Source organism: Melanostigma gelatinosum (assembly GCF_949748355.1).
Source record: "Melanostigma gelatinosum genome assembly, chromosome: 13".
NCBI classification, from domain to species: Eukaryota; Metazoa; Chordata; class Actinopteri; order Perciformes; family Zoarcidae; genus Melanostigma; species Melanostigma gelatinosum.
Window position 1 is genome coordinate 349,526 of NC_136646.1, and position 59,486 is coordinate 409,011.

General features: G+C 44.3%; 1 protein-coding gene across 1 annotated transcript; it reads left to right on the forward strand.

The window, feature by feature from the left end:
- Positions 1-579: 579 nt before the first annotated feature.
- LOC306786939 (ornithine decarboxylase-like) lies at positions 580-29,770 on the forward strand (the record flags this gene model as incomplete). The annotated part of the gene is made up of 8 exons (XM_079281891.1): positions 580-625; positions 740-783; positions 23,352-23,525; positions 23,622-23,794; positions 23,885-24,101; positions 24,554-24,637; positions 28,801-28,932; positions 29,513-29,770. The coding sequence occupies 8 exons, from the start codon at positions 580-582 to the stop codon at positions 29,768-29,770; spliced, it is 1,128 nt and encodes a 375-aa protein (XP_079138017.1).
- Between the last annotated feature and the right edge of the window lie 29,716 nt (positions 29,771-59,486).

Consider the following 59,486-nt stretch of genomic DNA (forward strand, 5'->3'; position numbering starts at 1 on the left):
TACTTACATCTTGCAAAAGAGACTTTTTTATCTCGATGGGACTACCTGGTTAAATAAAGGTTTTAAAAAAATAAAAAATAAATTATTATTTTTTTCTTTCAAATGTATTCGGTTCGTCATGCGTACCGAACCGTGAGCCTCGTACTGAACGGTTCAATACGAATACGCGTATCGTTACACCCCTAGTTACCACATATATTGACAAAACTAAAGAGATCTGTATTAAAACACATGTACAAAACCAGAGAGTTGTAAACATTTTGGATTGGCAATATGAATAAAATTCTACTCCAGTAAATGTGATTTTTACTATCTTTCAATGTAAATATACTGTACATCGTCATATAGTGAATGATGGGAAAAATCACAAGGTACTTCATCACATTGATGCAATAATAATTGGGATAGCCTCCAGCTCAGACGGATGGAGCATTTACCAGCATGGCGGTCTGAATCATAGACACCTAATCATGCTTCTACTCCATTGTTTAACTTTTTCATTGTAATTATCAATTATTTCTTTCATATGCCGAAGCGGGAGCTCCATTCGGCAGTGTGATGTATCAGTTTGTTGGCAAAATGGCTCCATTCCTGGTCCTGGCTGTCATTGCTGTGTTGGCTGGAGGTACTGTGGAATATTGTACATAAGATGAAACATTTAATCCTCCTCAATAAGAGTGAAACAGTTGAACGTGGTGTTGTTTGTCCATCAGATTGTCCTGTCTCCCTATCCACACAGGTTTACATGCCCTCATCTTCAAACCATCGCGTCTGCAAACAGAGGTACAGTGACATATTGATTCAAAGAAATACCTCTCTGAAAATGAAACATTGACCTCTTGAAAGATCTGTGTACAACTTCTCAGTTAAATTCTACTTTAAAAACTACATTCTATTTCATCCTTACTGACCGCCAGAGGCAGTGCTTAACACTGGATGTATCCCGTCTCGCGCATGCGCAGGTCGAATATTTATATCAACAAAGTCACGTGTGACCTCGGATGACCACCGTCATCTATAAGTTCCGGTGTCATCCTGAGCTCAGTCCTTTTTTTCTTCTCGCGTCGCAGGTTAGCTACCATGGTAGCTTAAACAAGGATGTGTCTACGATCAAGACATATTAGAGCTCGTCGCTGTAGCCTTGTGACTACCGGTCGGAGTTGCGGTTCTCTCGCCCTCCAAAGGCTGCGACGAGCTGTCCCTCTTCGGAGGGAACGGTGTGTTCGCCGTTCGGACATCGAGCCCCGGACTGGTGGACGCCCCTATCATCGGTCGTCACCAGTCTGATAAGGGTCAGCTAAGTCGTGATGACAGCAATCGGTAAGATCGATTAACATTGTTTTCTATAACAGTTGTTTGTTCCACGGTTGGCAGAGCGCTTCCGCTCTAGTAATCGAGTGGCGCGCTAACGAGAGCGTAGAATTACGCTGTCGGCCCGCCCTTCACAGTGTTACGGCTATCACAGTTAGCAGAGTGTTCCTGCTCAGGCAAACTTTGTGAGACACTAGATCCGCATTGGCGTTGTGTACATGGAGATTTAATCTTTACATCTGACGTAATTCGCAGTTAGCAGTGTCTTCACTCAGGCTAACTTGGATGCTAGCTGGGACTGCGTCCATCAAACTTTGTAAACCTTACGGCTGTCACAGTTAACAGAGCGTCCCCGCTCAGGTTAACTCAGTGGGAAACTAGCTAAACAAAGCTGGTACTGGGACTGCGTCCATCAACTTTGTATCCTTACGGCTGTCACAGTTAACAGAGCTGTCACAGTTAACAGAGCGTCCTCGCTCAGGTTAACTCAGTGGGAAACTAGCTAAACACAGCTGATACTGGGGCTGTAGCCATCAACTTTGTATCCTTACGGCTGTCACAGTTAACAGAGCGTCCTCGCTCAGGTTAACTCAGTGGGAAACTAGATAAACAAAGCTGGTACTGGGGCTGTGGCCATCAACTTTGTAGCATTACAACGATCACAGTTAGCGGAATGTGCTCGCTCAGGCTAACTCGGTGAATGCTAGTTATACTAAATCAACATTGAGGTTGTGCCCATTGATGGTTTTGACGCATTACGGCGGTCGAGTTCGCTCCGGCTAACTAGACTAAGCTAATACTCGGTGTGTCCATTGATTGTTGTAAACATTATGGACATATCGGTAGCGGATATCAGTTAGCAGAGTGCCCTCGCTCAGGCTAACTGGTAGCACACCAAGAGTTACAGCACCTGTCCAAGTGGAGAGTGTCCTCGCACTGTAAGGACTGTGGGTTTTTTTGTCCGTTTTCACAGTAGCAGAGTGCTCTCGCTCAAGCTAACTGGTGGGGCACCAATATCTGCAGCAACTATCCGAGTGAAGAGAGTGTCCTCGCTCCCCTCTCACTAGGAGAACTGTTTTCCTGACCTGTTCCACAGTAGCAGAGTGCTCTCGCTCAAGCTAACTGGTGGGACACCAATATCTGCAGCAGCTGTCTTAGTGAAGAGTGTCCTCGCTCCCCTCTCACTGTAAGGACTGTGTTCTTTTTGTCCGTTTTTCACAGTAGCAGAGTGCTCTCGCTCAAGCTAACTGGTGGGACACCAATATCGGCAGCAACTAGTTTAGTGAAGAGTGTCCTCGCCCCTCTCACTATAAGGACTTTGCCTGACCTGTTTCCACAGTGGCAGAGTGCTCTCGCTCAAGCTAACTGGTGGGACACCAATATCGGCAGCAACTATCTTAGTGAAGAGTGTCCTCGCTCCCCTCTCACTGTACGGACTGTGGTCTGTTTTGTCCGTTTTTTACGGTAACAGAGTGCTCTCGCTCAAGCTAACTGGGGGGACACTAATATCTGCAGCAACTATCTTAGTGAAGAGAGTGGGCTTAGAGAGTGTCCTCGCCCCTCTCACTATAAGGACTTTGCCTGACCTGTTTCCGCAGTTGCAGAGTGCTCTCGCTCAGGCTAACTGGTGGGTCACCAATATCCGCAGCGGCTGGCTAAGGGAAGAGTGTCCGAAGGATCACTGCCACTGACTGCCCCCTGCCTGTTCTCTCAACATTCAGCAGAGCGCTCCCGCTCGGACTGATTTGGAATTCCGCATACACTAGTGGGACAAGGGTTCCACCAGAATCGCGGCCATGTTCAACTCTCCCGGCTGTAGGACCTGTATAGCTCCTCTTCAGCCGGAGGACGGCCCTGACCTCTTGCCCTAGCAGGGAGAACCCAGGCAGGACCTGCGGCATCACGCCTTGAGCAGTAAGGTCTGCTAGGCTGGCCGAAGTGGAACACCTGATGCGGGAGGTCTACCTCCCCCTGTCAGGGCAGCTGAATCCAGACCAACCTACCCTGGTCATTGGTATGGCGCTTGCACGCCGGGCATACACAGCAGCTGGAACATCCACCTGTGAGTGCCTTCTTCAGGCACCTTCCCGCCCTCACCACCTTTTCTGTTCCTCCCTCCGAGGAATATCTGAGGGAGTTGCGTGCATGGTGGAGACACCAGGGCTCTCTCCCACCTTCAGACCATGCAGGAGGTGGCAAATCTGGCCTTGCACGTATGCCAGCCAGTTAGACGACTATGGCGTCCATCAGTTTCCCCTGAGGAGATTCTGAGGCCCGATGCCAGGTGCCCTCGACCCAATGTCGGGTCAAAGATGACCTGCTATCCAGGGCTTAGGACACAGCAGCGCTGTGCACCGTATCGACAACTCCCTCTCCCACCTCAGGCTTTCCCTCGCAGATTCTCTGCAGCGGGCTACTTCGACGCTTCTGCTCAGTGATGCTTCATTGCAGGCGTTTGCGCTCATATCGAGGGAACGTGGCTGGTTCAGACTCGTCGCCAGGTTTGGCTGGCGCAGTCACCCCTATCTGAGACATGTAGGAGGACCCTCCATACTGTCCCAGTGGAGCCTGGTGAGCTGTTCGAGTCAGCTGCTGTACAGGCGCTTCAGCGGACTGTTAGAGCTAGCCAGACCAGGCAGCAGTTCTCTGGTCTTTGCGGGGACATGCCTGCACCCCCAGACCTAGGGGTCCCATTTTTGGCCCACAAGGCCGTTTTCTCAGCCTCCAGCTTACCCTAGTAGCCGCAACAGGCCTCGGCGTCCTGCTGAGAGGCCGGACCGCTACCTATACAACCCTACTTACGTCCCCGTCCCCCCCGGCAGGGGTGCCAGGAGATGTCTCCAGGCCGGCTGTCGGGGTTCTTTCTCCCATCAGCGGATTTCCAAGGGAGAGTGGTTCACGTCTATCGACGCCTGTTCCCATGGTGCATCACCACAACTTTCAGTCCTGGGTGCTTCCATTCGGACTCTCCCATCTCCCCATGGGTGTCCACAGTGTGTTACTGCTGTCCTTTCCCCCTGCAATCGCAGGGCGTGAACATACGGCCGTACTTAGACTGGCTGACCTAGGCGCCGTCCCGGCTTCAGGCGCCACAGGACACTGCTCGCCTTCTCTCACGTGGCCCGGGGGGCCTCAAGGTGAACATGGAGAGGAGCTACCTGAGCCCTTCTCAGAGCATAACCTTCATTAGTGTGGCCCTATGAGGGCCTGTCTGTCGCCCCAGTGCGGATGGCTGAACAGCCTTCACTTGGATGCCAAGTGGCACAGATACAGGGCAATAATATTATCGAAACAGTGTCTATTCATCTATTCACTATCCCCATGGAGGGAGTGCATATCTGGCGAACAGTGTCCCAGGAACCGAGCCCCAGGGGCTCGGTTCCATTCCACCAGGAGATTGTCACAACAGATACCTGCCTCTCAAGGCGGGGTGCAGGGTGACAGAACAGGACAGCCTGGGGGCAGTTGTCTGCTGAAAGACCGCAGGTCCAGGTTCTAGAGCTAGCGCTCGAGCACTTCCTTCCATGTTTGAAGGGAAAGCATGTGCTTGTCCGGTGGACAGCACCTCTGCTGTGATTTCCCATGAACTATCGATGGGGCACCAGATCTGCAGAAGTTGCTACGGGGATCACCGTGGCCTTCTGACTTGGGAGGCCCCCCGCCTGACCAGCCTGTGGGCAATGTACCCACCAGGAGAATGGAACAAGTTGTGGTTTTCCTGTTCCGTTACAAGCCTCCACCGGGAGAGTGGCGGCTGCATCCAGACGTGTCGACCCACTGCCCCCACTGGGTCTCCCTGACGGAGGACCAGCCCTCTGGGTCAAGATGCCCTGGCTCACACGTGGCCAGAGGATCTTCTTTATGCCTTTCCACCATTCCCTCTGCTTTTGCTGTAAGCTTGTCAGAGTTCTTCCCCGACAGGAGGGATCTCCTGTCGCAACTAGAGGGTCGGATTTGGCATTCCAATCCCTGCCGCCTTCAATTAGGGGTCACGGGAGGGCCCGACCGGATGCTGAGTGGCTGCATAGAACCAGTCTGACGGGCTATTCTGAATGCCAGTGCGCGGTCTTCCTGCCTGCAGTACAAGAAACAGGTGGAAGCTGTTCTCCGACTAGTGTGCGGCTCAGAACAAGGTCCCAGTACAGCGCCCCGTGCCTGCTGTACTGAGTTTCTACAGTCCCTCCTGGATAAGGGCCGGTCTCCCCTGCATGGGACCTACCCTTGGTACTGGACAGCTTATGCTTGTCCTTTTGAACCCCTGGCACAGGCGGAGCCTAGATGGCTATCAGCAAGACGGTTTTCTCCTTGCTGTCAATTCAGCTCAATGTGGGGGCGAGCTGCATGCCCTATCAGTGGAAGAATCACGTCTGAGGTGGAACTCAGATGGCTTGGGTGTCACTTTCTGGCCTAAGGCAGTGTTTCTCCCAAGGGGGTGGATACGTTCACATATAAACCGGCCTATCCAGCTGGCAAAGTTGACCCCCCCCTCCCCCATCGGGAGAGGAGAGGTCAAGGCTGCTGTGCCCAGTGTGGGCCCTCAGCGCTTATATGGAAGCCACTGCCTGCATAGTCAGTTATGGTGAGCCTAAGAAGGGCTGTGCTCCTTTTTAAGAAAAAAAAGGACAAACGGCACCTGTCCCACTGGATAGTGGAGGCCATTGCCGATACATACAAGGCGAGCGGCTGCGCTCGGCCATCCGGGGGGAAGGGTCACTACCAAGAGTGTCTCCACACCGAGGGCAAGCCTGAGTGGTGTGCCTGTGGGGGATACATGTGCGGCGGCCTCATGGGCATCACCGAGCACATTCACCAAACACTACAGAGTTAACGTTGCCACCCCTCACCCACTGGGGAGGGTTCTTGGCCAATTTTCTCTGCCGGAGCTATAAGGGGTAGTTACTGTGCTTCCTCGTGACTCTTTTGGTATAAGTCATCCAGTGTTAAGCACTACCTCTGGCGGTCAGTAAGGATGAAATAGAACGAAAGTTACTAACGTAACTACGGTTCTATGAATCCTGGATGACCGCCAGAGTTCTTGGTCACTCGGAATCCCGTGAACTCGCGAGAAGATTCCATAGGACTGAGCTCAGGATGACACCGGAACTTATAGATGACGGTGGTCATCCGAGGTCACACGTGACTTTGTTGATATAAATATTCGACCTGCGCATGCGCGAGACGGGATACATCCAGTGTTAAGCACTGCCTCTGGCGGTCATCCAGGATTCATAGAACCGTAGTTACGTTCGTAACTTTCGATTTATATTTTCACACATTTTTAAAACATTTTCGATTGGATTGAAAAACTGAAAATGAATAGTTTCCATTGGCAACCCAATTAAACATTGAACCATAGAAACTTGGCACAATTGTTTATAAGAAGGCAAAACAAAGGCCAAAGTAAAATAATTGGTGATTAAACAAATACATTTTATTTAAAAAAAGATTCTGATGAGCCTTGATAATGTAGTAGAACTACCAGTATGTTGCTAATTTCATTATCATTTCTTTTTAATTTGTCTTAAAAGCTAATAACTACAACATTTATCATTAGAACTGTTACTTCTCTAAAAATATGTTTTATGTTTCTATACAGATGGAAAAAGGGACTCCACTGCTGACTCTCCTGAAGGATCCGTACATTCTCATTGCCGCTGGTATTTTCAATTATAGAAATGGCCAATGGCTTACAAATAAAGCACAGTTTGTATGTCAACCCCAAGCCCCAAGGAAGAGCACAAAGCTTTGAAGCAGATTTTATATACATCCGTCACGTGATGCCATTGGGCCCAAAAAGACTACTTCCCATAGACTTGCATTGGGAAATAAACTTCTGTGACTAAGCAGATCCTTTTTTTTTAGGTAAATCAAATTCCCAGTACCATCACATGAATAGCCCCTATTTAAAACATTAGGTCCAAAAAGTTATAAAATGTACTCAGTCGAATCCAGAGTTATTTTCTTTCCTCCGTTAACGTGAAAGAGCCGGAGACTAGACCGAGGGCTGGGAGTATCCACTTCTCATCCATGATGTCAACTGGTATGTTCTGAGCCTTCCATGCTTGTCTCCGCATCACAGACATGTATTGACTGTACCTGGTTTTCCAATACCAAACTCAGCCCTCCACTCCGGTAATGTACACATTCCTTTTTTGAAATATTTTCACATTGAAGATATATATTTTTTAATGTAATTTCAAAAAAATAGAAAACCAATTTAATTGCAATAACAACACAGTTTTCCTATTTGAATAATAGTACAGAACGCCATAGTAATGAAATAGGTACCGTTTTTAATAGTATCATTTCTTTTTTATTTCTAAGTCCCTCGACACACAAACGTGTTCCCCCCTTATCACCTAACCTCTCAGTCATTGTTTTTCATTGTATTGACACCCTGTATACTTGATAATTAGATTGTAATTTACAGGCTGTACTATAAACTGCGAGCGGTGAATGTTTAAACGTCTGTCTAGGATCTTATCAGCCTTCAATCCATGATATACTTTCAATGTCTTTCTTTAAATTTCAGTTTGGATTTTCCAAGAACATCTATCATGTGCTTGTTCTGAATGCAATTGTTGGCTTTTCAGTTGGTAAGTCATGCCTAATATTGACTTTTTAACGAACTCATTTCTTATTGGTTGAAATGCTGAATGATTATCTTGTTTCTATCAGGCACAGTGGACTCATCAATAATGCCTCTCATGGGTAACTTGGTAGATCTGAGATATGTGCCGGTATATGGTACAGTTTATGCTATTGCTGATGTCGCAATCTGCATCGGATACTCCGTGGGTAAGCACAGTTGCCACAAAGAATATTTATCGGACTCTGCCGTCCCCGCAAACTCAGAGATTTAGAGCTTCTTTTAAGTAACTTATGGTTTAACGGCCTTTAGAGGTGCTGATACGCGGAGTTTGTTAGCTCTGGATAACAAAGCCAGGCCAGCTGTTTCTCCGTTTCCAGTGCTTGTGCTAAGCTAAGCTAACCGTGTGTTGGTGGTAGCTTTGTATTTGCCGTACAGACATAATAGTTGCATTTATCATCTCATCTTTCATTTCTCATCTTTCTCTGCAAGAAAGCAAAACCTTTTTCAAAATGTTAAACTATTGCCTTGATAGATATTAATAACATTTGAGATTTATAAATATGCCTTTATATTGAGCTATATGATCTTAAAACTCAGTCGAAATATGTCTGTAGGTCAGGGCAGCACTAGGGTTTAATAGACCATTTAATTTGGTCCTAACAACACAGGTTTATACCACCTTAAACAGTAAACTGCAGCTATGCTAATGAGCAACAGCCCGACAAGCCTGAAAGTTTGTTTCTTTTCTATCGAGGTGTTGAATAATGTCTCTTCTGTCCAAAGGTCCAGCTATTGCAGGGCCTACAGTGGCATCGATTGGCTTCCCCTGGCTCATGGCCATAATTGGAACAGTAAATATAATCTTCGCTCCACTCTGCATCTTCCTTTATAGTCCATCTCGGCAGGAGGAACATTTGGTGAGAGCTGGGGAAAAAAAAACAACTGAAAAACACATTTGTTACAGCCCAGTCGAGTGAAGAAATATTGTCATTGTACGTTTCCACAAACCAGTGATATTATACATATACATATTCAATGTGGACGTTATTACATTCGGTCAGAGACGGTGACGTAGTGCAACGAGACAAAGTTAAGTGACATAGTTTATTTAGCGAACGTATATGACAGTGGTATAATAACGACTACAGCGAGTGAGAAAGTCCACTATGGGGGGGTCGAACAAACACAGGACTTTCACTCAGGAGACCGCTGTGTGTATCCTGTGTGAAACCAAAATAAGTGTTCTCTTAAGACTTAAGATTAAGCATTGTTGCGCTTACCAGGGGGTTATTTACAATAATTTGACAGCTGTTACGTTACATCGTTACCTTATTATTTTAACACAAACCATGATCATTTTTTCGAACCCCAAGCAATTCCGTTGCCTAAACCTAACCAATTGTTTCTCGATGCTAACGAGGTGGTGTTGTGCATCTCAGAGCGATATGAGGCTGATGAGAAACGCATTCATGGATCAGAAACATCAACATTCATCGTATCCGAGGTTTGGAGACACATACAATGCCAACATTTTTCCGGGTTGTTTCTTACACATACAACAGTGTCAATTGCTTAAAAGAAGTTGATGTTGTACTTCATGCAATCGTTGTGTCTTGTGTTCCAGTCGATATTGAAAGAAAATTAAAGAAGCTCCGCCAGAGAACTTGGAATCCCACTGTATGCAGATTTCATTTCAAGTATTCTTACCATCTCCACCATTACCTCCCTCTTCATGACAAAGACCCACACTAGCGTCAAGGCCCTATTGATGACAGCATTGGCTCAACACTTTGGTGCAGAGTGAATGTCTTGACAACTATCAAATGGACTGACGTTATATTTAGAACTACACAGCCACGAGTCTGAAGCACGTCAGCCCTTCACAATACACCACCGTCCTAAAAGACAATTTCTATCGATGCGTTGTTCTGCTCTGCGATATTTGTATTTGGTAAGTGTTATTTTCCTAAAATGAAGTGTTTTCCCCATGAGTATCATGGGTGCTGATAGTTTCAAGGTCCCCTTTGTTATTTCCTGTAACCCTGTTTATAATCATGGCCAGAACTCACTTTAGTCAGAGAGAATTCTTCAGCTTTGTTGTGAACTTCTGTCTCCACTGCGTGGTGAATAAAACTCATTTGAACCAGCCACAGAATTGGACCCGAAAGAAATCTTTCTTCAACAATATGGCGTTGTCGGCAGGATGTCGGCAGTTGAGCCCACATCTTCACAGAGACACAGCAGGACGGAGCACAGGACTCCGGTGGGACAAGAGATGGACTCTGTGTTTACATCATGATGCTCGGTGCTCGAACACAATCAAACATGATCGACAATGATTTTCCTCATGTTTGAACTTTTGTGAAGATGTCAGCAATATAATCTGCCCAGGGAATTGTTTTTGCTGCTGTTTAAGTTCCTTATGATGCAAAATAAAAAAAATGTACTCCAGGAATTTACTTCTGTTTTTATTTTGTTTGTTGTGTTACAAATGGGCTCCATCTGCATTTCATTGTGCATCCCTGTGTTGTATAACGACAATAAATGATCCTTGAATCCTTGAACTACAACCGGTGAAGTCCCTTGTGACAGGATCACTGCTCCTGCGGTTCCTTGATATTATGCACATAAGTCAACAGAGTCATGGCGACATCTGCTTCAATTGATGAGAGCCAGTCTCCCTTCACATGCCATTCTCCCTCATCAACAGATAAGACACAGGACAAGTCTATCTCTACAAACTCTCGTCACAGCCTGACAAGCACACAGGCCGAACATGGCCCAAATTCTACAAACTATTAATTGTGTGTCGATTCGTTCCTCAAGGCACCAACGGAGGCCTCCAAACCTGATGGCTTTGCCCATCAAAGACTGTGATCCATGCCGTCTAATGTTAGGAACTGTGATCAGTTGCCAACTATTTGACATTGATTGCCAAACCTGTCAGGTGAAACCTTTTGGTGTGTAATTGAGCTCAGTCACTCCCTGTAAGAGGTCACACCTTCATTGATTTAATTAATATTTGCTCTGTAAAACACACCTTTACTGAGCCAATAAAGACCCGCGACTACGGACTTGTGAGTTGGGCTCCCAGAATCTCATGGAGTTGCAAACAACCCTCAAAAACAGCTGATGCCTTAACCTTATCGATTAATGATTGTTGTGGCAATTTATCATGTTGTTCTTTGATATATAACTTTTATCGCTTTACCTTGAACAAAAGCAGAACTCACCAAACCCAAACAACAAATGTATCTCATGTCTGACTCGTGTCATCCTGACCTCACATCTAACCCTCTTCCATGAAAACAGCAGCACCTACTCTCCCCAACGCCATCCGAAAAAAGGACGCCTGCTTGGGGGCAGACGAGCTAATGTGCTCCAGTTTGTGTGAAGCATATATACTCTGTAAAACCTTTGACTTGATTAGACCTCTGAACCGTCCGTGAGGAAGGATCTCTATCTGTTCAGCTGAATTATTCCAAGTGTCTGTTCAACATAATACTTAAAGGCATTTGACAGATTTCTCATCACTCTTATTTCTCACAGGGAAATTAATAGGTCTGTCTCAGGATTGCTACGATAACACAAACTTTTCCAGGGTGGAACATATGGAGGCGCATAACGGCCTGGTTAGTTATCCCAGCACCAGTAACAGTAAATCGTTGAACTTCCACAAACTCCCTGACTGCTCTACCCATAACACCTCAAATGATTAACAGCCAGAATAAACAGATTTTGTTCCCCCCCTCAGACATCCTCAGTCACTTAAAAGTCACCTATTTAAATAAGATGTTTAATCTGTGATGATAATATTCATATGTGCCTACAGTTTGGGCTTTTGACTACTGTATTAGCGTGTTATAATATGGAGACAAACAGCTACAAATAAAGACAAAGCTGCTTTCTATTCTGATCCAGCCTTATCTTAACAACATTTATTAATCACTTTTATGCTTTTGTCTTTTCCTGCTAGTTATCCCAGCACCAGTAACAGTAAATCGTTGAACTTCCACACACTCCCTGACTGCTCTACCCATAACACCTCAAATGATTAACAGCCAGAATAAACAGATTTTGTTCCCCCCCTCAGACATCCTCAGTCACTTAAAAGTCACCTATTTAAATCTGCTTTTAAGCTGTAAAGTTAGTTATATATGTCTTTGTGCTGTTCCTTTCTGTTATGTGATTTATTTTGTTTATATTGTAATTGTCACGGGAGTTCACAGATAGGACCCAAAAGCAAGACCACAGGAGACAGAAGTGAATGTTAAACAGGTTTTATTTATAGACAGGTGGGTGCAGGTGTGGAGCCCGTGGTCCGACACCCGAGTGGCAGATCGACGGTGTGAGTCCCGTGGCTCGACACCGGAGGCCTGGCAGCTTGACGGCGATTGTAGTCCGTTTAACCCCAGGCGGGTAGAGTGACAGAGTGTAATCCGTAGACCACAAGGAGAGCAGAGCGGCGGAGCGCAATCCACAGACACAAGGAGGGCAGAGCCGTGGAGTGTAATCCACAGGGTTTCAGCGGGTTGAAGACGGTACGACCTGACACTCCCAGACTGCAGGACCAGAGTTTATATAGTGGCAGGCTACTCATTAAGGGGCCCTGAGTCTGGTGTGTCAGGCTGCAGGAGGTGATCAGCTTGAGTGTCCTCAGCCGTGCACGATTAAGGGTGCGGCCCTGGGAGGTGTCTGAAGGCAGAGGACAAACAGAGCACATGGCACACCACAACAGACAGGGGAATCCTGGATCCTGACAGTACCCCCCCCTTAAGGCACGGATTCCAGACGTAACACAAGACCCAACACAGGGCGGGTGGAGGGGGTCCGGAGGAGGGATGTCCCCACAGCTATAAGGCCGACTAGGGTGGGCGGCGGGGGTCCGGAGGAGGGGTGACAGGATCTGACCCGCCACGGGGCCGCCGAAGAGCGTCGGCCCCCGGTGCTCCGGCGGACGGCCGGGAGGGCAGAAGGGCTCCGGACACGGGTGCTCCGGCGGACGGCCGGGAGGGCAGAAGGGCTCCGGCCACGGGTGCTCCGGCGGACGGCCGGGCGGGCGGAAGGGCTCCGGCCCCGGGTGCTCCGGCGGGCGGCCGGGCGGGCGGAAGGGCTCTGGAGAATAGGATGCTGGTGCCGCAGTGGCAGGTACTGGAGGTCTCTGCTGCTCCGCGACGGCAGCGGGCACTGGAGGCCGCTGCTGCTCAGAGACGGCAGCGGGCACTGGAGGTCGCTGCTGCTCAGAGACGGCAGCGGGCACTGGAGGTCGCTGCCGCTCAGAGACGGCAACTGGAGGTCGTTGCGCCTCTGGGACGGCGGCCGGGTGTGGGAGAGGCTGCGGCACGGAGGCGGCGACAGGAACTGGAGCGGACTGCGGCGCTGAGGCGGCAGGAACTGGAGCGGGCTGCGGCGCTGAGGCGGCAGGAACTGAAGCGGGCTGCGGCGTAGAGGTGGCAGCGGCAGGAACTAGAGCTGGCGCTGCGGCGGCAGGAACTGGAGCGGGCTGCGGCGTAGAGGCGGCAGCAACTGGAGCTGGCGCTGCGGCGGCAGGAACTGGCGTAGAGGCGGCCGCGGCAGGAACTGGAGCTGCGGCGGCAGGAACTGGAGCTGCGGTGGCAGGACCAGCGAGCGGCTCTGGCTCCGCGGCCGCGAGGTCCGGGGATAGCTGCGGCTCCGAGACCACAGCTGGGACTGGAGGTCGCTGCTGCTCCGGGACGGCAGCGGCAGGACCTGGAGGTTGCTGCTGCTCCGGGACGGCAGCGGCGGAAACTGGAGGTCGCTGCTGCTCCGGGACGGCAGCGGCGGGACCTGGCGGTTGCTGCTGCTCCGGGACGGTGGCGGCGGGAACTGGAGGTCGCTGCTGCACTGCGACTGCGACGGCCGGGACTGGAGGTCGCTGCTGCTCTGGGATGACAGCGGCGGGAACTGGAGGTTGCTGCTGCTCCGGGATGACAGCGGCGGGAACTGGAGGTCGCTGCTGCTCCGGGACGGCAGCGGCGGGAACTGGCGGTCGCTGCTCTGGGACGGCAGCGGCGGGAACTGGAGGTCGCTGCTGCACTGCGACGGCGGCGGCCGGGACTGGAGGTCGCTGCTGCACTGCGACGGCGGCGGCCGGGACTGGAGGTCGCTGCTGCTCCAAGACGGCAGCGGCGGGACCTGGAGGTTGCTGCTGCTCCGGGACGGCAGCGGCGGGAACTGGGGGTCGCTGCTGCACTGCGACGGCGGCGGCCGGGACTGGAGGTCGCTGCGGTACGGAGACGGCCGGGACTGGCGCAAGCTGTGCCGCAGAGGCGGTAGGAACCGGAGCTGGCTGTGGTGAAGAGGTGACAGGAACAGGAGCTGGCTGCAATGCAGTCTGACTACGGGGAGCCGGAGTCGACCGGGCCACCGAGTGTTCCGCTACCCTTGCATGGCTCCGTCTCCGGCTGAGAAGGTGCTTGACCCTATACTCAGAGTTCCCCAGAGGGTCAAAAACTCTCATCAGAGCAGTCACAAAGTCCACATACCCCACCGTATTAGGCTGGTCGCTGCTCACTGTGTACATGGCCCAGTCCAAAGCCCTTCCCCGCAGTAAGCAGACCACGTAAGACACCTTGGACCTGTCTGAGGCGAAAGTCAGGGGCTGTCGGTCAAACACCCGTTGGCATAGCACCAGGAAGCCTTGACACCTCCCCAGTGTTCCATCATAGGGACTCGGAGCCGGCACGGGGGATTCCCAGACCGGCGGAGCGAGGACAGGCGGGAATAGTGCGGGTGCTGGAACTGGTGGAGACTTGACTGTCCGGGCTAGTTCCTGCCCGCACCAGCCAACCCGAGAAACCTCAGCAGCGAAACGTCTCATCTTCGCCAGGGAACGTCTCGTCTCCTCCAGCAGCCTGGTAGTGCTGTACAGCGCAGCTGCTCCTGTGGTTGCTGGGTCCCCCTCAGAGACCTCAGCTTCCATGGATTGCAGGGCTTGACGCATCTCCATGAGCCTCTGCTGGTGTGCCTCCAGCTGCGTGCTATACCCGGCCAGCGTAGCTGCTCCTGTGGTTGCTGGGTCCATTATGGTCAGGTCGTTCTGTCACGGGAGTTCACAGATAGGACCCAAAAGCAAGACCACAGGAGACAGAAGTGAATGTTAAACAGGTTTTATTTATAGACAGGTGGGTGCAGGTGTGGAGCCCGTGGTCCGACACCCGAGTGGCAGATCGACGGTGTGAGTCCCGTGGCTCGACACCGGAGGCCTGGCAGCTTGACGGCGATTGTAGTCCGTTTAACCCCAGGCGGGTAGAGTGACAGAGTGTAATCCGTAGACCACAAGGAGAGCAGAGCGGCGGAGCGCAATCCACAGACACAAGGAGGGCAGAGCCGTGGAGTGTAATCCACAGGGTTTCAGCGGGTTGAAGACGGTACGACCTGACACTCCCAGACTGCAGGACCAGAGTTTATATAGTGGCAGGCTACTCATTAAGGGGCCCTGAGTCTGGTGTGTCAGGCTGCAGGAGGTGATCAGCTTGAGTGTCCTCAGCCGTGCACGATTAAGGGTGCGGCCCTGGGAGGTGTCTGAAGGCAGAGGACAAACAGAGCACATGGCACACCACAACAGACAGGGGAATCCTGGATCCTGACAGTAATTGCTTCTACCTTAGCCAAGCATAAAAAACTAAAACTGCTCCTTAATGTTATGTCGTATTGTTACTTACATCTTGCTTACATCTTGTATTGTTACTTACATCTTGCAAAAGAGATTTTTTTATCTCGATGGGACTACCTGGTTAAATAAAGGTTTTTAAAAAATAAAAAATAATTTTTTTTTTTTTTCTTTCAAATGTATTCGGTTCGTCATGCGTACCGAACCGTGAGCCTCGTACTGAACGGTTCAATACGAATACGCGTATCGTTACACCCCTAGTTACCACATATATTGACAAAACTAAAGAGATCTGTATTAAAACACATGTACAAAACCAGAGAGTTGTAAACATTTTGGATTGGCAATATGAATAAAATTCTACTCCAGTAAATGTGATTTTTACTATCTTTCAATGTAAATATACTGTACATCGTCATATAGTGAATGATGGGAAAAATCACAAGGTACTTCATCACATTGATGCAATAATAATTGGGATAGCCTCCAGCTCAGACGGCAGGAGCATTTACCAGCATGGCGGTCTGAATCATAGACACCTAATCATGCTTCTACTCCATTGTTTAACTTTTTCATTGTAATTATCAATTATTTCTTTCATATGCCGAAGCGGGAGCTCCATTCGGCAGTGTGATGTATCAGTTTGTTGGCAAAATGGCTCCATTCCTGGTCCTGGCTGTCATTGCTGTGTTGGCTGGAGGTACTGTGGAATATTGTACATAAGATGAAACATTTAATCCTCCTCAATAAGAGTGAAACAGTTGAACGTGGTGTTGTTTGTCCATCAGATTGTCCTGTCTCCCTATCCACACAGGTTTACATGCCCTCATCTTCAAACCATCGCGTCTGCAAACAGAGGTACAGTGACATATTGATTCAAAGAAATACCTCTCTGAAAATGAAACATTGACCTCTTGAAAGATCTGTGTACAACTTCTCAGTTAAATTCTACTTTAAAAACTACAATTTATATTTTCACACATTTTTAAAACATTTTCGATTGGATTGAAAAACTGAAAATGAATAGTTTCCATTGGCAACCCAATTAAACATTGAACCATAGAAACTTGGCACAATTGTTCATAAGAAGGCAAAACAAAGGCCAAAGTAAAATAATTGGTGAATAAACAAATACATTTTATTTAAAAAAAGATTCTGATGAGCCTTGATAATGTAGTAGAACTACCAGTATGTTGCTAATTTCATTATCATTTCTTTTTAATTTGTCTTAAAAGCTAATAACTACAACATTTATCATTAGAACTGTTACTTCTCTAAAAATATGTTTTATGTTTCTATACAGATGGAAAAAGGGACTCCACTGCTGACTCTCCTGAAGGATCCATACATTCTCATTGCCGCTGGTATTTTCAATTATAGAAATGGCCAATGGCTTACAAATAAAGCACAGTTTGTATGTCAACCCCAAGCCCCAAGGAAGAGCACAAAGCTTTGAAGCAGATTTTATATACATCCGTCACGTGATGCCATTGGGCCCAAAAAGACTACTTCCCATAGACTTGCATTGGGAAATAGACTTCTGTGACTAAGCAGATCCTTTTTTTTTAGGTAAATCAAATTCCCAGTACCATCACATGAATAGCCCCTATTTAAAACATTAGGTCCAAAAAGTTATAAAATGTACTCAGTCGAATCCAGAGTTATTTTCTTTCCTCCGTTAACGTGAAAGAGCCGGAGACTAGACCGAGGGCTGGGAGTATCCACTTCTCATCCATGATGTCAACTGGTATGTTCTGAGCCTTCCATGCTTGTCTCCGCATCACAGACATGTATTGACTGTACCTGGTTTTCCAATACCAAACTCAGCCCTCCACTCCGGTAATGTACACATTCCTTTTTTGAAATATTTTCACATTGAAGGTATATATTTTTTAATGTAATTTCAAAAAAATAGAAAACCAATTTAATTGCAATAACAACACAGTTTTCCTATTTGAATAATAGTACAGAACGCCATAGTATGAAATAGGTACCGTTTTTAATAGTATCATTTCTTTTTTATTTCTAAGTCCCTCGACACAGAAACGTGTTCCCCCCTTATCACCTAACCTCTCAGTCATTGTTTTTCATTGTATTGACACCCTGTATACTTGATAATTAGATTGTAATTTACAGGCTGTACTATAAACTGCGAGCGGTGAATGTTTAAACGTCTGTCTAAGATCTTATCAGCCTTCAATCCATGATATACTTTCAATGTCTTTCTTTAAATTTCAGTTTGGATTTTCCAAGAACATCTATCATGTGCTTGTTCTGAATGCAATTGTTGGCTTTTCAGTTGGTAAGTCATGCCTAATATTGACTTTTTAACGAACTCATTTCTTATTGGTTGAAATGCTGAATGATTATCTTGTTTCTATCAGGCACAGTGGACTCATCAATAATGCCTCTCATGGGTAACTTGGTAGATCTGAGATATGTGGCGGTATATGGTACAGTTTATGCTATTGCTGATGTCGCAATCTGCATCGGATACTCCGTGGGTAAGCACAGTTGCCACAAAGAATATTTATCGGACTCTGCCGTCCCCGCAAACTCAGAGATTTAGAGCTTCTTTTAAGTAACTTATGGTTTAACGGCCTTTAGAGGTGCTGATACGCGGAGTTTGTTAGCTCTGGATAACAAAGCCAGGCCAGCTGTTTCTCCGTTTCCAGTGCTTGTGCTAAGCTAAGCTAACCGTGTGTTGGTGGTAGCTTTGTATTTGCCGTACAGACATAATAGTTGCATTGATCATCTCATCTTTCATTTCTCATCTTTCTCTGCAAGAAAGCAAAACCTTTTTCAAAATGTTAAACTATTGCCTTGATAGATATTAACAACATTTGAGATTTATAAATATGCCTTTATGTTGAGATATATGATCTTAAAACTCAGTCAAAATATGTCTGTAGGTCAGGTCAGCACTAGGGTTTAATAGACCATTTAATTTGGTCCTAACAACACAGGTTTATACCACCTTAAACAGTAAACTGCAGCTATGCTAATGAGCAACAGCCCGACAAGCCTGAAAGTTTGTTTCTTTTCTATCGAGGTGTTGAATAATGTCTCTTCTGTCCAAAGGTCCAGCTATTGCAGGGCCTACAGTGGCATCGATTGGCTTCCCCTGGCTCATGGCCATAATTGGAACAGTAAATATAATCTTCGCTCCACTCTGCATCTTCCTTTACAGTCCATCTCGGCAGGAGGAACATTTGGTGAGAGCTGGGAAGAAAAAAACAACTGAAAAACACATTTGTTACAGCCCAGTCGAGTGAAGAAATATTGTCATTGTACGTTTCCACAAACCAGTGATATTATACATATACATATTCAATGTGGACGTTATTACATTCGGTCAGAGACGGTGACGTAGTGCAACGAGACAAAGTTAAGTGACATAGTTTATTTAGCGAACGTATATGACAGTGGTATAATAACGACTACAGCGAGTGAGAAAGTCCACTATGGGGGGGTCGAACAAACACAGGACTTTCACTCAGGAGACCGCTGTGTGTATCCTGTGTGAAACCAAAATAAGTGTTCTCTTAAGACTTAAGATTAAGCATTGTTGCGCTTACCAGGGGGTTATTTACAATAATTTGACAGCTGTTACGTTACATCGTTACCTTATTATTTTAACACAAACCATGATCATTTTTTCGAACCCCAAGCAATTCCGTTGCCTAAACCTAACCAATTGTTTCTCGATGCTAACGAGGTGGTGTTGTGCATCTCAGAGCGATATGAGGCTGATGAGAAACGCATTCATGGATCAGAAACATCAACATTCATCGTATCCGAGGTTTGGAGACACATACAATGCCAACATTTTTCCGGGTTGTTTCTTACACATACAACAGTGTCAATTGCTTAAAAGAAGTTGATGTTGTACTTCATGCAATCGTTGTGTCTTGTGTTCCAGTCGATATTGAAAGAAAATTAAAGAAGCTCCGCCAGAGAACTTGGAATCCCACTGTATGCAGATTTCATTTCAAGTATTCTTACCATCTCCACCATTACCTCCCTCTTCATGACAAAGACCCACACTAGCGTCAAGGCCCTATTGATGACAGCATTGGCTCAACACTTTGGTGCAGAGTGAATGTCTTGACAACTATCAAATGGACTGACGTTATATTTAGAACTACACAGCCACGAGTCTGAAGCACGTCAGCCCTTCACAATACACCACCGTCCTAAAAGACAATTTCTATCGATGCGTTGTTCTGCTCTGCGATATTTGTATTTGGTAAGTGTTATTTTCCTAAAATGAAGTGTTTTCCCCATGAGTATCATGGGTGCTGATAGTTTCAAGGTCCCCTTTGTTATTTCCTGTAACCCTGTTTATAATCATGGCCAGAACTCACTTTAGTCAGAGAGAATTCTTCAGCTTTGTTGTGAACTTCTGTCTCCACTGCGTGGTGAATAAAACTCATTTGAACCAGCCACAGAATTGGACCCGAAAGAAATCTTTCTTCAACAATATGGCGTTGTCGGCAGGATGTCGGCAGTTAAGCCCACATCTTCACAGAGACCCGGCTCCATCGGACAGCAGGACGGAGCACAGGACTCCGGTGGGACAAGAGATGGACTCTGTGTTTACATCATGATGCTCGGTGCTCGAACACAATCAAACATGATCGACAATGATTTTCCTCATGTTTGAACTTTTGTGAAGATGTCAGCAATATAATCTGCCCAGGGAATTGTTTTTGCTGCTGTTTAAGTTCCTTATGATGCAAAATAAAAAAAATGTACTCCAGGAATTTACTTCTGTTTTTATTTTGTTTGTTGTGTTACAAATGGGCTCCATCTGCATTTCATTGTGCATCCCTGTGTTGTATAACGACAATAAATTATCCTTGAATCCTTGAACTACAACCGGTGAAGTCCCTTGTGACAGGATCACTGCTCCTGCGGTTCCTTGATATTATGCACATAAGTCAACAGAGTCATGGCGACATCTGCTTCAATTGATGAGAGCCAGTCTCCCTTCACATGCCATTCTCCCTCATCAACAGACAAGACACAGGACAAGTCTATCTCTACAAACTCTCGTCACAGCCTGACAAGCACACAGGCCGAACATGGCCCAAATTCTACAAACTATTAATTGTGTGTCGATTCGTTCCTCAAGGCACCAACGGAGGCCTCCAAACCTGATGGCTTTGCCCATCAAAGACTGTGATCCATGCCGTCTAACGTTAGGAACTGTGATCAGTTGCCAACTATTTGACATTGATTGCCAAACCTGTCAGGTGAAACCTTTTGGTGTGTAATTGAGCTCAGTCACTCCCTGTAAGAGGTCACACCTTCATTGATTTAATTAATATTTGCTCTGTAAAACACACCTTTACTGAGCCAATAAAGACCCGCGACTACGGACTTGTGAGTTGGGCTCCCAGAATCTCATGGAGTTGCAAACAACCCTCAAAAACAGCTGATGCCTTAACCTTATCGATTAAAGATTGTTGTGGCAATTTATCATGTTGTTCTTTGATATATAACTTTTATCGCTTTACCTTGAACAAAAGCAGAACTCACCAAACCCAAACAACAAATGTATCTCATGTCTGACTCGTGTCATCCTGACCTCACATCTAACCCTCTTCCATGAAAACAGCAGCACCTACCCTCCCCAACGCCATCCGAAAAAAGGACGCCTGCTTGGGGGCAGACGAGCTAATGTGCTCCAGTTTGTGTGAAGCATATATACTCTGTAAAACCTTTGACTTGATTAGACCTCTGAACCGTCCGTGAGGAAGGATCTCTATCTGTTCAGCTGAATTATTCCAAGTGTCTGTTCAACATAATACTTAAAGGCATTTGACAGATTTCTCATCACTCTTATTTCTCACAGGGAAATTAATAGGTCTGTCTCAGGATTGCTACGATAACACAAACTTTTCCAGGGTGGAACATATGGAGGCGCATAACGGCCTGGTTAGTTATCCCAGCACCAGTAACAGTAAATCGTTGAACTTCCACAAACTCCCTGACTGCTCTACCCATAACACCTCAAATGATTAACAGCCAGAATAAACAGATTTTGTTCCCCCCCTCAGACATCCTCAGTCACTTAAAAGTCACCTATTTAAATAAGATGTTTAATCTGTGATGATAATATTCATATGTGCCTACAGTTTGGGCTTTTGACTACTGTATTAGCGTGTTATAATATGGAGACAAACAGCTACAAATAAAGACAAAGCTGCTTTCTATTCTGATCCAGCCTTATCTTAACAACATTTATTAATCACTTTTATGCTTTTGTCTTTTCCTGCTAGTTATCCCAGCACCAGTAACAGTAAATCGTTGAACTTCCACACACTCCCTGACTGCTCTACCCATAACACCTCAAATGATTAACAGCCAGAATAAACAGATTTTGTTCCCCCCCTCAGACATCCTCAGTCACTTAAAAGTCACCTATTTAAATCTGCTTTTAAGCTGTAAAGTTAGTTATATATGTCTTTGTGCTGTTCCTTTCTGTTATGTGATTTATTTTGTTTATATTGTAATTGCTTCTATTGTTTCTGTTTTTACCATGTAAAGGATCTTTGAGTACCTTTTAAAGCACTATACAAATAAAATGTATTGTTATTGTTATTATGATTAGATGTCGACAAATCCCTCTCACTATAAGACCTATAAGAGAGTTTTCAATCAAAAAAGGCCAAAATAATCAGAATCAGAAGGGTTAGGGTTAGAAGCATTCCCAGGTCAGACGAGATATTTAATCTCACCAGCATGTTCTGGGTCTACCCTGAGGCCTCTCACCAGTCAGGAATGCCAAGAAAACTTCTGAAGACAATATGACCAAGAGGCCTGGGAGTTGAGGACCTCATGGACAGGGGCCTCAGCTGGACATTCCCAGTTCACCCTGAATACACTTTTGGTTTTACCAGGTCTGTCCAGCAGCCTCTCTCCCTGCCATCTGATCCAACTCACCACCATGTGATATAAAGAATGTCAGAATATGTGACGAAAATCGTTGAACTTCCACACACTCCCTGACTGCTCTCCCCATAACACCTCAAATGATTAACAGCCAGAATAAACAGCTTTTGTTCCACTCTGGCATATTGCTGAACATCTGAACTGTGTGTCGTAGTATAATGAGTGGAGATTAACTATTGTAGAGAAATGTTTTCTTGAGGTAGAATGTTTTCTTATTGGCATAGAAACCGTGGGAGGGGTAAAGTGAGGAGGGACGGAACAAGCATCCGTCCAAGCAGGTTCTTGTGAGTATAAATCAGATGTGTGTCAGTACTTACTGTCAGACTTAATTCCAGGTATGTTTCATAGAAATACTGCGATCACACTAACTCTCATTTGAAACTTGAGATTTTCCGACTTGCAAGAAATGGAGGAGCATATCGGCCATGGTAAGATGTTTAATGTAATCTGTGATGTTAATATTCATATGTGCTTACAGTTTGGGCTTTTGACTACTGTATTAGTGTGGCACAATGTAGACAAAGCTGCTTTCTATTGTGATCCAGCCGTATCTTAACAATATTTATTCATTATTTTTCCTGCTAGTTATCCCAGCACCAGTAACTACGAAGGGATCATTTGTGCATGGTTTGTCCCCTGAGAACTGTGGCATTGACATTCTAGACAATGGAAGGACCATCAGAGACTTCCTAGACAGTAAAATAAAAGAGCGTGGTTCAGCGGTGAGTATCAGAGACATCATGTCACCTAAGCGTTCCTAACAATGAATCTCTGTGTAATTGCCTCCATGTATCGTGTGATAGTTGAGCTTTCTTGAGATGTGAACTAAATGTTGACTTTGCTCTATTTGTTCAGGACAATGAAGAGCCATTCTATGTGGCAAGTCTGGATAGTATATTTGAAAGGCACCTCAGGTGGCGTACTAACTTACCTCGAGTCACGCCTTTCTATGCAGTGAAGTGCAACAACGATGCATCAGTTTTGAGGATGATGAGTGCTCTGGACACAGGTTTCGACTGTGCTAGCAAGGTACCGATGAAGCATTTGAAAGAGAATCCAGCTCTGTGTTTTCTTTGTTGTGGAGAAGCAGTTTGCTCATTTGAAACGCGCTTTGATCGATCACAGGTCGAGATCCAGCAGATGCTGTCCCTCGGGGTGACACCTGACAAAATCATTTACGCACACACAACCAAACCACTGTCGCACATCAAGTATGCCGGTACTCATGGAGTCGATATGATGACTTTTGATAGTGAGGAAGAACTCCTAAAAATATCTCTTAGTCACGCCAAAGCCAAGTGAGTGAACAACTACTGATATTTTCTGCTCCTTTGTTTAGTTGATTGTTGTTAAATTACCGATTAATACTTTTGAATCACTTTCTCCAGATTGGTACTCCGCATCGCAGTGGATGACTCTGCATCCAAGGTAAGACTCAGTTCAAAGTTTGGCGCCAGACTGGAGTCAGTTGGTAAGCTGCTGGGATGTGCTGGAGAGCTTGGCTTGGAGGTCATTGGGGTCAGCTTTCATGTGGGCAGCGGGTGCACTGAAAGTTTGCCGTTCCAGCAGGCCATCACAGATGCCCGACGTGTCTTTGACATGGGGGTAGGTCATCGTCACAGCAATAGAACACAAATTTAGTTATGTCGTTAGTCCAATAAATATTTGATTCATGAAAGCTTGATCATTTGATTTGTGTGTATATGAAATAATAAGTCACTGTACACCGTGATAAGAACTCCATAGCAGCCCAGAGATTGAGACTTGAAGCTTTTCCTGTTTCCAAAATTGAGTATTGTCCTAAATTATATGTAAGTTATTTTTTTTAAATTATTTTACTTGAACTCATTGTGTTTTATGGCTGAAGCCATAAATGTGCCATGACTTTTTATACTAATTCATGGGTTTATGATCCATAATTAAGTTATTGATAACCATTATACTTGGATATTAATTAGTTATTATTTATTATTATTATGTGTTACAAGAAATAGCACTACAGTAAGTACAGTATAACATTTTGAATTGTATGACTGATTGATTAGAAACTTTTTCAGAATTTGCTGGGATTCCAGATGAGACTCTTGGATATCGGTGGAGGATTCTCTGCGATTGAGAGTTTTCAACAGAAATTTGAAGAGGTAATATTTTTCAAAAACAATACGATATACAATACGAGTGCTCATTAATGGATGTTCTGCATCTCCATTGTCCTGGTAAAACAAAGAGCAAAAGGAGCATAAACAACAAAATAGAATGACACGGATTACACAACCTTTTTCCTGTTTTACCTTAAGGGCTATGTAGACCAGGGGTGCCCACACTTTTTCGGCCACATATATATACTGAGTATACTTTATATTTACAATATATGTTGCATAACTGCATGAACCCTTATGGCACAATACAATTCTGTACATTTTTGGTCATTACCTTACTCTGATGACTTGCACTGAATGGAATTGGCCAGAGTTGCATTGTCCGTACAGTAGCTGCTGGTAGCCGCCTCAAGCAGACTTCAAATGATCATCAGTCATGGTGGAACGGTGTTTGGACTTAATGTTCTTCATGTGGGAAAAGGCTGACTCACATAAATGAGTAGAGCCGAATAATGCAGTCAGAAAGGTATCACATGTCCTCATGTTTGGGGACTTTTCCTCTGTGAGAAAACTGTCCATGAGCCCTGGACTTCAGCTGAATGTCAGCTTGCAGTGTCAGAATCTCATCCTCCACTCCAGACGAGTTCAGGTGAAACAGCGTTAACATTTTTGATGCGAGTGAATCAACCTCAATATCTTCCCGAAATGTGCAGCACATAAGTGTAGCAACTGGCTCGAGTAAAGCAAAGTCTCGAAAGCGTTTGTCAAACTCTGACAGACGCTTGTCAATCTGCTCTGTCAAGTTACGCACACGCCTTCCGTTGAGTCTCCAGTTCTGATGTGAGGTTTTGGAAGTTTCCCAAATCATGGCGCTACAGCTTTAGCTTCTTTAGTACAAATAAATTGGAAGGCTAACTAATTAGCTCGCCGGAGTTTTGCAGTAGCTCGCGCGGTTGACCGCGCATACGTGGTGACCCGTGTGTTAGAAAATCAAGTGGCAAATGCCATGCGGACATCTCATTTTTTTTGAATGGCATGCGATCTACCCGCACTACCTCCGCGATCGACGTATTGGGCACCCCTGATGTAGACTGTCAAGGAACCTTTAAATGCATACTAAAGAGGCAAACTTAATAAGGAAATATTCAGAGGACTTGCACCTCGCTGCCCCTGGAGGAACTCTCAGGTCCACAGAACACGTCGTTGCCCTTTCATTCGCTCGCTGCTAGCACCACATTGTTTCTTATGCCGTGTTCACACCTAATTGCGTCATTCGCGCCGCCGGTCTCACCGGGGACTATTTGTGTTCATTCGCATGATTCGCGCTGGACGAGCCTGAGAGGGGGCGTGGCTTATCGCCCTGAAAGCCGCCATCAACCATGGAAAAAATAACCTATATTTCTGCTTAGTACGTATTGTGGAAGTCCCAGATATCACGGGAAACTAAACGCCGTCATGTCTTGGTTCATAACATAGTCCGGAGGAGCTCCATGTATTCATCCAACTCCATCTGTCATTCAAACCCAGCGAGGCATTCACATTAACTAGGCTCCTGGACTGTGTCAATGCCATCAGAGACTGGACGGCAGAAAACTGCTTGCAACTCAATGACTCTAAGACGGAGGTCCTAGTTATTGCTCCAGAGGAGTTTGTCCCCATGATCAGGCAGATTATTAGTCCACTCTCCTCTGCTGCCCATTGAAACCTGTGCAATCTAGGGATTTTCTTTGATCGATCCATGTCGTTTGACCCTCATGTTAAGCAGCTGTCCAGGTCATGTTTCTTCCATCTAAGAAATATCAGTAAACTGAGATCTGTAGTATCAACACCTGAATTAGAGATGATCATACAAACATTTATCTCTTCACGCATTGACTACTGCAACTCACTTTTCACATCACTCAGTGCATCTGCTCTTAACCGTCTGCGTTTTAGGTCTTCTGTCTGTCCCACGGACACGATTTAAGACCCGTGGTGACCGAGCCTTTGAGGCAGTAGCACCGAGGCTATGGAATGCTTTGCCTGCACCTCATCTCAACGCTGATAGGCTCTCGCGCCGCAGCGTCACGCCATTTTTCCGGCGAAGTTGAAAACTTTCAACTCACGCGTTTGGGGCGACTTCGCCCAAATTCGCGCCGCGCCATCGCAAATTCACATCACTCCAGTGATGGAGCGAATAATTCGCCCTGCATTTGGTGTGAACGCACCATTAGAAGACGTATATTGCACCATCACTGTGGCCATATGGTGGCGCTGTTAACAACTTTATTCAAAAGATTTGTCTTGATCGAAAGAATCCAGAGTGAAAAAAAGAAAACCTCAGATTTTCACATTTAACCTTAATCTTTACTCACATACACATGTTGTTTGAAAGAGCAACACTTCACGTTTCTATCAGCACCAATTATTAAAACAATTCCAATATCATTCATATGTATATATTGTTAGATCCTGGGGTACTTCTGGCCCGATACGGGGCTACTTACTGACTCAGCTCTCTATTAAAAGATTGTCGAGCTGGTGTTCTTGCGAGGGAACTCGCCTGGCTCTTCTAACTGCCGTTACTCCCGACATCTACCCTGCTTCCTCCGGTCTGAGTGCACTCGGTCGAGGGGCCACCCTGACCCCGGGCGTTCCTACCAGTCGCGTCGGTTATGGCAGCTTCCCTCTTCTGGATCCGTGCTCTTGGTAAATGCCAGGTTTAGGTTTTAACGGCTAGGATTACTTCTAAAACCGTAAGGGATTGTTCAGTGGATTTTACTTTAAATGCAGATTAGATATTTATTGCAGGTTATATTTAGTTAGTTTGCAAGGGTTAAGCTACAGCTCACATAAAAATGTCACTACACTTGATTCGTGACAAATTTTCTTCTTAGGTTATACTCATTGGTTTTAGATGCCGAGACGGCTCGGTTGGAGCTGGATTTCCAAAGGTGCGATGAAAAGGTTATTTTGGAGTTGTTAGGAGCGAAGGTCCGGCCGGACCCTCGGATTCCTCCTGCTCTTTGCAGCGGAGTTTGGCCAACAGTCCACAAGGCTCTGTACAAAGTCTTTCTAGGGCGGCGGCGTTCCTCCGTTGTTCAGTTGTTAAAGTCGAGCAGTGGGGAGAGGAAAATCTCCGTCTTTCAACTCTTTGTCCACGAACAGCGGTCTTCTTTCTGTGAACCGAGACTTCAGTTGCAATCGTCCGTATCTTCTTCTCAGAGCGTCTGGACGGCTCGTGTAGAAATCCCAGTTTGGGGCTTGCAAGCATCTCCTTTTATCCTTGATTTGGGCTATTTGTTCTCCCCCCACCGATTCTGAACACATGATCTTCACCCCTCCCTTATGTGTGTGCGTTTGTTTCTAGAAAGTACCAGACTTCGTTTTGCTTCTATGAGTCATCTCTTGCAACAGAATTCCATGTCTCCTGACTGTTTTTCCGACCCACACCCAAAAACATCTGTTCCTGACTCACTCAGTCTGCTGACACACTATGACACACTTTTTCCACATCTCAGCTCCGGTACACAGAACATTATTATAATCAGTTTTTACATTTGTGAAATCACTCTATGCATTAAACATTTGTTATATAATGATCATAAACCTTGTCTTTCGATTATACTTTAACTATTGATTTCTGAGTATATGCTTCGTGCTTTTATATCCTGTCTTTCCCCTGAATGTGTATGCATGTATCCAAGGCGGCTTTCTCTGTGAGCTCAACTCTTCTTGACAATATATAGATGTATATATATTCTAACAGTTGCTCAGTTTCAACCTTGCTTTTAAAAATGCAACCATACATTTCCCAAAATACTTAATTGAGAATGCAGTTTAGTTGTATAATATGGGAACATAATTTAGTGTGAGTCCTTTCCAAGCTGATGCACAAAAAGCTTGTTCAGGAATTATTAACTAACACTCCATAAAATTACATTATATGATGGATACCACTGCTTGAAGTATCTGAAGCTTGATCTTTCAACCATTTACCCATTAGATGTATATTATACACACCTGCATCCTTTCCATCATTGATGAGTGATATCTCTATCATCCTCTATTCTTAGCCTCTTAAATTACATCGGTCGTACTTCAAAGAAACACATGCAGAAACCTTTGTTGCCTTTACTGCCAGTGATACTGGCAACTGTAGGTCACTTTGTAAAAGGTGTATTACATGTGAAATATGCTGTTAACCCATTGTGTTTTTCCTATAGTTTTCAGAGGTCATTAATAGAACACTGGATGAACTCTTCCCACCTGACAGTGGGGTGCAAGTTATTGCAGAACCAGGCCGATACTACGTGGAATCAGCTTTCACATTGGCAGTGAATGTCATTGCCAAAAGAGTAATCGGTAATGTCTTTTGAAGCCACACGTATCCAGTAATAAGACATAACTTTGCTTGTATTTAAATATGTCTTGATTTTAAATACAAGGAGTGTAGGTGACAGCTATCAGAGGAGTCTGTTGGCACTACATGGCAATGCACCACGACATAAATATGTATCCTCAATAGACAGCCATGCTCTCTGCTCCTCTGAGTGAGCATAATGACTTGCAGGGTTGTAGATAATCACTTTCTGCAGACCCACAGATACCAGGTTGCATCTTTATAAACATATGGCATATTTGCCATTTTATCATTTGCATTTTTTCAGATGATGACAACTGCCCTGACAGAAAAATGACGTACTACGTCAATGATGGAGTGTACGGCTCCCTGAGTTGTGTTGTCTATGATGCTGCTCACTGCAACCTTCAACCATATCTTCACCGGGTAACTATCAACCACATAATGTCGCCACATAAGAAAGCCAATATTGGATGATTGCGCATGATTACGTCCAATGCCAACGGTGTATATACTGTGTATATATATTTATACATATGCATGTGAGCCTGCCTCACATTTTATACTGTACACAGGTTGTTGAGAGCAGAGAGCAGAGATACCGGTCTGTTATCTGGGGTCCAACCTGCTGCAGCTATGACAAAGTAACCAACAGCTGCTGGATTCCTGAGCTGCATGTGGGGGACTGGCTTCTCATCGACAACATGGGTGCTTATTCTGTTAGTTCGTCCAGCGACTTCAACGGCTTTGAAAGAGCACACATTTACCCTGTTGTGACAGCCGAGACATGGCACACCTTAAACCTTTCTGACATCTACGACATCCGCCAATGATCTGATCTCTTCTATTGGACAGTGGCTCAATACGCACCGTAACAAACATAGGCAACGATTATTATAGAGCAGTGCTTCTCAACTGGTCTGGCTGCGGGACCCACCATCACCCCTCAATGACAAGCCGTGACCCAAATCGAGGAAAATTTTCAACTTCTCAAATGTATTTAATGAAAAGATGGTGCAGTTTGAACCTGAGCTGAAAATGTCGGAGAAAAAAAATGGCAATTTTGAATCAGCTTTTCACCACAACCGTTTTTAAATGCCTTTTAACCTGAAAAATGCTCACTCAACTTAGGAGATAAAGAATGGCAATTATTACAGATGGCAATTATTTTATTATTCCATTACGTGTCATGGCCACAGCCTCTCCCCACTAAAGAGTCACAAAGTGGGACACGTCATCGCTAACTGCTTAAGCCTCAAGAGCAAAGAGCAGCAGCAGTCTACACAAAGTGTGCCACCGCCAAAAGGTAAAGGATTGATTAAAGCCGAGCACTTGGCTCCTGATTCTGACAGAAGTGACAATATTGATGCTTGTTTCCCTCCACTGCCGAGCAGGCTGCTTGTGGTTGCGGATTTGTATTTACGTGGTGGTGGGTGGATTATACTCCCAGGCCAGTGCATGGTGTGCATATTTAAACTGGTCAATGGTTTCTTTCATGTTGCTGTTTCCCCCCTTATTGTTAAATAAAGGTGTTACTCTTTTAATGCACAATGACATTGCTGGTGGTAAAGTACGAAAGCACAGTGAAGCGTCTTGCTCAAAGCTGTTAATCAAACAGCTTCTTTTATTCAATAAATGATGTTCCCTGACCAAGAATCTAACCCAGAACGCGAAGGTGACCTAACCTTAAGACCACCAGGGAATGTGGTAACGGTTGTCCCGGTAACAGCCTTTCGACCTCTGTGCTCCGGTCTTGTGGTGTGTACGTGTGTGATGCCTTTCAGGTAAATTGTGGGTTTGAAGACTCGAAAGCTGGTCCAGGTTCCTCCAGCCAGTGTCCTGATTGGGGGAAATGTTTTTGTTTTAGATAAGTGAAAGCCCAAACTTTTCATACCGTCTCTTTTGGTTACATTGGTATCTTTGATTTGAAAACAGGTACTCTTTTACCCCTGTTGTCCCTGTTATATCTAATTCACTTGTGTTTAACCAAAGAGCTCCTTTTATCTTGAATAAATGACTCTGTCAACCTTTAAACATCTGGTTTCATGTTACCTCCTTTTACTTAAACAAGCCCGGTGTAACATTAAGCAGCAATTCCAGCACAACATGAACAATGTTATTTGAATACAATTAAAATAGAAAAATACATGCTCATTGACAGTCTTTCTTTAATTGTTTTGTCAAAGGCACCCAGGAGCCTGTTTCAAATGGTCTGGATTTCTGTCTTAATGTCTTGTAAAACTAATTGAATCCTCGGCCCACATTAGCTTTTAAAGAGATCAGTTTTATGAAACAAAGCACAAATCCATAACTTCCAACTAAACCCTGGATCCGGCACTCAGCCCTAAAACCATTGGTCCCGACGGACGATGAAAATAATAAGAGCATTCGTGATCCATCTAAGAATGGGTCACGTATGGTCTCATTGTTATTATTTTAAAAGGTTCAGAAATGTCCTAAAACAGCTGGACTCTGTAGTTTGTTTACCAACCATTACTGTATTACAAAGTGTGTTTTTTGGGGAACTATTTTCAGATGTGGATTGATAAATAATTAGAGCACCAGTGAGTATTTACTGCAGCTAGATGGGTTATGTGGGATTAAGTCACAACTCGAGCTGTGACTATTGGTGAATTAATCGACTGGACAAACACAAAATGAATCAAACTATTTCAACAGACGATTAATCGTTAACAGCTAGGGTGGCAAATGTATTTTCGCAAAAAAAATAAATAAAATGTGTTCAGATTCTCTTTACATCCCAACAGCAGTCAATAAAACAAAGCCCGTCCAAATAACGAAAAATATCACCCAAATCAATCGCACAAGCCTCTTGAGAACAAATCTGTTCGTACGGGTGTCTCTTGCATGAACATGCAGTGTGCAGCATTTAGAGGGATCCACTGGCAGAAATGGTAAGTATGTTTCCTTAAATGTGCTTTTTCGTTACCTTAGAATGAGCCGTTTACATCTACATACGGAGTGGGGTCCTCTTCACAAAGCCGGCGGCCATTCCTCTGCTGTAGCCCACAGCGGACACACCAAACACCTGCTCTAGCTAGCGCCATGTGTGTGTTTCTCCAACACACTGAGTACACAGGACATTTCGGTTAGTCGCAATCTGCAATCAGAAACGGTTTATTGTCAAGTACGTTACACATTCAAGGAATTTGGCTTGGTGATTGGTGCATAAGGCAAGGCAAGTTCATTTGTACAGCACATTTCAACAACAAGATAATTCAAAGTGCTTCACATAAAACCATTACACAACCATAACAATAAACACGGTGCAATAGTAAAATACATCATCTAAAATAGAAACATTTGCAATAAAATATGGTCAAAAATAATCACAGGGTACTTCTCAAGTCTCTTAATTGCGTCCCAGTTTCCCTCACTTGCGTCCTTTCCTTGTGTCTTAGTCCCTCCCACCAGGGATGCATGGAGGAAACCATGCAAGGAGAGAGGAAGGAGGAAATATGTTTTAAGATACATGAGACCTTTCCTCAGTTGCGTCACGTGAAGTTGCGTCTGTTTCTGATGACGGTGGCTGATGATCACAGCTGGATCAGCTGTCAGTTGACTTTAACAGCTGGAGAGGCTTTTGATAAGTTTGTGTCTGTTCACATGATCACTGTACTCAATAATAGCAGTGGTGTATAAAGTACCCAAAAGCCATACTTGAATAAAAGTAAAGATACCTTACTGGAAAACTACTCCAGTAAAAGTGAGTCACCTATTACAATACTACTTGAGTAAAAGTCTTAAAGTATCTGATATTTATTGTACTTAAGTATCAAAAGTAATTTTCTGATTTTAAATGTACTTCAGTATTGAAAGTAAAAGTACAAGTAAATGCTGTTAATAAAAAAGCAAAGGGTCAGAATTTTGAGAATTATGAACTTTATTCTTTTAAGTGCTGTGGCACCATGACCAAGGACATGGAGCTGTGTTGAACATAATTGGGTTGGCTGTGATCCATTCAGGAGCAACAATGTTCAACATAATATATTGTACATAAGTATACGTTTGCATCTACTATGAACTTATCATCATAATTCTCCGAAAAGCAATATGACACTATGAAGGAGTTGTAACAGTGCGTTTATAAGTCTACTCATTCCGACGAGAGGATGTAGAGGGCCAATGCATAATATTGTGTTCAGCAAAACATATCCACTTGATGCATCAGGTCAGTGTTTAGAGAAAGGACACCTGCCTTGTAAACTCCTATGGGCCTGAATTGAACACAATAGACAAAGGTTTTGCTCAAGATGAATCTGCAATTGGGCGACTGCTACCATCATAACTCCATCTGATCATCCACAAAATGACTCAAATATCAAAACATGATCAATTCTAAAGCTGCACCGAAAGGAACAACCCAGTCATTACTTGAAACTGAAAAATGTCCTGTTCATCTTCAAAAGAAGTTGGTTTCCAAAATTGCGAGAATTCAGTCTCGCTCTCCTTGGGCTGAAGACGAGTCCTGCGATGCTAAATATCCTTTCACAGGCCGCTGAGGCAGGTAGAGGTGTGTTCAGCGTCACAGACAGCTTGCGCACAGCTGCGAAGGATTTCCCTAATGCTAACGCTAATGCTAACGCTGCGCTCTCTCGGCTCCCGTCAATCCTATGGTGTCAACTGTCAACTCTTCCTCAGCTCACTAACTCGCTAGAGATCCACGGGTGTTGGTCTTCATCACCACCGTAGTTTGTTGCGGGAGTAGCAGGTGCTTCCATTTCTGCTTCCATCATGAAATCAGTCATCGTAGAGTGGAATTATACTCATGTAGTCGCCCGCTAGCTTATAGCATGTAGCATCCTGGGAATCAAAACACCGCAGCTTTGAGAGCACTTGTTTGCAATTGCGCATTAACGTAACCAATGATTTAACTTGCTGCTAGGACCACTGATTCACCAAACCTGCTTGCTTGCAGTCTCTGTTCCACCACAGTCCCCGACGCTGCTCTCATGATTCATTTTGTTTCTAAAGATAGATTTGATTTTGTAACGAGTAACGAAGGTTTCAGGGGAAATGTATCGGAGTAAAAATCGGTTTTCTTTGCAAAATGTAGTGAAGTAAAAGTAAAAGTCAACAGAAATATAAGTAGTAAAGTAAAGTACAGATATCCAAAAAAACTACTTAAGTACAGTAACGAAGTATTTCTACTTCGTTACTATACACCACTGTAAAAGGGTAACATTTAATTACAATGAAAACACAAACAACTGCCAAACAACACCACACCGTGGTAGAGAAGTTGTCACTCCGGCATTGGCTTCAAATGCCAATCTTCAAACCCGGAGGTTGCAGCCTGGTAGAAACAGAGACAAGAAAGAGAGTTGTGAGATCTCACAAGTTACAAAACACAAATGGTAAATCTATCAATAACATTGCAAATCGTTCTCACTCCTTATGCATCAAATATCGTGTCTGTATATAATGTAATAAAATGTCTGACACCAGCAACGCCTGTGCGACACACTGTATGTGAAGCACCAGGCTTCCAACACAAACACACCTGCATTCTTAATACAAGCTCAGAACTGACGTAGTGTAGAGTGTGAGATAGTCCACACAAGCCGGAGAGTGGGTCAAACAAACACAGGACTTTTGTCAAGGAGATCACTGTTGTAAAAATGCGTAACTAAGGTATTGTTAGTCAAGTGAGTCGTTATCATAAGTCACAAAACTCAGACTCTCTTTTCCTAAACCAACAGTAAATAAGTGGTTTTGTTGCCTAAACCATACCTTCCTGTCGAGGTGGGAATTTCTTTTTTTGTATAAGACACGTATGCATGTAATGAGCGTCCCTGACACATCCAAAACTGACACTAGAGGGGAACGTACAGTCATTGTTTGAAGCTTAGTAGCACTGACTGCGGTATTTGACACATTGGGGTGAGAATGTGTTGAGTATTGAAAGCACACTTACTAAGACTGTGGTTCAGGGGCCGCTTGCTTCAAGGCCCGCTCTCTTCTCCCTCCATCTCGATCGGATGCCAGCTGGAGCCATCGCTTTATAAAGCGCTCTGTTTCTCCATCACTTGCATTTGCTGTAACAGAATTGCGACGGACTGATTCTTTAAAAGGAAGAGATACACCGGTCACTGGCCATGTTCATTAAAAACTAGTCAAGTCAATCACATCAAAGTGCTATACTGTATGCTTTACATCAAAATAGACCCTAAAAGGACCAAAAGGAGTTTAAGAAACGTATAATGTAATAAATTCAGTGCATAGTGTATCGTGTTGTGTCTGCCATATGAATAGAATAACATGTAAACTATAAAAAGTGATGAACCTTGTAAACGTTTGATATCTAAATACCCTATTTAGAGCTCAGACATGTTGAAAACTGGTATGTTGAGAGTCGAAAAGTAGAAATAATTAATTTCTAGCAATTAATTTCTTGGTGACTGCACTTATTACTACTACTCAATGCTGTGGAGCACTTCTGAATAGTGTTTAAAATGCATTGAAATAATCTTAATTTTATTTAAAAACCGTCATTTATTGATGTATTGACAGACTAGTGTCTGTTAAGTGTTAAAGATTCAGAATGAAAGAAACCAATAAATACTGACTCGAAACAACATCTTTCAAACCAAGGGACTCAAAGCCTGTTTTTCCATTCACCCCCCTCCAGTTGATTGTCTTTGCCAATGTGTTTGACACCATTTTGCCAAGGACTCTCCAGACTGTCTCTTTAATGGTCAACCCCCCAACAAGGCTAAAATAGGTGACCTGAAAGACAAAAATTAAAAAAGAGGCAAACCCGAAAAAACAAGTAAGTATGATAAATTACAAAAGATTAACTAATAACGCAGGGCACATAGACAAAAACATTTTTTTGGTAATATTAACATAGAGGAACTCCAGTATATATATAACATCCAAAAATTCCACATCTGTCACATAAATTTGGTAAGACTTGACAAAAGTAGAGTAATATTGGCTTATAATTTATCTCCACACATATGTAGTTTTTGTAAAGGTCAGTATAGTCATGTTGGAATACTAAAATAAAATAAGTCACAAACTAAAGGGTCAAATATAAATTTAAGGATCAATGGCAAGCCTCAATCGTAGTAGTCATGAAAGAAGACATACTTCATTGTCTCATAAGATATCAACATGCAAAATGTTAGTCTCCCAATTTCTCTTTGAAATCTGTATCCACAGATATCTTCGTCTCCACCTGACGAAGGTCTTCCAGAGTACACAGTGGAAATCCTGACACATCTGGTAGTTCGGCTTCGCGGCTCTGGCTCTGAAGCTGCAGCAGTATAACTTTTTGCTGCTCCAGCTGTGTCAGGATCTCATGAAGGATTGCTAAAAAATAGATTGCAACACAAACCGATATGCCTTGATTATTTAGAGATGCGGCACAACAGAAAAGACAGCAATTACTGTGTCCTAAACCAATTACCGCCAACTCTGTTGTGTGTGTGTGTTGTGGTACACTTGTTTAACTTTTTAACACTTTTGTTGCAGTCAAAGGATGTAGTTATTTCATTTTCATGTAACTTTTAACGTCACAGTCTCTGCTCCACACTCAATCATATTTTCAAATTCCCGATCACTGTCAACAACATTTTTTTCTGAACTGTCAATGGGATCAAATGCCTCAGTAACGCAGCTTTGAAAGTTACAGAGTGTTTCCAGACGCTTATTGACGGTGGATGCTGACTTTCTACGCAGATTAGAGGACTCAATGTAGTCAGAGTAACGCCCAGTCATTGTGAACAGATGAAAGTACAAAAATAATTCAAACCGTAAGAGGACCAGCTAAGTGATTGAAGGTAGTCACTGGGAACTCTATAAAGATGGCTGCAAAACTGTAGAGTCTGGAAAGACACAAATGACAAAGTGTTTGGTGAACAACAAAAATCTTGTTGTGATTTATGTGCCCTGGAAAAACAGTTTGTGATTTAAATTTCTAAATTAAGTATTCTCATTCGACATTGATATTATACAGTTTATACAATTCACAATACGTCTCTGAGCTCTTGTATAAAGGTACTTCATTTTTATATATACATACACATGTTTTTTATTTACAAGCCATTGAGGTGGAACACTGTGCATGCATGCATCAATAATACTGTGCTATCTTTAGTATATTAAAACATTTTTATTTAAGGTCAGGCATTACTGACCATGTTGTCTTTACTGTCAGCTGTAAAGTCTGCATTATTACAGAGGAAGCAGCTGTTATAGAGTGGTCTCGTGTGACGTCACAGTTTTAGCTGTCGGCCATGTTGGAGTACACACAAAGCCACTGGCATGCACGGCTGAGTCGCATAACCTATCGATCATGGTGAACTTTTGTGCTGTCTTTGGTTGTGGCAGCAGAGCTGATAGACAAGAAATCATTCTTTCGTTTGCCAGCGGTCATTACACATCAAGGAAATGACACGAAGGAGCTATCCAAGCGACGTCGCGAGAAATGGCTGTCACGCATCTCTCGAGATATAAAGGAATGGAATTTGGCGTACACTAGAGTATGTGCGGATCACTGTATAAGTGGTCAGTGATTTTATTTACAAATTAGTTTGTGAACAGTATTTAATGAAGGAAATATAAATGAATCCGATAAGACTACTTCGGTAAACTTGTATTTCAATGTTTATTACAAACTGTTTCAGGTAAACCCTCTACTCTCCAAGATGCCGATAATCCAGACTGGTCTCCGTCTCTAAAACTTGGACATGAGAAGGTTACCGAAGCTTCATTGGCCCGTGACAGCAGACGGTACCAGAGACGTGTCGAGCGTGTACAACAGGCGAAACACATAGATTCAGCCTCAGCATTGCTTGATATGAGTTTAACGTCAGATCATGCATATGACAGCCCACCAGCATCAGAGGATGAGGACGAGGATAAGAATAACCAAGCCAACCAGACAGACCTCGGTGGGGCCACGATTGCAGCAATGCAAGCTGAGATGCAGTGCCTACTCTCGGAAAATCTGAATTTGAAAAAGGAACTTTCCGATGAACGATCCATGTTTGATTCAGAATTGTTCGAAAATAATGATGAAAAAGTGAGATATTATACTGGACTGCCGGACTTCTCAACCCTGCAAATTCTATACCATTTTATAGAACCACACATCCCATATTCTACTTGTGTAAGGACTGGGGTTGTTCACGAGATACGTGTAGATGTTGGCGTAGTTTACCGATGGAAGATAAGTAGGATCGGCACTGAAACGATCTGCACTCATCGTATAGGGATCCAAGTTACCAATAACCTTCAATTTGGCCAGGTAGCGAACCTTTGATGCACTATCCAGTGATTCAAAGTATGGTATTTTCACCGCACTTCCTTGTTTACTCGCCGCCATGTAGGATCTGTATGTACTCCAACATGGCGGACAGACCTCGTAACTAAGGAGATCGTGACGTCGGTGAGACCACTCTATTGGAGCAAGCAGCGTGTCCAGCGGCGTAATCAGACCTACGGAGCGGCCGTCTGAAGTCACGTTAGCGGCTTTGAGCAACTAATCTACTTCCTGTTTACACCGGCACCCACCCTCATGCCCACTGTATGTGTATGTTTGTTTTGAGCGGGTTTGGCGCATCAGAGTTACTCCTGGTATTTAATCAGACTCCTGATATTATCTGTTAAATGAAGCTTTATTTTTCTTGGAAGAGGTAACCTATCACGTGAGCGAGACATGTGTCGGGCGGATGAAATTGCGAGAGAATCCGGTCAATTTTCAAAATAAAACTTCTTTAAGACTCTGATAATCAATAAAACAGAAATTATATAATATTTATTCTTTCTGTGCGGCCCGGTACCAAATGATCCACGGCCCGGTAGCGGTCCGCGGCCCGGTTGGGGACCACTTATTTAGAAAACGTTTAAAACAATAACGTATTCGTTTGGATGTCGACTCGAGAGCCGCAACAGAGGGGCTGCAGAGCCGCATGTTGCAGCTCCCGAGCCGTTGCCGATCCCTGGATGAATCGAGCCGCTAAATAAAAAGTTAACCCTGTAGTTTATTTGGAAACCACTGTACTAGCTGGTTTCAACTCGAAATGACATGAATGAATGAATGAATGAATGAATGAATGAATGAATTTTATTTATATAGCGCTTTTCACAGACAGTACTATCACAAAGTGCTTAACAGAGCAGACATTTAAAAGCATAAAAAACACAATGTGACCCTAGGGTCCATAAATTATCTACACAGAGTGAATAAAAAAAAAAAATGTTAAAGAATAAAATAAAAATAAAATAAAAATGTAAAACATATTTTAAGAGCAGGTCTAGGACATGGGTTTACTTTGACACAAACGCCAGCCTAAACAGGTGGGTTTTTAGCTGGCTTTTAAAAGTATCCACAGTATCTGCGAGGCGCAGAGTGGCAGGCAGAGCATTCCAGAGCCTCGGGGCCACTGCCTCAAAGGCTCGGTCACCACGGCTCTTAAATCGTGTGCGTGGGACTGACAGAAGACCTAGAGCATTTGACCTGAGAGTGCGGGCGGGTGAATAGGGGCGAAGTAGATCAGCTACATAAGTCGGAGCCTGACCGTGAAGTGCTCTGTAAATGATGGTGAGAATTTTGAAGTGTATCCGAGATGCTACAGGAAGCCAGTGGAGAGATCGGAGTACGGGGGTGATGTGAGACCGTCGGTTTGTCCTGGTGAGTAATCTGGCGGCAGCATTTTGGATGACCTGCAGACGGTTAAGAGCAGATACACTGAGTGATGTGAAAAGTGAGTTGCAGTAGTCAATGCGAGAGGAGATAAATGTGTGTATGATCATTTCTAATTCAGGCGTTGATAATACAGATCTCAGTTTACTGATATTTCTTAGATGGAAGAAACATGACCTGGCCAGCTGCTTAACATGATGGTCAAATGACATGGAGCGATCAAAGAAAATCCCAAGATTGCGCAGGTTGCAATGGGAAGCAGAGGATAGAGGACTAATAATCTGCCTGATCATGGGGACAAACTCCTCTGGAGCAATAACTAGGACCTCCGTCTTAGAGTCGTTGAGTTGCAGGCAGTTTTCTGCCGTCCAGTCTCTGATGGCATTGACACAGTCCAGGAGCCGAGTTAATGTGAATGCCTCGCTGGGTTTGAATGACAGATGAAGTTGGATGTCGTCTGCATATAAGTGATAGGACACATTATAGCTTTTTATGATCGGTCCCAAAGGTAACAGATAAAGGGAAAATAACAGAGGCCCCAGACCGAGCCCTGCGGTACACCACAAGAAAATGGAGAGGTAACAGACACAAAATCACCCACAGAGACATTGAAACTTCTGTCACTGAGGTAAGATGTAAACCAGTCTAACGCTATGCCAGTTATGCCCACCCAATCACGTAGCCTCTTAATCAGGATGTCATGGTCTACAGTGTCAAATGCAGAACTGAGATCCAGAAGAACTAACACAGAGCAGTCACCTGCATCAGCACACATGAGAATGTCATTTGAAACCCTCAGGAGAGCAGTTTCAGTAGAGTGTTGCTTACGAAACCCAGACTGGAACTTGTCGTACATGTTGTGCCTCTCCAGTGCAGCAGTAAGTTGTTTGGCCACCACTTTCTCTAACATTTTGGACAGGAAAGGCAGTTTTGATATGGGCCTGTAGTTCATGGGCAAAGCTGGATCTAAGTTAGGTTTCTTTAATATGGGCTGGATAGTGGCATGTTTGAAATAGGAAGGGACAATTCCTGTAGACAATGAGGAATTGACAATAGATGTTACTGCAGGGCCAATAGTTAGCAGAACGTTCTTAAATAGAGAGGATGGAATTATATCCAGAGGGCAAGTTGATGGCTTTGTTTTGTTAATTAAGTCCATCAGGTCTTGAAGGCTGATAGGCTGGAAAGAGCCCATAACAGCAGGAGATTGCGAGGAGCTACAAGTAGCCGAACAGATCCCAGGCTGAATGCCAGACCTAATACCTGTTACCTTATCATTAAAATAGATCCGGAATTTGTTGCAATCGTCAACAGAATAGCATGGTACAGTGGAGACAGGTGGTGAAACAATTCCTCTAATTGTGTCAAACAGAATCTTGGGATTTTTCTTTGAAGAAGAGATTAGGTTGGCAAAATAAGCAGTTCTAGCTTCCTTTACTGTGGTATTAAAATAAACTCTTAGGTCTTTGAGATATAAACGATGCACTTCTAGCCCAGTAGCTTTCCAGAGCCGCTCTGCCCTGCGACACTTCTGTCTCACGCTGCACACAGCTTCTGTCATCCACGGAGTAGTGTTATAGGCAGCCCTGGTCCTTTCCTGAAGAGGTGCCACTTTATCCAGCAAAGTGGTGCAATGTTCATTAAATGACTGTATCAAGTGTTCAACATCATTGAGATTTGTGTAAAAGTCACAGCAGAAGTGCATAGAGAACTGATCAGCTGTACTCTGAGTAATAATGCGTGAGTGGAATGTTTGTTTCAGACACAAGGGGTCAGCATTGACAGAAATATCAAAGAAAATACATTTATGGTCACTGATCAATAGGTCCTCACAACGGGTATTATCAATATCAAGACCCAGAGAAAACACAAGGTCCAAGGTGTGACCACCCCTGTGAGTGGCGCCAGAAACATGTTGCGTGAAATTAAAAGATTCAGTAATATTGAGAAACTCAGTAGCTATACAGTCTGTGGTATCATTGACATGCAGATTAAAATCACCAACCAGAAGCACTTTGTCTAGCTTGATAATAGAGGTCAAAAAGTCTGTGAATTCTGATAAAAACTGACCTGCAGGACCTGGAGGTCGGTAAATTAAAAAACAGTAAAACGGCTTTTGCCGGCCCACTTTAGTCAGCTGTAGTTCAAAAGTAGCATAGGATTCTGTGCTCCCCAAGTGGCAGGAAAACTGATTCTTCCAGACCACGGCGAGACCTCCACCGCGGCCTGTCAGACGCGGTGTCCCAACATAAGAACAGTCCACAGGGCAGAGTTCATTGAAATGGATGCATTCCATATTCCGTTGCCAGGTCTCGGTCAGAAATAAAAAAGCCAAATTATGACTTGTGAACAAGTCATTTAAAATGTGAGCCTTGTTTGTTATAGAGCGTGCATTAATCAGACACATTTTGATGGGGGAAGACACTGTGTCGTCATCAGCACAGGAAGCTTTGGGGGTATGTGCAACATGACGGATCACTCGTGCAGCACCTCGAAACCGACCATAACGCGAGCGCGAGTCTGTGATTCTCACGGGAATGCTCATGGGTCGTGGAGTGGAAGTTACGTTAGAGGCTGGAGATCCTCCATGCCGCCAGGGGGAGCTGGTGTTGCTTGTAGGGGATGAATGCGGCTGATGAATGATCGTAGAGGAAGAGTGACAGCGGACAGGGGATCCAGGTGTAAACAGTCAATCATGTGAATGGGAGTGAACAGCATGCTGTAAATTAGCCGCGAGCAGGCGGCTACCCAGCTTGTTAAAATGAATACCATCCTTCTTAAAAGCGGAAGAGCGGCCCCAAAACAGATTAAAATTGTCAATGAAGCTCATGTTGTTGGTCCTGCAGGCAGCCTGGAGCCAGGTGTGGAGGCTGAGGACTCTGCTGAACCGCTGTGATCCACGGCCGAGTGTTGGACTTGGACCACTGATAAAAACAGACAGTCCACAGCTGTTTAAAAAGCTTAAAAGATTTGTAAAATCCATCTTGGTCAACTCGGACTGGTGGAGGGCTGTATCGTTGATTCCCACATGAACGATAATTCGCCGAATGGAAGACGGGAGGGCGCGCATCAGGCCAGGCAGTGTCAGCAGGATGTCTGGAGCCGTTGCTCCGGGGAAACAGTGTGTCTCCGCGTTGAAGAAACGGGTGTTCCTGATTATTGAGTCCCCGACTATCAGCGTCGTCGGGGCGAAGAGGGGACGAGGCGGCAACACTGCGCGTGCAATACGCGTGGATGGAGGCGAGGATTCAACCAGTGGTGGCGGAGAAGACAAGCAAGGACTGAGAGAACGGGCGACCGAAGCTCGCTGCGGTGCTGGTGTAAAGCACGGTATGGAGCGGCTTGTCCTGGGGCGAGAGGAGGGCTCAGGAATGACTGGCGTAGGGATGTCGGTGGACCCGGGGCTGTGGGTCCCCCGAGGCGGCAGCTGGGATGATGTAGGAAGCTGGGAGTCCGTAGTCAGAGGAGGGAACTCGTGCAGGGCAAGGGCGTCAAATCCATTCTTCAGCTGGACATCGAAGCCATGGGGTGTAGGAGATGTGCGTCTCCCTCTCCGGCTGCCGCGAGCACAGACCAGGGACCAGGGCTCGTGATGTGATGGAGTAGAGCTGACCAGGGCTTTGGGCTTAGCTCCGAGCCGTAGCCAGGAGGCCCCAGGAGCTGCGACCGGAGGAGGGGCCGCGGCAGCAGGACTGGAAGCGATGGACTCATGCACGCGGTCGCTGGCTGTGTCAGTCTGTGATGGACCGAAAATGATGGTGTCCATGAGGCTCTCTGCATACTGGATCCTGTAGAGCGTGGATATTCTTCCCTCCAACTCTGTGATTTTATCCACCAGGCGGGCGCAGCTGACACAGTCGGATGGAGGGGTGAGTGAAGCCATAGCCGATCAATGCAAAAACAGTTCTAGTTATAAAGAAGTTCTAAAAAACTTCTAGTACGTGTTGGCTGACATCGTACTATTAGTAGATCAATTAAAACTAGAAAAAAGAGGGTGAAACAGACACTACGCACAAGTGAGCTGGATCAGGTGACAGGCAAATTGGAGGGAAAACAGTAGCACAGCGTCAGCAACTCGTCACTTCCTCTGTTCGCAACTCAGACCAGTGCACTTGCATCATAACCTTAGTGTAATTAAAACAAGCATTCATTGAATACTATGCATAGTATTCTCATGACACGGTTAGATAGCTTGCTACAAGCGCGGTTAACGTTCCCTGTTGAATATACACGGGGCAGGTGGACGAATTGAGCTTCTTTCAAAAACGAGTATTTGATATCTAAATGTGTTAAATATCTCCCACCATATTAGAACAATTTGATAATGCTTGCACTTCCCACAAATGCGGATGTCGGTGGAGGAAAAAAGAGAAATTGCGGGAACGTGGTCCAGATCCTTTTATACCCTCAGAGGAGCGACACTGAAAAGCTGAAGAACAGGTTTTCGGCCAACGACCCCTCATCAGTTTGGAGAGGCCTGGAAGTACTCACCAACTACAGGAGACCACCCCCCCCCCCCCCCACTGAGGGGGGGGGGGGGCCGGCCATGAATCCCTCTTTTACCTCTGTGGCTAGTAAGGAGTTGACGGTGTCGGGTTCCCTTAGGGCGGACTGTAAGTTTTTGCACTGGAAGGGGACTGAAGGAGAGGAGATGGTCCCCGGATGGAAGCCTTCTAGGAGGCCCAAGATGAGGAAGCTGACGAAGGGTGGATCTGGATGGTTTGCAAGCGCTTGTTTTAACGCTCGGATGTTTATGGGGGTTGATACGGACGCGAGTAGTCATAATTTTGTCGGGTTATGGGGGCACGCTGGGCAGGAATGGCCGCCGCCGCAGAAGGAGCAGGTATGGAGATATCTGCAGTGGGACATGTTGCATCCGGACTCGTTGAAGTTGTTACAGATGGTTCTGTCCCCTTGGAGCATTACTGGTCAGCCTTTCCTGTCGGTGCCCTGGGGCAGGGGCATGCTGCCCTTGGGCGGTGCGAATATGGGAGTTGGGTTATTGGGGGAGGTCGTGGTTGGCGGGTGAGTGATGGGTGAAGGTTGGCTTTGGGGTTGTGGTTGGATGGGGATGGTGCACGTGGTGGCGGGGTGGGCAGGAGCACCGCATGCTTTGCAGGGGAGGGCTGGACGGGCGGCGAAGATGCGGCAGTAAAGCTCCTGGTCGAGGGTGCCCTAGTAGGTGGCCTGGTTGAGCTGGAAGAGCCGGGCTGTGGCCTCTGAAGCGAAGTGGATGTGGTATTGGTAGAACCTTGACCCTCCGAAGCGGAGGGCCAGGTCGAGGATTGTGGTCAAGTAGTTGTCTAGCTCTGCCCTCCTGGCTGGAAAGGGGGTGCAGAGAATGTCTCTGTACAGGGAGAAGGCGTATGCAAACTCGAGTGGGGTTAGGTCTTTGGAGCGTGCCGGTACTGGGGAGCATATGATGATGAGGCTGTCGTGGCTGTCGATCACCCTGGGTGCGGCGTGTTGGTGGAGGGGAGGGAGAATGAGTTGTGCCAGGTCGATGTATTTACCGGTGATGATTTGTTGGCGGAGGTTCGCGGCGGCGGGAGAAGGTTTTTGGGCTGGTATGAAGGCGGGAGGGATCGCTGATGCCAAGGAGAACTGCTGGGTGTGTTATTGGTACTGGGGGAAAGGGAGGAGGGGGGCTAACGTCCCTGTGCCGGCAGCGGGGCCATATAGCAGATGGTGTCAGGAATCTGCATAGTGGGAAGAGCATGTGTAGTAGGAAAAGCGGGCTAGGGGAGGGGGACAGAGGAGAGGGAACCTGGCAACCCGGTGCCAGGAATCTGCATAGTGGGAAGAGCATGCATAGCAGGAAAAGCGGGATAGGGGAGGGGGATGGAGGAGAGGGAACCTGGCAACCCGGTGCCAGGGTAGAGGGCAGAGGAAGTGTGGTGGAAGGGTATAGTGAAAGTACGGGCTGATGGATCCAAGCCGGAAAGTGTAGTAGGATGCTGCGGAAGTTGGGAGGAAAAGAGAGTTGGCATTCCGGTGCTGCTATGAAAAGTTGGGTTTGCTTGGGATGGTGGAGGGGGATGAGGGGTGGTGCGCTGCAAACCTGGCAACCTGGAACTTTGTGGGTGGCGGGGCGGGGCTAGGTGGTGCGTGGTTGCGTCACGGACGTTGCGGCAGTGTGTTTTGGCTGGGGAAGAGATCGTTGCTTGGCGAGGCGTTAGGGAGGCTGTGAGGAGTTTAAACAGTTTCGCTTTCTTGTTGCGGCGATTGTGTGGAATCCCCTTCTCCTGCAGTGCTCTTAGCAGGCACACTACGGTCCAGTCTGAGATCCTGGGCGGTTTCCGATGGGGAATCTGGCCGGGGCGCGGGCGCCGGGGCGCGGGCGGGGAGGGGACTTCCGTGTCCATTGCCTGCGTTCGGGGGTGGCCGATCTCCCTCTGCTACGGAGACTTGGTTCGCTGGAAGACGACTGTCGGTCTGGGTCCCCGTATTGGCAGATTGAACGGAGGGAGGGATTCCGGCCGATGGATGTGGCTGGTCGGCGGGTTTGGCTGCGTTGGGCTGCTTGGACGCTCTCGGAGGCGATCGGCAGCGTCTGGAAGGCCTGCAGCGGTGGGGTGCTTCCCCGGGATGTGCGAGTGGCGTCTGGGGAGGGGAACTGGTTGTCGTCGTCGGAAGGCCTGGTGAATAGCAGGTCAATGTTGGCGAGGTAAGGGTTTTTTTTTTTCTTTCTGCGTGGCGTTTTCAGTTTGGTGCGAAAGGCGTGGTAAGCCGAGGTTTAGTGTCGGTGGGTATTTGTAGGAGTGTGGCCGGAAGTGGGGCAGTGGCGGAGGTGTGGTCCTGCTCCTGAAATTCAGCTAAGTTTTATCTCCAATTTTATATGTCCTTTAGCAACACCTAGTGGCGATTGTGAATAGCTGAACTCAACAGGAAGTGAGCGAAGTGTAAATAATCAGAGTAACAGGAAGTGATGTTCAAGAAGAGCCGTGTGCCCATGGACTCATTGACTGAGCATCTCAGTGTTCAATCCACATAATCCTGTGCCTAGAAGTCCACAAAATCGGCTTCATCTGTAAGTGTGTTACTATTTACAGTTATATTAACATGTTTATATTCATATTTCTTTGGTTTGTGTTCGTAGCATTTATACTGATGTACTAGCTATTATTAAGTACTTACAAAGGCACTTATGTTTTGTATTGTTTGAGCTCTTTTTCAGTTTTACAAAAATATTATATTTTCCACCATTAAACCTTGCCAAATACAACAACCTGTCTGTTCCTTGGAGGATACGGTGCTGGGAAATATATTGTCAAGCTGGCTGTATAGCTGAAAACTACGTTTTACAAAAACAACTTTTAGTGAGGACAGCACAAGTCCCAAAGGTAACAAGTAAAGGGAAAATAACAGAGGCCCCAGAACCGAGCCCTGCGGTATGCCACAAGACAATGGAGAGGTAACAGACACAAAATCACCCACAGAGACATTAAAAGTTCTGTCAGCGAGGTAAGATGTAAACCATGATGAAGAGAATCTTGAACTGGATTCTTTGCTGTATGGGAAGCCAGTGGAGGTTTTGAAGGAGTGGGATGCTGCAGTAGTCCAGTTGAGAAGTGATGAAGGCATGGATGAGTGTTTCAGCGGCTGTGAAGGAGAGGTAGGGGCGGAGACGGGCAATGTTTTTGAGATGGAAAAAGGTGTTTTTGCAATATGATTGACGTGGCGTTCAAAGGAGAGGGTTTGATCGAAAATGATTCCAAGGTTACGGACGTGTGGAAGCAGGAACAGTGGTGCCATCAATGCAGAGGGAGAAGTTGTGGTGGGATTTGTTTCATGATTTGGGGCCAATGATGAGGATTGATGATGATTTGTTTGTCACAGCTCTGCCCCTTCTCTCCTGTCACTTTATCTCCCACTCACTGCCCTGCCCTGCTTCGTCGTGCCAGATTTCCACCCTCGTGCTGCCGGATTTCCACCCTCTCTCATCTCGGTCATTGGTTTCTCTGCTGTTTTCCATGTAAGATTCCTGTTGTCTTCCTGGTTCATTAAAGACCTGTTTCACTCTTCTTCTCTTCATGTCTGCATTTGAGTCCTCCACCACACCCGTGACACTGTTGAGTTTGAGGAAGTTGGCTTGCATCCAGGTTTTTATATCTGTGAGGCAGTTGGTGATGGATTTGGTGGATATGTAGTGTCGTCAGCGTAGCAGTGGAAATGGAAACCATGGTGGCGTATGATGTCGCCAAGGGGGAGCAGGTTGAGGATGAAGAGGAGGGGGCCGAGCACTGAACCCTGGGGGACACCTTGAGAGACTGATACTAATGAACTGTCCACGGTCGGAGAGGTATGATCTGAACCAGGAGAGGGCTGTGCCAGTAATGTGGAGGGAGGACTCGAGCCAAGAAAGAAGGATGGAGTGGTTGATGGTGTCAAAGGCTGCACTGAGGTTGAGTAGTATCAGGATGTTGAGGGAGTGGTCATCAGAGGGGAGGAGGTTGTTGGTGTTTTTGATCAGGGCAGTTTCTGTGCTGTGATGAGATCTGAATCCAGATTAGAATGGTTCATACAGTTGGTTCGAGTCAAGGTGGGTTTTTAGTTGGTGGGCAACAATGCGGTCCAGTATTTCAGTTTCTGTTTATGAATTCCATGATCAGTCTAGAATCGATGATCTGAAGTTAACTTATTTACTATTCACATTAATGGTTCTGATGGGATAGATGGGAGGTTAAGCTGTATGGAGTTGCCTCAGTTGTAAATTCACACCAAAACTTTGAACATTACAACCCACTTATTTGCTAAACGCATCTTGCATAATGCTATGTATTTCTTATGAGCGGTTTCACAGAGGCTTGATTACACAATTGCAAAAAGCGTTATCACTGAGGAAACATGCCAAGAGCTCATAATCATATGAGCAAGCTAATCATGCAAAGCCACTCGGGTTTATGGTCATTAATAGTCAGTGGTCCCAGTCTGTCGATCTGGTTTTGTTCAGATTTTTATTTTTTTTTAAATCTTTTTCGACTGCAACCTTTGACGATGTGTAAACTTTGATTGCTTGAACTCAAGTCTTTGTTAAGAGAATTTTTGGGCTGCTTGTTGCACACTCAAAACGCCCTCTGTGTTTAATCCGGCCATTTTTCCCACCAGAGGCTCATGAAACTTTACACAGGGTTTTTAATAAAAATTTTGTATATCGGGAATTATATCTCTTCCCTTTATGACCTCTGAATCTCTCCTTTATGGTGTCTTTGTCAGTAGTGGCATGGTGTATGGTTGCAGTCATGTATTCAGTTTCAAAATTATATTCAGTTTTATTGTCTAGTAATCATATTTAATTGTATATGATTACATACTGTATAATATCATTTCCTGCTCACTAGAATTCTGTAAAACAAAAATTCTTGAGTTAGCATAGCTTCCTGCCTAATGCTACGTTCACAACAAACGCGTCGCGAATTATTTGCGCGAGTAGATAACATACAAAGTCTATGCACAGACGCGATGAGACTGGTGCGGCTCGAATTTGCGATGGCGCGATGGATGCGAATTTGCGGCGCTATTGACGCGAATCCACGTCAAACGCCAAATCGCCCCAATGCGCGAGTTTTCATTTTTCAACTTCTGCGAAATATTCGCGTTACACCCCGGCACGATAGCCTATCAGCGTTGAGTTGCTCCCCCTGTTATCAGTGACGTCCTGCTGTTGTTGAATCAGGAAATAAATCCTGTAGCCGTCTGTGTTCACCCAGAGCTCTACGATACCTCATATCAATAGAGACCGGACCAAACTATGTGTGTAAATGTGTGTGTGTGTAAACCATATGGTACAAACAATGAATAGACGCTGCCGTATTTATGTCTAGATGACGTTATTCTGACTGTTGGTGGAGCTGCTACAATGTTAGCATAGTCTTGCACCGATCCATCCCTGCTCCATTGAGAAGACAGGTAGCCTACAAATCGGCATCATTACGTAGTTATTTCGGAGTCCCTTTTTGTCGGTTTATTGCCGTTAAATCACAGCCAAATCAGTTTATTTTGTGTTCATACAGCTGTAGTAAACAGCGACAGCGACGTGTGGCTTGCACAATGTGGCTTGTGGCAGTGTGGCTTGTGGTGATGTGTGGCTTGCACAGTGAATACAGCTCGATAAAATCCATGGAGCTCCTCTGGACAATATTATGAACCCAGACATGACTGCGTTTAGTTTCCCGGGATATCTGTGACTTCCACAACACGTACTAAGCAGAAATAGAGGTTATTTTTTTCATGGCTAATGACGGACAGTTAAAAGGCTTTCAGGGCGATAAGCCGCGCCCCCTCTCCGGCGCATCCAGAGCGATTCGCGCGATTCACACGAATGAACACTTGGTCCCCGGCGTTTTGACCGGCGACGCGAATATGCGGCACAATGAATTCGCGACGCGTTTGGTGTGAACGCAGCATGAGACAAAAAACTGTCTCTAACTGATTTTCTTCTATTATATTTCTTTATATTTAAATTAGAGTAAGTCTTTTTTTACTTCTCTCGAGCTCAGAGAAGACCTCCTTCGAGTTTTATTAGAAATGAAGAGAAGAGTTCATGGAGTTGCAACCAGCGGAGATAAGTTTATTGTTGTTTGCACAAGGACATGTTTACAACAAATCCAAATTGTCAGAGTGCCTACGTCTGACTTTATACCTTTGGTGGACTGTACCTTACATCACAGTTCACCAACTAACCAAAACTAAAATGCATTCTCAATTACGTTTGACCATAAACGTATTTTTTCCCTGATTACGTTTGTGTTTGACGTATTACAAATACGTTTCTCAACAACATATCTTTGCCATACTCGAGTCTTTATTATTTTTCTGTGATCTGCCTCGCCTCTACCCCGCCACCCACAAGTTGTTGCCCTGCGGCCTGTTCCGAGGGCTGACAGACCTGACGATCGGGTGCCTCGCAGCGGGTGAGCGCCCGCCACTCGGAACCATAAAACCAAGTCCCGGATTTCACCCGGGGGATATTCTGGCGGTATTGTGACCGGGTGATGTGCCTCGTTACTGGGGAGGTATGAGCCGAGAGTGGCGGGGTGTTATGGAGGTATATATTGTGTAGAATTTCAGTATTAAACACATTATAAGTAGGATTAAATAACACCCCTAAGTGGTGAGTAGAAGTGTCACAATAATAATATGTTAGTCACAATATGTTTACAATATTCTTACTAATAGAAGATGTTATATGTTACAGTATATTAACTAATTGAATGTATTAAATCATAAAAGTATAGTCACTAAAGGTATTAAAACACTAAGAATAGTTTGAGGGTCAGATCGGGATTCTGAGTGAGACATGCAGCAAATGGAGGATGTGGTCAGTGGGGAGGACAACTGACCAGAGGTGGAGCCAAGAAAGATGTTTTGCAAGGAGCCAAGCTGTTTCGCTAAAGGATCGATCCAGGGAGGGGACAGAATTCAAATGGAGCCAATCACTAATCGCCACGGAGGGTCATTCAGATGTTTAATGACTGTTTCGGACATTTCCAACTTTCGGGGCATATAAAAGACTTTTCTGGAGAGCATTCCTCAGACCACATCCGCCCCTCTTTTTCAGCACCTGGAGAAGCCAGACCTGTGAGGAGGACGCGTGCTTGTGGTTTCTGTTCTCGAGAATATTACTATTGATAGTTGATTCAGTTTGTAAGTGAACTTTGTGTAGTACATTAAATATTGTTTACAGTAATTTTGAAACCGGATCCAGTTCCGTTTTTCTGATGCGCGTGCGCAGTAGGCAGCTTGAAGCAGAAATCTCCCTGCAGCCTGCTGGAGCCTCGCATCCTTCTCTTTAAACCCTAACAATATTACAACTCTGTGTTGTTCCTGTGCGTGGATGAGCGCATTTCTGCCGGAGACAGGCGGCGTGTTGTGGTAGTATTCTGACCGTGTAAAAGGGAGGAGAGGCGGTGGTGGAGAGGGAAAAAAATGTTAAAGAGATGGTGGAATGTATGATTGGAGAGAGAGAAGCCAAAAAGTTGGACGTGATCCCGGTGTCCAACAACAGTGTCGCGCTGCATCGATGCTTTGTCTGAAGACATCCTGGCTACATCGGTCGCGTGAAGAAGAGTGCGTTTTACTCTCTGCAAGTAGACGAGTCTACAGATGTGGCCAATCTTCTGGTGTACGTCCGTTACCTTTTCGAAGGCACGGTGCAGGAAGTTTTTTGTGTTTTTTATCTTGTAAACAAACGGCACGCGCGAGCAAACTGTTCTCTCATTAGTCCGATTTTTATGCAGCTATAAATAGGCTCTGTTGCTTTTTTTTGTTGAAGGTGTGGGGGATTGGGGGTGCGTGAACCCGGTCGGGATGTAAAAGGGGGTGCATTGCCTAAAAAGTTTGGGAACCTCTGAATTAAATAATTACACAACAGATGACAAGTGAGGTACACTACAACAGACATGCTTATCTAGATATGTGTACCTACATATCTACATACCTTTGTTGCATTTTACTGCTGTAAATGTTTGCATCTCCTTTAAACACTGTTGGGTAGTTTAGTCTACAGCAATACACCATATTCCAAAAGATCATCATATGATCCGTGAGAACCAAGTATCTTTAAAAAGTCAACTTTTCATGAGCTCAGAAAAACAGCCCTCTGTTCATCTTTGTGAAGATTCACTTTCCAGCTGATCCAAGAGGCTTTCTGAATAGTTTATTTTGATTAAGAAGTTTATTTTCTCAACACTTAAAGTAACAACACTTCATCCAACAGTTCATCACAAACCAGATTTGGAGATACATGGTTTTAACTGGACAGGATGGGTATGGTTATTGTCGCTAAAAAAAGTATCTAAAGCTGTCAGATACATGTAGTGGAGTAAAAAGTACAATATTTACCTCTGAGATGAAGTGGAGTAGAAGCATAAAGTTGCGTTGAATTCTGTTTATTTTTACCTAAATACAGTACTTGAGTAAATGTACTTGATTACTGCACATTCCACAACTGGCAGCAGCATTCTGGTATAATTTATGACCACTGTGTGTAATATTTCTCTTTGGTGTCCCCCAGTGGTTGTATCAAAAAATGCACTGTAGCAGACAGTTATGCACACTGACTTGCAGCACAGCTGCAAATCATCAATAGAAAATTGACGAAGATTGGTTGTGTGTGCGTAAATGATTTTGTCAGGTGTCACTCCGAGGGACAGCATCAGCTGGATCTTGACCTGTTATCGACCAAAGCGTGTTTCAAATGAGCAAACTGCTTCTCCACAACAAAGAAAACACAGAGCTGGATTCTCTTTCAAATACTTCATCGGTACCTTGCTAGTGTGGTATTTGTTATCAATGTATGTTGGTACATAAACTCAGGGGAACATAAGTCAGGCATGGCAAGCTAGGAGCTGTGTTGTTGCAGTAACGTGCATGAGGGAGTTATGCTAATAAAGAAATTGCAGTTAAGAGCAGTTGTTCTCACGTGCTTATATGTTTATGTAAAAAACACGACATGGTGTCAGAATTGCCGGTCAACGAACTCAGGAAGGAAAGATGATTCGAAGGGAAAGACAGGGATCGGTGAGCAGGCTCACTGAGTCAAATCTGTGGTCGGTTTGTCAAGATTCAGCCGACTTAAAAATCTGCTCTGAAGATTTCGGAGATGTGAGGCAGTGACGTGTGGTGAGGTTCGTGGCTGGTGAGCCACTGACTCTTTCATAGTCAGATTTACAAATATATGAACCCAATATAGAGTATCTTAAATCACCATTCAATTGGCAGCCTGCACATTGACTACTGGTTGTTTTTCACTCAGACGTTTTCTGGGCATTCCCGACTGGTAAGAGGCCTCAGGGTAAACCCACAACACGCTGGAGAGATTATCTATCTTGTCTGAACTGGGAACCCTTCTAACCCTAACCCTTCCCCAGAAAGAATGGGAAAAGGTTGCTGGGGAGAGGGATACATGGAGTACTTTGCTTAGCCTACTGCTAACTGATGACGATGGATGAATGAATGGAGAGGGGTGGATTGTATAATTCCTGTGTAAAACCCAAAACAGGTTTTGTCTGGGTCTTTAAAGGGATTGTTCACTCCAAAATAAAAAATACATATTTTCCCTCTTACCTGTAGTGCTATTCATCAATCTCGATAGTTTTGGCGTGAGTTGCCTAGTTTTGAAGATATCGGCCGTGGAGCTGTCTGCTTTCTCTCAAATACAATGGGACTATATGGCACTTGGTTTTTTAGTGTTCAAAGCACCGAACAAATACATTTCAAGAACTCAACAGCAATGTCTGTTTCTGGAAATTATGACCATGTCAATCTGATTAAACAGTGCCGTTAATACAGCGGTAGTAAGTAAACAATTATAACAAGTACGTCCACTTCTCAGAGAATTGCAGCCATCAAATATTTGTTTAGTATGTAATAGCTTCAAAGGTAAAACGGCACTCCCATTAGCAAAGATTTCACAGATAACTGACTGACTCCTGTTTTCGCATGCCTTTAGTCTTGTGTGGTTTTTGAGAGTTTTGGAGACATTAGGAAACGGAATAATGACAAAATAACTTATAGATTACTGTATATCGACATAAATAAGCTTTAGTTTGAATTATGAGTACACATTTCTACACAGCCTAGGTATGTTACCATGGTTACCATCTCCAAATGGCCTTTTTTGGAAAGCGTCTAGACATACTCTTCGTAAAACATGTGTAAAATATTCATTTTCTGTGGTATTGTTATCAAATTTGAACTTGGACTAGGTAAGGCTTCATGCTGTGGTCCCATTGTGTTTACCAGCTAATAAGTCCCAGCTATAGTCATCTGTTTGCAAAAAATGTGTGTTCAAACTTATATTACTCAATGCCAGTAGCACTTACAGTGATTCTGACTGCTGGGCTAAACACTTCAGAGTGTTACCTTTCAAAAGAGACCCTGCATGTACTCCAAATGGTTCAAGAAGAGGGTACTGGATATGCGTTTTAGGCTAATTTTACTGGAGTGGTGGTCCAGGAAACACAACATGCATTGTAAACCATCTCATGTGATGCTACTCGGCCAATCAAATATCGGTATTCCGATAAACTTCTCAACTTGAGTGAAATTTACACACAGGGGGGAAACGGGTCGAGAGACCGAGTAGTCGGAGAATAATACGTGAGTCAGAAGTAATTTGACATGACGTTCTTCAAAAAGAGAAAAGTGGACAGAGAGTCTTTAACCAAGAATGGACACTCTTATATGTTCATTCTTCCCACGGGCAGTTTAAAACCAGTATGTCTCATATGTTCAGAGGTCGTGACGATTATTAAAAGCGGTAATGTGAAGCGCCACTACGAGACAAAGAACAAATATTTTGAGCAAACGTACCCACTCACATCCAAAATGAAGTCACAGATAAGAAACAATCTAAGAGCCCAATATAATCAGAATCCTAACACATGAATTCGCTGACCAACAAAGATGTTAACAGAGAGGAATAGAGCTGAAACAAGTGGTTTTAATAACCACAGATGTAATCCCTGCACACAAATATCTCTTATTAGAAGATGAGAATATATGTTTTTTTGGTTGACATTTTCGTATTATTATAGTATTAGAGTATTTATTATATATAATTCATCAAGTTCAATTTGAAAAATGACAATAAATATCGTTTAGATATTATTTAATTGAACTTTCTTTTTTTGATTTGACAGTCAGTTGTTGACTACGTACAGACGCTACTTCAATATATATGGGACTAAATCCTGCAAGTTAGACAATATTGTGATGTTCTAGACCTTTGCATGAGGAAATGCTCTCTAAATGGGCAGGTCTGCCATGGTGAAACTACAACACAGGACTACAAAAAAGGCAACTAAAATATGACCCCGTGAAATCAATCAAACTGTAGCATGCAGACTATATAAAGAGCTCCTCTTTATATAGAAACCGGAGCTCTTTCCTTCCTGCTGATATCACACTGAACAATCAACATGCTTCAGTAGAAACAATTCTCTCGTGAAATATCAATAAAACTGTTCAATATCAATATTTCCTTTGTGCAATAATGTAGATTCAACTGTTCTGTAATATTTAGCTTTTTAACAGTTTAATAATTACATTTATTGTAGGCCTGGCTTGTTTATTTATCTTGTTGAGAATTTGTTTGACAGTGTGCTATATTTACTGTTCATTTTATTTCTTATTCTTGTTTTGTTTTACTTATTTGTTAAATGTAAAGTCAAATCAATAAATACTAGGGGTGTAACAATACGCGTATTCGTATTGAACCGTTCGGTACTAGGCTCACGGTTCGGTACGCATGACGAACCGAATACGTTTGAATAAAACAATTTAAAAAAAAAAATTCTTTTCTTTTTTTGAAAAACCTTTATTTAAGATAAAAAATCTCTTTTGCAAGATGTAAGTAACAATACAAGATGTAAGCAACATGTAAGTAACAATACTACATAACATTAAGGAGCAGTTTTAGTTTTTTATGCTTATGTGTTGCTAAGGAGACACATCAGAAGATGGGTCACTCAGGTATAGTTCCATCATTGTTCAAAGTCAAAGAATAACTTTATGATGTTAGTTGTAATAAATAAATATATTTTAAAATCAAGTCCATTTCTCTGGCATTTATAGTTTTCTACTGTACCGAAACGTACCGAACCGTGGCTCCACTGTATCGTACCCAACCCAACCGTGAATTTTGTGAACCGTTGCACCCCTAATAAATACATACAAAACTAAACAAAATGGTTGACACTGTCTATTCATATTCATCGACATTAATCCCATTAGTTTATGACCGTATGAAAATAATTGTTAAACCTGAGCAAAATAGGCATATCATCGGTTTTCATGGACGGCCGAATGGTGCGTCACTGTAAATGTTGCCTCCGCAGGGAATTGTGGGGCGGCATTATCTTCTTTCCTTTCGTAAAGGAAGGTCCGGTGTTTCCCATGCCAAAGGAGCTATGAAAGGAAGCATTGAAGCACCTTTCCTTAACATTTAGAGAAATTCGAACAGCTCTTATCATAGCGACCACTTAGATACTTCCGGGTCATTTCACTCAGTTAGGAACTTTCTTTTGCAAAAAATACTTTTCGACCGCAGCCCATGTGTAGCACCACACCTTGTTGACAGCTGCGCCAGTAGAACCGCCCTTGGAGGGGGTGAAGGGTCTCGGCGTTACCTTAGTGCCCTGCCCCCACCAAGCCATGGCTGATATAGAGAACTCCCAGGGGACCAATAGCTGCGAGAGGTCGTTATCCTGGAGGAGTGACTGTCCCTACCGGTATGGTTAACTTACTTGGAGTGGATTGAGCAGTGACCATTTCCAGAAAAACACCTGCTAAATGACAGCGCTTCATGAAGAAGAGGTTCCACTATTTCGCCTAGAATATGCAAGCAAGTAGAACCCAGCAGAAATACACTCTCCCCACTGCCTCTGCAGCAACACGATTCACAAATGATCTGATGATTTTTGATACCAGAGAGGTTGTGTGAGAAAACGGAAACGTTCTTCTTTTACATTCTACAAATAAATTCAGACAAACAGCCAGGCAAAACAAACTTGAACTTGACAGTTATCATAAATGTTTTATGTTTTTTTAAACATTGTGAACAAGACATGTTGGTCTCAACCGCAAGTTATAATTAGTCTGTAATAGAGAATGGTGTTCATTTAGTAAATGATGGTCCCATTTAGAGTCAAAAAGACCATAAAGTGTGGTATGCGTTAGGGAAACCAGCCTTGTGATTGTCTCTACGCAACTCCTCCGCAGACCATATATGGTCACTTCCGTTCACTGGTTGCAAAAAACGAAGATGGCAACGGCCAAAGTCCAAGATTGTGATGGCCAAAATGCCGAACTGGCGCCTTCAAAACTCCAGTCCACAAACCAAAAGGTGACGTCATGATAACTACGTCCACTTCCTATCTACAGTCCATGCCTCACCTCCTCTCCATCCCTATCCTTTCTCGTATGTCTGAGGGACATTGTCTGTTATTTGTTCCATCATCGCACCACTGCTATATAAATCTTGCTGTGGTTCTAATCATTATGTTACAAAAATGTACTCGATACCGATGTAAAAATCATTACACAGGACATTTATTCTCGCAAGAAGGAGACAGGGTTGAACACATACAAGTTAATGCATCAAGTAACTGCTCAAAGGTCTGTCTCTGAGTCTCTGCTATATATGCTGAGGAAAACCCACAAGTGCATTGAAACAGAATGATTTGCATAAGGTCTGGACACTAAGGATAACACACAAGTGCGTTGGCACAGAATGATTTCCATAAAGTCTGGAACGTTGTTTGGACCCGTTTCTTTGATAATTCGATCCGTCTAAGGTCATCTCATCCTAATCAGGAAAAGTCATGGTTGCAAATCAGCCTTGCGTAAACACTGTCATGCTGAACAGGTTTATTATATCTTCTTTAGGACAAACAGATGAAATGCTCATCAAGTCGGCAGCTGTGATACCTAATCACAAACCCAGCTGAGACACTTAGTGTGAAACGAAGTTCACACAAAGTTTCACATGAGGACACAGATCTTTGGAGACGCAGAACATTCCTTAGTTTTTTCCCCAACACATTATAGTAATATTGTTAATCATTATTGTTATTGTCTAAGCCTAAGTCAAGATCTATCTTTAAAACACAGTGAAACAGGTCAGTCAAGCTTTAATGCCAATGTTTAAACAGGTCAGTCAAGCTTTAATGCCAATGGTTTTTTTAATAATGCAATTACCTATGCAACAGGATAAGGTGTAACTTTTCCATATCTCAGTTTGCTGTCCGACTGTACACATCGCAAGCTCGTCACACACTAAACTCTTGTTCTCTACCTTTTGTGAAAACTGAAAATATGGGTAAGTTTGAGCAACTATATTCTCTTATACTTTTCTTTCTAGGCTTTATTATTGAAATTGTTGTCTGTGATGTATTCTACTTACATAAATAAATAAGTACATTATTTTTCCCCTTGAAGATTTATTGTTTCTTTCCTATTTGTGAAAATTTGATGGGAAATTGATTTAAACATTGTAAAATATATATTTTGAACTGTGTATCTTAACCCTATTTTAACAGAGATTTGACTGTTGAAATCTCTATCTAGAAATCGAGTGTGGGTGTTAGATGGAAGAAATAAAGGAAAGACTTTAAAAGCAGTTCCTGTTTGCAATGTATTCATGGATGTAAAGAAAGGTATCACTGGATTACATTGATGCCAAAGAAAACTAAAAACCGATTACCGATAACGATTACCTGACAGATTTTTGAACCTTTATTCACGCTGGACATTATTACACGACATATTTATATAAATTACTCTTTCATGTTAAGCAGATGTCAACAGTGAATTGGAATTTTAAGCTGGAATACAATGACAAATACTGTTTGTTGTCTAACCTAGACTTACGAACCTGGCTGAGACAGGAGGCCCAGCTGAAGAAGATGATCCTGGTTGTTGTCTTCTTCACCTTGTTCCTGGATAATATGCTACTGTCAGTGGTTGGTAGGTTCAGACATACAGTTGTGCAATACATCTTAACCCTTTTGCATTCCTTTACAAATGATTTTCTCATGTCCTTAGTAGACAAGAATGTCAGTGTAAAAAAATGCTACCAAACAATATGTATGAATATTATTGTCCGTTACGTTGAATATTTAATCATCACCAAAATTCATTCGTTTTCAGAAATGTAACCTTTTAATTCCAGCTTGTTTACAAAATGCCATTGTTGTTTCTTTATGTAAAAAATATTTGATTTCCTGTATACTAAACAACATGATTTTAATGTGTTAAAAATGTTTGTGCTGTGGCAGATTTGAAATAAAACTCTTAACTTGAAACCTCAATTTTCCCTGAAACTGCTATAAAAATACTGTATGTTTTAGTTTTAATTTCCACTTTCACTG